This window comes from Quercus suber, unplaced genomic scaffold (assembly GCF_002906115.3).
Source record: "Quercus suber isolate HL8 unplaced genomic scaffold, Cork oak 2.0 scaffold_251, whole genome shotgun sequence".
NCBI classification, from domain to species: Eukaryota; Viridiplantae; Streptophyta; class Magnoliopsida; order Fagales; family Fagaceae; genus Quercus; species Quercus suber.
The window spans coordinates 758111-830199 of record NW_027069707.1 but is presented as its reverse complement, the minus strand read 5'-3'; the positions used below and the strand labels follow the sequence as shown (position 1 = coordinate 830199).

Here is a 72089-nt window from a genome sequence, read left to right as displayed (position 1 = left end):
GAAAAAATATTTTTGAGTACTAAAAAAATATATAAATTAAGAAAACATTAAATGTGGTTTGTAAATTACATTGTAGGAACTTGGTTGAAAAAATCTAAAGGATCTTAGACAAAATTTTACTGCTCATACTAAAGAAGTATTTTATTTTGGATTAAATGAAAATATTTTTTAAATTTTGTGGAATTTTTTATAGTTGAGTTTAAAATCAAAGTAGCAGTTTAACTTTTTTATTTTACTCTGGTAATGTAATTTCACTTAAAGTAAACTATATTAATAATTTTAATGTACATAAATAAGTCATATAAACCCAAATTTTATTATTAAATTTTGTAATGATATAATAATAATTTTATAGGATTTTTTTTTTACCATAACTAAATGACTAACTATTTGTAATTTCACAATTCTCATATAGTGTAACAAAGTTCTTCTAGTTTCATATGGAATAATTTTTTGTACTAAGATAGATTTTAGCCACGACTTTCAGTTAATAAAGATTCATTGTGTTTGTGAATTGAGATAATTTTAAAGGTTTATAGTCTTAATTTTTTAACAGAATTTTAAATTTAATGTTTAATTTGAAACCATCTCTAACTATGTAGAAATTACAAAATTTATGTGAGTCTTTAAAGAGTGACCAGTTTATAATTTAAAAAAAAAAAAAAGTGTTACTTCTTGTCACACACAGAAAATAAATACTTGATTATGTTTTTTTTTTTTTAATTTTATTTTTATCGTTCAATAGTTACAATAAAGAAGAGAATTTGAATCCTGAATAGATCTATTGAAAATATCAAGAGGTACCTCTATCCACAAAGGTGGACAAGCCACTCTAATTGGAAGGCTATTAGCATATCTTTGTACCATTGAAATTGTAGGTTTAATATATATATATATATATTTAAAAATTGTACTAGTGTTAATGATGGCTAAGTTTTAGAAATTAAAAAAAAAAAAAATTGTTCATAGCAAATTATTCTTCAAGTTAGGTTATGGTTTGAACCCAATCCAGCCCGTAGTATAAGCCCAAGTCAATTGGGGTTCATTACATGGGATCTACAAATGATTCCCAAGTCAAAATAACGGATTACATGGTACTAGAAATGCAAAATAATGCAACGAAATTACACTATCTATTTAGCCAAATTTCACAACTGCAAATGTCTCTAAAGGTCTGTTTGGTTGGAGAGGTAGGAAAGTGGGAGGATGAAAAAGTGATAAGATAAAAAAAAAAATTTTAATTTCCCTCTAACTTTTTTGGTTGGGAGTGAAAAAGTAAAGGGATGAAAAAGTGAGTTTGTATAAATTTACTCATATACCTTTATTAAAATGAAGCCCAATTAAAACCAAAAAAGTGACAAACAACCAAAAAAAAAAACACAAAAGAAAGCAAAAGAAAAAAAAAATATGAGCAACGTACACTGAACGAAGCCTTGCCCAGTAAATCAAAAGAAAAAAAAATCAAAATCAAAAGGAAAAAAAAAGAAAAAAAAAAGAGAAAAAAGGGGGTAAAGAAGAGGCAACGCCCAAGAAGAAGAAGAAGATGAAGGAGAAGAAGAGGAGGAGGAGGAGGAGGAGGCAACGACCAAGAAGAAGGAAAAAAAAAAGGTGAAGAATAGCAATGTATAGACAAAGCTCATGTGCAAGTGCACAAGGGCATTTTCGTCCTTTAAACAGCCTCATTTTCTCTTTTCAGTTTTCTCTCTATTTTGGGGAGAAATCTTTTTGGTGGACTGGAGGAGAAAACACCTGGGCGCTACTATTTATTTTCCTTCCTTCCTACCTAACCAAACACACTTCAAAAACTTTTCATTCCCATTTTCTCTCCAAACTTTTCCATCCACCTATTTCACCTCCAAACAAACACACCCTAAGGATTCATTTGGTTGAGATGATGGAAAAGTGGGAAAATAGAAAATAGCAAGAGGATGAAAAAGTGGGAGAATAAAAGAGATTTAGTTTTCCCTCAATGTATGTTTGGTTGGAAAGATAGAAAAATTGTGGGATGTAAATATTTTTTGTTTGGTTTTGGAGAAAAGTGGGAGCATAAAAAATGTAGTTTATATAAATTTACTATTATGACCTTAGTACGTAATATGTAAAATATAATTTCTTTGTCGTACAAAAAAATAAATATAATTTCTTTGTAATCATTAAATAAGAAGAAAATATTAATTATTATTAATTATTAAAATTAATAAAATAACATTCTATATAATATAATATATTAATTATTTTTTTACTCATTATATTATTATATAATATAATATAATATATTATATATGATATATTAGTGGCTAGAAGAAAGAAAGAAAAAAAAAAAAACTGGCAAAGAAAAAACCTGGACATATTGTTGTTGTTGTCGTTGGGTGACACTGGAGTCACTTCCATGGAAAAGTTGGACTTAACTCTGAGGCTCTAATAACAACGATCCTCTTTTACTTATGAAGAATCAACTCTCTCTTTCCAAACTATAGAATTAATATAAGGTTGATATGAAGAAAGAAAAAAGACAAAAACATGGATGTATGAAAATTATAGAGAAAAACTTTTTTCTTCTTTCTGTCTTCTTTTCTTCTTTCTTTTATGAAGTTTCTGTCTCTATGTATAATTGTAAGATTTCATGGGATATATAAACTAATCCTTCTGTTATGCTATCATGGGATATATAATCTAGTGTTTGGTTTTGTTAATTAATTGCCCTTTCATTTTATGATTTTGGTAATAAATAAAAAGAACAAAAGAAGAGATTTTGGACCTCTCGTATATGTATTAAATTTCAATTTTGATTCTCGAACTATTGATTATTTTAATTTAATATTTAATGTTTTTAAAAGTATCATTCCGTTTGTTTTGACATTAATGTTTTTTTTTTTAAATGGTTCATTTTCTAAAATTATTTTTTAAAATATTATCTCATTTTCTCAAGTCTCCAGAAGGGAGTTTTTACACATATATACACTTAGATTAAGTTAGAATAGAATTTCTATCTTATAAAAAAAAAAAAAAGTAGTGGCCTTAAAATGTTATTTTTAATAATTTTCCATATAGCTTCTTAATTTTCTTTATTTAATGCAATGTGAAATAAAAAAAAAATTTCAAAAATTTTTAATGGAAAACAATTTTTAAGTCATATTTTTAATAAAGTTTTTCATTGACCAAAAATATTTTTCTTCTATTTATTTTAGGGGGGGGGGACTATGAAATCTTCATAGTAGGCTTCTATCGAATCAAACAAAGCGTAATCTTTAACTTATTTATGCAAATGGTAATTATTGATGTGAAAGACGTTTTTTGTATAACATACTCCTATAATGTTGATATGATACGTACATTAAGTCACATACCAGTGAGACTGTGATGCACGTCAAGCAGGACCGACTTGATATAGTTTAGGGCCTAAGGCACGAAAAATTTAAGTTAGGCATTTTATATTTAAATATTAATTAAATAAATCTATTTGATACTAATTAAATCAAAATTAATTTGATGAATTAAATCCATAATTTTGATGAATTAATAGTAACTGAACAAATATTAATTTCATATATGAACTAAATATCATAACTCAAGTATAAAATTTAACATCTTCTCAAAATAAAAGTATAAAATTTAACAAAAGAGATGAAAATTTATTATTATTTTTTAAAACATGTTTACTTTATCTTGGATATAAGGAGAAGCATGGTTAAGTAAAGTTATAATCTACTTCTCAAATTTATATTTTGGTGCTAAGAGAGAGATAAAGATTATTTGATGTGTGGCTATATGTGATATTAGATGGCTAATAGATGATAATTTACTATGTACGTAGGATATTGGTTTACGAAAATTATAGTCTCAAATGAGGGGAAATAAATCATCATTAATGATCTAGCACATTTACAACATTATTTTTCTCAGAAATTTATAGTGTTTCAATTGGGTTAGATTTTTCGTGGGTTCTAGTTAGCTCATCTGGTAAAGTTTTTTATGGTTGAATAAGAGATTTGAGCTATCGTCAGGAGTGAAATTCATAGGTTGAAATTCTCTCAAAAAAAAAAAAAAATTGGGCTAGGTTTCTATTGGTCTAGTATTTTAGAGGTCCTGTTAGATACGAGAAAGAAAAAAAAAAAAAAAACTAAAACCACAAAACTCTTTATTATAAAATGTTTAGAAACTAATGTGGTTGGTGGAAGATCAATTTGTAAGCTTATAATAAAATTTTTAGTATTCCTAGTATCACCCGTAAGAAAAATTGTGCACAACCATTTAAAAAAATGTATATTTAATATCATACAATTTTGGTTATATTTATAATAGGCATGAGGCTTTTTTTTTTTTTTTTTTTTTTATTGAAGGGGTGTGACCTATTTGTAGTGGGAGCCTTACGCTAAGCCTTGGACCAACTTTGATGTCAGGGGGTATAATGTATATTATTTATTTATTTTACTTTTATTCAATAAAATGTTAAAAATGCCTCTTTACAATATGATGCACATATATATGAGATAATTTATTCGACTATACTCTAAATATTCAATAGAAATTAATAAGAATTCAAGATTAACAAAAAAACCTACATCATTGTTACTATTCCACTTTACACTCAACCAATCACAACTTATTCTGCATTTATTTATTTTTACTTTCCTTAAAAATTAACTAAAATGAAAAAATAATAAACACATGGTATAACACAATTAGTAGAGCATAAAATAAAACACAAAAAGTGGAAAAGCGATTTTTGTATTCTTCTATTGAAAAAAAATGAGAATAATAATGAAGTAATATTTTATGGCTTAGACCGATGTACAATGAAATCATTTTCTTTAAGATATATTTTTTTTACACATAAAGTGGGGGTAATAACAAATTTGTCTCTATGATACAACTAATCCAAGAATTCTACAAGTAGTAATATTAAAGAATTCTTGTGAATTTCTGTAATTGTGGAATAATTATATTTATATATAAAAAGAATTTGAATATGGAAGCATTCTTTATAGACAAAGGGTTTGGTTCTTTCATAGATACCTTTAGAGAGTTACCTTAGTTGATTCAAGTTTTAAAATTCGTTTCATAATTATTACTAGTTGTTTGAGACAAGTTTTCTTTGAAATTATGCAAATTCATGTAGAAACTAATTCTACCAATGCTCTCTGAAGTAGGCTCTAATGAGCCCCTTGAGCTGATGCCCAAATGCTTCTGCTTGACCTTACTTGTCAAGCTGGTTGAATCAAGTTCCAAAAGACAACTTTCTGTTTACTGAGTGGCACTTCCCAAAGTGCGGTTAGAATGAAACAACACAAGGCTCTCTCAATTTCTTTTACTTATCAAAGTAAATTTACTTCTACATATTACAATTTATATTGTACGTATATTCTCCCTATGGTAGAATGACCGCACTTTATGATTTTACTATATAACGAAAGTTGGTTGACTTTTAGTTGACCTCATAATATTATGTTAAGTAAACTTTGAAGTCTTCACAATTTTACATGTTATATGTATTTTTTAATTACCTCGGTAAAACCAATTTCATAATCACAAATTTTTAGTAATTTAAATATTTTCATGCATAATAAATGGCCTATTAATGACTACCATCTATAGATACAATCATAAGAAATGTTTATTAATAACTATATATATAATTATTAAAAATTATATTTTGACGAAAAAATACAAGAGAGAAAGAGCATATATATTATCTTAAAATTTCATTTTTATTATACAAATTATTGACTAGTTTACAATTTAAAGATAAGTATAATTTATAAATAATATTTAAAAATTGTTGGCCCGAAAAGTACACTCAAGCTTATGTTACTAGAGAAGGTATTTGGCGTCGCTAAAATATATCACACCTCTCTCACATGTGAAGAGTCTTCTGGCCAAGTGGAACAAACTTTGTTTTGCAAATATTTCAGATTATAAAAAAATAATAATAATAAAAAAATAACAGAAATGGTGCTGATAATTCTTAAATTTCATTAATTAAGGAAATTTCGATATGAACCAAAAATACTTACAAAGCAGGCCAATAAGATGAGTAAAATTCGCATCATTGGTAAAAAAAAAAAAATGAATATTGTGATTGTTGAAACTTTCTAACATGGCATATTGGTAATATAGTGGGTGAATGTGATAAGAATCCATGTACAGGAGAAAAAACTTACTATAATGAAGTTACCAATTAAAGTTATCTTGCAAAGCGTTACACTCATGCAAGTAATAATTTCATGGGAAGGATATAAATAGCCATTAATATAAGTCTCATCAAGAGTCATTATATCTGTACTTACCAAACAAAAAAGGAAGAGAAAAGTGGAAAAATGATCCTCTCCATTTGAGAGTCACTTTCATGGTTTAGATATTATTTCATGATCACCGCGCATCCTTAGTGTGATTGATGGTCACTCTATAAGTACAAAATTTTTGTAGAGTGGGAGGAAAAGCAAAGGCCGGTATTTAAGTCTTCAAGAGAAAGTTTCATACACATATACACTTAGATATGTTAAAATATAATTTCTATCTTTTAAAAAAAAAATTAAAAAATTAAAAAGATATTATTTCATGAAAATAGTAATGAATTGGCACTATATACCTCCATAAATTTATAATATTTAATCTAAATTATGAAATGCATTATATTCATTTTCAATGAAAGATAGAGTATCATGCTCCACAAAGAATTCTACCCAAAAAAAATGTTCCACAAAGAAAAGTTATTACATTTGAATTGTTTGGCAGTACACTAGAACAGTATCTGTTCTCTTTTATCAAATTTTTGGGATTAAAAATAATTGAGGCAGCGTACACAAGGTGTTCTTGGTTCCATACCCCGATCAAAAAACTAAGTAGAAGACCTATGCACAAAAATATTCATCCAATCTTTCAAATTAAAGACTTTAAATATACTAGTTAATTAATGTTTCACTGGGGCTAAACTTGATGAATTACCTTTGCAACAAAGGAGCTATACCTAGTCCATATTATGAAACTCTAAACAAGCGTGAACTTTTTTAGTACCCCTTCATTAATTTTTCCTTTGTTTAGACTAAAATCCCATTTAAAGTATTATTTAATTCACTCATATGAGGTACTTAAAAGCAAAATCTAGGACCCCACTTTTCAAATCACTTTTTAATATTTAAAAAAAGTGAGTCCAAATGCTCTTTAAATAGCACCCTACTAAGACTCCTCTAACCCATTCCCTCAGACTCTTTGAGCATTTTCCTTGGTTTTATCATCCTGTCTTATTCATCAATATTGCTTTCCCCTATTCTCATTATTACTTTCATTCCCTCCATTCCCTCCCCTCACCATGGATAGTTACTCCAGCTCTGATGAAAGCAGTACTAGTATTGCTGTCTCTGGCATTACCTATACCTGCACACACTGTTTCAGAAAATTTGAGTCTGGTCAGGCTTTGGATGGCCACCAAAATGCTCGCAGAGAAACTAATGCCAGAAGGCTCAAACAGTGTGTGCTTGAAAACCGAAACCACCCCATTGTACTACCTGCCCCAATGAACTTTCCTGCATGTGCTATTGAACCAGGGCTTTACCAACAAGCACCACTTTTGCCCACTGTTGTGATAGGTGATTGGGTTCACCACCAACTCCAGATGATGGATGGTAATGAATCTCATGTGAAGCCTGTTGCCCCTGAGAATCCTCCTCAGGGTGTCACCAATGACCCTTTTGTGGAATGGTTGCCATACGCGCTGCCTAGAGTACCTCAGGAGGAGGATCCTGAGGAGCATGTCACCAAGGACTATTTTAGGGAATGGGTGCCATTACTTTCTGTTGGGAAAGATGAAGGTGGAGAAAGCTCAAACGTTCATGGAACTGTGTCTGACGCTGGTGGTAGGGTTTCAGGAGGAGGTGAGCATACTGATGAGGCTAATTCAGAGAAAAAGGAGGATTTGAACTTGGATCTGAAGCTAGGGTTTTAAGTTTTTGGGAAAGTCTCTTGTTGTTTGAGTCTTAATTTATCCAACAGAATTCCATATCTCGCAATTATCCATGTATGAATAAGTTGGACCTAGGGTTATCTAAATTTGATCTAGACTATAGTTGTTTCCATGGGAAATGTTGGTTTGGTAATTTTATATCATTAGCTTAAAAATGTGTGTGTGGTGGCTTAATTTTCAACAGAATTAAAAAAATATATATGAAATGGTGATGAGTTTCAATAATAATAGTATTTATACTTTCTTCTTATTCCTTTTTTTCTTTTTTTCATTTTCTTAAAAGGTGGACTAGTTGAGCCCTCTTGAATTCTTCTTTTGAAATTTTTTTTTTTTAAATGCCATAAAATTTGAACGACCTATAACGTTTATTTCATGATAATTATCTTCTATCATTTTATCATTAAACCAAAATATCAGTTAATTTTGGCATAAACGTGATTTGAATGCATACCCCTTATTCGACAACAAGATACTTTATTAATTGAGTTAAATAAAACCTACTTTTCTGTGGTAAGTTGATGACTTGATGTTCATGCCACTCAACCCGCCAAGACTAGTATAATATTAGAAGTAAGAAAATTATGATGCTAAATTTTATTTAATTCCTAAAACATTACACATGCAATTTCAATATCTCTTACTAATCCAACAAAGAGAAAGGATTATTATGAAACGATTTAACTTGCAGCAAATTTACCAACTAATGTCATAGGACATTGTAGTAATTACCCAAAGCTATATATGCATAGACACACTCATAACTTTTATGCTAGTTGTATAATCCTTTGAAGTATATTAATACTGTTATTAGTTGATTACCATGGTAATATTTATAATATGTTTCGCATAAATGATTAATATAGAGCAGAAACAACAATTGGCATAAGAACAAATTGTTGGGGGAAAATAATTAAAGTTGTATTTTGAATAATTTGATTAGCTGCAACGATAGAATAGATTAGACATGAGGATGATAAACCCATTACAAATATTTAAAACGATAAGTTAACACAAGGGATTGGCCAATTGAACATGTCACTTAAAAATAAGGCTACTTAAACATGCCTTTAAAACATTAAAGAAAAATTATTAAATGCATTTATTGACATTTAAAAATAAATATAAAAAATGTTTTATTGACTATATGTACTCATGTAATTGTGTTTAACTTCAAAATATAATTCAAGATGAATTTTAATTTGAGTTAACTCATAATAACAAATTTTTAAACTGATAATTAGAAAGTTATACTATTGTTGGTGTTGAAAGTTGAATGGGCTTACCCTCATCAAACAAACCTTTTATGCAATTCAACAATATTTTTCAGTAACTAATAAAAAAAGTTTCAATGATTGGGAGAGGAAGTTTGTATGTAATATCTTGACACAATATTTAATACATTTGTAGATAATTGAACTCTTTACAATTTATAACAGTCAAATTCATCTTAAGAAATCTGAGAGAACTCATAGGAACAAATTTTGAGGGGAACAAAAACGCACATGATATCTACCAAACCATTTTGCTACACTCATAAAAGTATCAATATACAATTTGAGGCATATTTAATGATTAATGGTTAATGGTAGACTCAATAATTTTGAGAGCAAATGCTTTTTATATTGTATTTAAAGATAACTGTTAAACACGTGTCATTATAATTGAGACAAAGAGAGTATAAATCACAACAAATTTAGATATACAAAATAATATTTGATAGTTAAATAACTAATACATTGACAATATATATATAGACAAAGCTTAGAAAAAAATCCAATTAGATTCTATAATTGAAGTCCAATTTTGTGTCATGTGTCCTAAATTATTTATTTTTAGAGAGTTTTATTTCTTAATTTTGAAGTTAAATATGGGATCACATAATAAATATTCATCTAAGTAAGTTATTGAGTACAAAAACCAGAGAGTTTAAAATTAATGAACCGTAAAAAATTTTAAAAAAAATAAAAAATAAAAAGGAGTTGCTTCACAATATCAAAAATTAAGAATAAATAATAATAAAAATATGGACAGTTTATATTTTGTACCTTATAATATTCTTATAAGAATTTTTAAAGAGTTAACAAAATATAAGAATGACTATAATAGTATTTAAATTATATACGTAGGAATTGTACATCTTTTAAGTATATCCATGCATATACATGAGATTACATGCTAGTTAAATTTCTTTCTTTTTTTTAAAAAAAAAAAAAAAAGCTAGTTAAATTTAATATACATGGCAACTATATGTATCTTTTACAAGAAATAACCATAAAGCACGCATCATTATGGTCAGGATAAAGAGAATACAAGTCACAACAAATTTTGATATACAAAATAATATTTGACAGTTAAATAACTAATGTAACGACCTAAACTTAATAAGAAATTAAATTCAATAAGGATGTGGTGTAAAAGCTTATGTTTACGTCATCCAATAATATTGTGCCACGTTATATTTTTAAAAATAATTGCACATAAAATATTAAACCATAATACACACAATTATTATCTATTTTAATAAATTAAAACCCTAAACTAAACTTCCTCTAGAACCAATACACCTTGGGAAGCTGCTGGGAATCAATCAAAGCTTCTAATGGCTTTCTAATCTAAAACTCAAAGCTCAAAGGGTCAGAGGTCTTGGCTCATGTAGTTTTTTTATTTAAAAACACCACTTTTACTTTGCAGAACTCCTGCCAACTCCAAGTCCATTCATTATTTTATAGAATATGATAGTAACTTATCTTGAAAATATGAAAACAATCTATTGAAATAGTGATTGGACTTGACGTTGTTAAGAGTTCTGCTCTCTAGTACAAGTAAAAGTGGTGTTTGTAAATCAAAAAAAATACATGAGCCATGACCTCTTACCTTTTGAGCTTTGAGTTTAGATCAGAAAGCCTAGATCAGAAGCTTTGATTGATACTTTGATTGATATTACCGGCAACTTCCTAAGGTGTATTGGTTCTAGAAGAAGTTTAGTTTTGGGTTTTATTCTATTGAAATAGATAGTAATTGTGTATATTACGGTTTAATATTTCATGTGCAATTATTTAAAAAAATCTGACGTGGCACAATATTATTGGATGGTGTAAACATAAGTTTTTACACCACATCCTTATTGAATTCAATCTCACTTAATAAATGTGGCAACTATACATACATTTTACACAAGATAATCGTTAAGCACATGTCATTATAGTTGGAACAAAGAGAGTACAAGTCACGATAAATTTAGGCATACGAAATGATATCTGACAATTAAAAGAATAATAAATTGACCGTTAAATTTAATGTAGGTGGAACTATACATACTAACCACAATCTATAAATATCTAACTACAATCTATAAATCATTATCGATTATAGCATGTAAAAGAAAAATATCTATTATGAGCGATTGATGTCTTGGTCTGATGATAAAGAACTATCATGATGAGCAAATGTTATAGGTTAAAACTCTCTAAAATATATATATATATATATGTTAATAAAAAAAAATTATAACCGATGACAAATTCAAAGATTCTTCAAAATATCTATTAATTATAGATTCAGTTAATTTTAAGTTCAGCAAAGAAAAAATTTTAGGCCAAATGCATAAACATGCCTTGGGGCTTAGATCGGTTGCAAACTAGCCCCTAAGCTTTCAATTTTTTCTTATGAGTCCTTAAGACTTCTATATTTGTGAAATTGATCTTTACGACTAACTTCTGTTTGTTCTCAGCGACGGAAAAGAATTATGCGGCCATCAATGACATTCATACCAAATGAAACACAAATGATAATAAAATAGAATAAATTTGCTTTACCGAACTTGATATTTTAAAAAAAAAAAAAAAAAAAAACTTTCTTTTATTTTTTTGTTTACGTGTTTTATTTGTCGCCAATTATGGTTGTGGGATATCATTTGATGGTCGTGTGATTCTTCTCTGTCAATAAGATCAATCAGAAGCTAATCCTAAAGGTCAAATTCATGAATATGGAAGCCACAGGAAGCTATAAAAAAAATTTTGAAAACCCAAGAGTTCAAATTTTAACTGACCAAACCCCAAGAAGTGTTTTTGCATTTTGAGTCAAATATTAATGATAAAAAATACTTTCTATGGCATTAGACAAACTTTTCCAATAAATAACGAGATATTTTATCATCTTAACTTTATTATTTATCAATTACTACAATTGTTTGAGTTGAGTAACTAACAATATCAAATTGAACTAGTGATTACTTGAGGATTTATTGTACTGTTAATGGTAAATGTCAAACATTGGACTCACACTTACCACGCATATCTTATATGATATATCAACATTTAAAACTATTATCAACTAATAAAAAGTGTAATATTAATGATTGGGAAATGAAGTGTTTGTGTGTAATATTCTTAACACAACACTAAAAAACCGCAAGATAATTGTATAGTGCATGTATGTCAATTGATGAATTTTATGGTTAATAATAAATCAAAGACACATCTAGTGATGTGGCAGAACATGAAGGACAAAATATTGAACAAAATACAAATGGTGTCTACAAAAGTATCCCAACACAATTTGTGACTTTTTAAATGATTGATCATGGAGCCATTAATTTAGAAAGTATATCATTTATAAAATTGAATTCAAAGATAATTATAAAGCATGTGGCAACATAATTGGGATAAACAGAGTATATATCACAATAAATTTAAAGATATAGAATGAGAAATAAAATATAATAGGTTAAAAATTAATAAAATCAATATTCACTATAATATATGTGTCACTATACACACATTTCCAAGCATCCTACAAAATATATCTTGCCGCAATCTATGACAACATTAATATTTACCAATTTTGTCTATAAAACAAAACTCAAAAGAACACATATTAATAAACATATTTAAATATACCTTGACATATCTACTAAATAAAGAAATCATAACAATAAATCACTACACATGTAAGCACGGCGTGTGCTTGAACGCACACACACACGCTACATACATAGTTGGAGTAATATTTTTAATATTTAGTAACTTTTTAATCAGGGAAAAAAAGTATAGGTACAATTACTTAGATTTCCTAATTATGTTCAATCATATAGTTAAATTAGCCAATGAGTTCAATAGTTGAATTTAATTGTGTTTGGGGGAAATGTGTTTATGGTGCACCTTGACTCTTCGAGTGCAAATTTTGAACTTTTGACTCTTCTTATTTATTACATTTATTGAACCTGAGTACTTGGGCTCACTTTTCCTTTATTTGGCCCTTCAAAAAGTCTACCTCGACATCTCCTACTTGCCAAAGCGATGATTTTGCCCTACCAACTTTTTTCAAAATTATGAGTTTACTCCCCTAGCTGACAAAAATATCTATAACCCCGCGTTAAAAATACAATCTCAATTCTTTTTGAGATCATGCAAAAACACCCCCCCCAGATAATAGACGCGACTGATAGCAATGAAGAAATAACGCAACATAAAGGACTAATAACAAAGCAGGCTGATATATAGCAGAGAAAGTGCTAAACAACCAAGCTGACTACCCTATTACCATAATACGCTTGGCTGTTTGTGTTGCAATATTGTTGCTGAGCTAATGTGCTATCGTCCACATTAAAGATGACTTACGTTTTGTGGACCAAATAGCAAAGTAGATGCTTGAAAAAAATGATGGATAACTAAAGAGATATAATTAATGCTATATTTTTCTTTATTCTTAAATTTCATTAATTATGAAAAATTTTCAATGTGGTATGACTATAAACCAACAATACTTACAAAGCACACCGATATAAGATACGTTGCATTTAAGTAAAATTCATATCATTGGTTTTTTTTTTTTTTTTAAAGAAAAATAATAGTACACACAAAAAAGAGAATGAAATTCTAACACAAATATACACTACAAACTCCACTTAAAATTCATATCATTGCTTAAAATAAAAATATTGTGATTTATGGATCGGCGAAACTTTCTAACATGGCATATAGTACTATATACTATAGTGGGTGAGTATGATAATATAACACACCCTGCACAAGAGAACATATTTAATATGAATATAATTAAGTTACCAAATAATAATCTTGTAGAAAATTACACTCATGTAAGTAATAATTTCAGAGTAATTAAAGGATATAAAGAGCCATTAATATAAGTCTCATCATGGTCATTATAGCTATACTTACCAACTAAAAAGTGAAAAAGAATTTTTTTTTTTTTTTTAGTAAATAGTAATACTTCTTAGAATATACACAAAAATAGTAATACTAATGTTTTAAACTGGATTATCACTGCGCACCCATAGTACGATGATCACTCTACAAGTATAAGTACTTGTGGAGGTTGGGGGGGCAAGAGCCGGGATTCAAATCTCTAGGATGGAGTTTTATATACATATACACTTAAATTAGGCTAGAGTAGAAATTCTATCTTGTAAATAAAAAAAATAAAAAAACGGATTTATAATACATTACATAATTAGAGTACATTTCATGATTCAGAATAAATATTATAAATTTATACATGTACAAAGTATCACGTTGTTTAAAATTTTAAATGACATGACACTAAGTGCACTATTAGATCCATAAAATAAAGTTTTGAATCATGACATGTTTTCTCTCAAGGTTTATTAAACCCAATAGGATCATGTTCCACAAAAGAAGATTATTACATTTGAATTCTTTGTCAGTATACTCAAAAAATATTTGTTCTCTATTATCAAATTTGGGGATTAAAGCAATTGACGCACAAGGTGTTACTTGGTTCATACTCCGATCCAAAATCGGTAGGTAAAATACCAAAGCACAAAAATGTTCATCCAATTTGTCACATTAAATTCTTTAAATATAGTAGTTATTTAATGTTTCACGTTTCAATGGGTCTAAAGTTGCTGAATTTATTTATTTATTTGGTGGAAAAAAAGTGGCTGAATTGGTAAGACAACAAAGGAGCTAGCTAGTCCATGTTTATGAAACCCTAACTATGAACTCTTTTACTACCCTTCAATTAAAATTTTCCTTTGTTTAAATTGAATTCCCATTTAAAGAGTTTTAATTCACTCTAATGAGGTACTTAAGAACAATATCTGTGACCCACTTTTTTCAATTATCAGTGTATAGCTCACGTTCCAGTCCATAAATAGCTCTCTTCTAAGACTCCTCTAACGCATTCCCTTTAGACTTTTTGTGCATTTTCCTTGTTTTTATCAACTTGTCTTAGTCATCAATATCCCTTTCCTCTATTCTTGTTCCTATCCCCCCCCCCCACCCCCCTCCCCATGTATCCATCTCCTCTGAGATTCAACACCATGGATAGCCATACCAGCTCTAATGACCGTACAACTGCCTCTGGCCATTGCCAGCTTCCCTATACCTGCCAATACTGTTTCAAATCATTTGAGTCTGGTCAGGCTTTCGGTGGCCACCAAACTAAACACAGAGAAAAAATAAGGTTCAACAATGGTATAGTTGAAAGTCAAAACCTCCCCATTGCACCTGTCCCAGAGGAACTTACTATTGAACCAGGACTTTGCCAACAAGGACCAGTTGTGTCCACTGATGTGATAGGAGATGGGGTTCTCCAGAGTGCCACCAAGGACCCTTTTGTGGAAGGGATGCCATATGAGAATCCTACCGGGTCTAAGGAGATTGTCACCAGGGACCTTTTTAGGGAATGGGTGCTGCCAATATATGCTACTGGGAGAGGTGAAAGTGGAGAAGGTTCAAATGTACATGGAATTGTGTTTGATCCTGTTGCTAGGGTTTCAGAGGGAGATGAGCAAGCTGATGAGACTAATTCTGAGAAAAAGGAGGATTTGGACTTGGACTTGAAGCTAGGGATGTAAGCTTTTGGGAAGGTCTCTTGTTGTTTGAGCCTTAATTCTAAGAGATTCCATATCTTTTAGATATCCATATATGAATAAGGTTGGATGCAGGTTCTATATGTTTGGTCTAGACTAGGAGTATTTTTCCTGGGAATTAATGTTTGTCTAGTAGTTTTGTATCATTACTTTAAGAATATATGTGTGGTTGCTTAATTTTCAAAGAAATATAAAATATATGTAATGGTGATTAGTTGAACCAATTGAAACCTCTTGAAATCCTTTTGTTTTAATTTTTTATTTTTTTTTAAAATAAGTATCATAGAATTTGCACCTATTACGTCTGTTGCATAACAATTGTATTTTATTGTTAGGTCAATACATCAGTTGGTTTTAGTATAATAGGACCTAAACTCAGATCGCATATTTGACTACAATAGACTTTATAAATTGAGCCAATTGAAACCTGCTTTTATTGTATTAAGTTGATGACTTGATATTTATGTAACTCAACTTGCCAAGATTAGTATCACATTTGAAGCAAAAAAATTATGATGACAAATTTTATTTAATTCCTAAAACAATAAATATATAGCTTCAATATTTCTTTCAAATCCAACAAAGAAAAAGGATTTCAAATGAAACAACTTAATTAAATTTGCAGCAAATTTACCAACTGATGTCATAGGACATTGTAGTAACCCAAAGCCTTATATGCACAACACACTCACTCATAACTTTTTATGCTTGCTGTATAATCATTTGTAGCATTCTAAAACTATTATTAGTTGATTCCCAGGGTAACATTACATTTAGTACATGTTTGGCAGGAATAACAATTGCTATAACCAACATTTGCTCGTAAGAAATTATATGTATTTTGAATAATTTGATTAGTTGCAGGAGTGAAATAGATTAGAAATAGAGGATGACACACCCATTACAACCAATTAAAACCATAAGTAAACACAAGGATTTGCCAATTAAACATGTCACTTATTAAAGGCCACTTGTTGCTCCAATTTTTTTTTTTTTTACATCCACATAAAACATGCCTTTAAAAATATCCAAAAAAAATTATATAAAGCATTTTACGACATTTAAAAACAAACATAAAACTAAATGTTTTATTGAGTATGTGCTCATGTGGTTTGTATTTTATTTTATAATATAATTCTACATAAATTTTAAGCCTGATTAACTCATAATAACATATTCGATCTAATGATAGTTTAGAAATTTATAGTATTTGTCAATGTTTAATGTTGAATAGAGCATAAACCCATCACACAAACCTTTAATACAATTCAAAAATATATATATATATATATATATCTACTATTAAATATATAAAAAGCTTCAATGGTAGGGAGAGGAATTTTGTATGCAATATCTTGACACAATATTTAATAAATTTGAAGATAATCATAGAGCACATGTCAATTGATGTACTCCTTGCTGTTTAAATCGGTCAAAATCACCTTAAGAGATATGAGAAAACTCATAGGAAAAAACTTTGGAAAAGAAAAAAGTGCATGATATCTACATAAACATTTTGAAACACTGAAAAAAAAATCCATATACAATTTGAGGCTTCTTTAATGATTAATGACAGAATCAATGATTTAGAAAGCATATAATTTTTATAATATTATTTGTAGTGTATAACGAATTTGAAAATATTTGTAAAGCACATGTCATTATGGTTGGGACAAAGAAAGTGCAAGTCATGACAAATACATATACAAAATAATATCTTACAGTTAAAAATCTAAAATATCGATTGTTAAATTTCATGTGCGTGGCTACTATTAATACTTTTATATGTCATAAACATAAAGCACATGTCATTATGGTTGGGATAGAGAGTACAAGTCACGACATATTTAGTTATACCATATACAAAATAATATTGGATAGTTAAAACGCTCATAAATAGACCATTAAATTTAATGTACATGGCAACTATACATATCTTTTACACCATTTTACAAAATATCTAAGCCACGACCTATGACATCATTATTAGTAAAAAATAATAATAAATAAATAAATAAAAAAACCCTGAAGGAGCATGTGTTAATTGACAAAGAAAATAACCGACAACAAATTTAAAAATAACTTAAAAGAGTTGTTAATAAAGAATCAGTTAAATTGTAAGTTGAGCAAAGGAAAAATATTAATGGTAAATATACTATTAACAAAAATATCTATACAGAATTTGAGGCTTCTTTAATGATTAGTGATAGAGTCAATGATTAGAGAGCACGTGATTCAAAAAGATAAAACATCGTTTGTTAAATTTGATGTACATGACAACTACACATTCCTTTTACACGACAAAATCATAAAATACGATCGAACCAGACAGGTGTAGGTAACTTGACTACTTTACCTGTCATTGAAACACAATCTAGAGACACACTAAAACGAACCACAAGATCAAATTACACTCATGCCTCTCCCACATCAAGTTGACCGACCTAGCCACTAGTTACAAAGCTCCAATAAAATATTGAGAAGGCTCGAGCTTGTGTTTCAATGACGGGTAAGGCGGTCAAGCTACATGCACCTTTGCTCTATTTATTTTTTTTCCACAAATTCCAATCTTGTTTGCTAATGATCCATCTAGATTCATATAAGGATTTGGAGGTATAAAGTCTAATTTAGTCGGTTCATAACAATCTCTGTAAAGCAAGGGGCAAAGCTTCTACGGCAACTTCCCCTCATGTAGCCGTCGGCCATCCCCAACCCCCCTCGTCACTTTTGTCTAATAAGCATCTTTTGGCAAAGGAAATGAGGCAACTAGTCACTATCTAGCGAAGCTGTGAGCCTCTTTGGATTGGATATATATCTATGAGTTTGTATCCTATTTTCGATAGGAACAGTTGACAATTGAATTGAATTTCTTTAGTTTGGAGCCAAAGCTTGATTTTTAAAATAAGGCTGGCTCGAGCCTTTTTTTGTGGGGGGGGGGGGGGTGGAGAGAGAGAGAGAGAGAGAGAGAGAGAGAGGGGAGGCTTGATTCAAAGACCCTGCAACTCTCTCTCCCAGGTAGAAAGAAGGGATTGAAGTACAGCGCATTTGGATCTTTTCCTTCAACCCCGCAAAATTGTATTGTCATTCTGGTTGGGACAAAGATCTAGAGTACAAGTGAAAACAAATTTAGTTATTTGAAATGATATTTGACAGTTCAAAAAAAAAAAAAAAAAAAAATCGGCTATCAAATTTAATATATGTGGCAACTATGCATCACCCTTACATAATCTTACAAAATATCCAACCACGATTTATGACATCATTAACCAAAAGAACACATGATAATAGACAAAGAGATTACAACTGACGACAAATTTAGAGATAACTCGAAATATTTTTTCATTAAAGACCTAGTTAAATTGTAGGTTGAGCAAAGGGAAAAATCTTAACAATAAATATACATTCTATAACATTTGACAAATTTCTTTGATCAACGTAGACATCTGCTATCATCTTGACTTTACTATTTATCAATTATAACATTTGTTTAAGTTGATTAACTAACCATATCAAATTGATCTACTGATAACTTGGGGATTTAATGTATTGTTAGTGTATTTTTTTTTTTTTTAATCATAATGTATTGTTAGTGTTGAATGTTAAACATTGGACATACACCTACCACACATACCTTATTATAAAGCACATATCATCATGTAAATAGGACAATAAACTACATGTCAAACTAAATTTAGAGATAAAAAATGAGAAATAATAGTTAAAAAATAACAAACTTTAACATTCAACGTTATATATATGCTACAATCTTGTTTCTCATAAATACATTATTTCCATATTCGTAGGCATTATAACACTATAGCTCATGCTTTAACAAAACAAGCAAACTCTATTTTTCACAATCAAGTCTGGATGAAAGATGTACCACCAGATATTATCTCTGTTTTACAGGCGGATTTTCATGGCCTAGTTGAATGAAATGCAAAGTCTTGTTTCTCAAAAAAAAATTAATAATAATAATAATACATATATATATATATGATATAATTCTATATTTGTTTTTGAGCATCCTACAAAATATCCAGTTGCAACTTGTGACATCTTTACCATTTATGAGTTAGAAGACAAGATACGTTAGTAGATATGTTAATTAAGTAATCAAATTGTCAATTGAACACAAGACAAAGCCTAACGCCTAATGCACTTACATAATTTGACAATTTTTTTCCAATCAACAGGTCAAATGTGTCATTATCATGACTTTAATTAAAGAATATATTAATTTGTATATAATTTAAAAATGACAAAGTTTAGCTAAAAAATTTGTTGTAACTTAAGGTTACCACCTTACTTAATATCATTAGAATTACCGCATACTTTGAAAATCTAACCGTTAAATTGCATGTTTTTTATGCTCTTAATATACATGTCAAATTTTGTGTCAATCGAATATTATTTACTACATGATAACCTTATATTTTATGAATAATTTTAAATTACAAAAACTTGCAATTTAAATAATTTATTGATAAAATGACTATTGATCTCTAATTTTTTCCAAATTCTGCAAATATAAAGGATATAAAGAGAAAATATAATCTAACGACAGATTTGTCTAAGTTCACCCCCCAATAAAAAGATATTAAGTAAAGTTGTAGCCTTAAGACTAAAACCAATTTTGTATCTAAATTTTGTCCATTTAAAAATATATATATCAATTCGACATGCCTAGTAGGTTGGTGGGTTCCGTTCTTCCTCACCCAAAGTTAGCAGGGTCAAGTCTTGGTAGGGAACAAACCAAACCCAAACTGAATCATGGACACCCCCAATATTTAGTAACTTTTTTTTCTATTAAGAAATATTTAATAACTTTTAAATTAGCATCATTTATCAAACAATATCTAATAATTATGAAAAATATAAGTGGAAAATTGGAAATGCCTGTCAATATTTTTTTATGGCATGATAATTGGCACCTACCGGCCTACATAATATTTTGTTTCTCGTATGGGTATAGGGTTCAATTTTCCCCTCTTATTGTTATAACTATCAAATTACAAAATAAAATAAAAAGAAGGTATGGCTACGAATTCTTTCAATGCAAACTGCCTCTTGTTCCAATTGGGGGATCTGACTACTAAAGATGGATTGGTAAGCTGGGAATAAAGAGGTTGTTTTGGTGTTAATAAAAGTCACCTTTTAAGCTATAGGTTTATAAACCAAACTCGCTCTATAGCATTGGAGCATAGTGTAATTTTATCCTAGGAAAAAAAACCACATTAGAAACAATATAAATGGGGGAAATGAGGAAACCAACGAGGAAAAAGCTCTCATTTGTTATATACACAATCAGAAATTTCCTACCCATGCACAAGCACAACACAATCTCTCTCTCTCTCTCTCTCTCTCTCTCTCTCTCTCAACACCAATCCCATTGAAAGCCCAAATTTACTATGGGATCATTTTAAATCCCAAAACTGTTACCATCAACTCGCTGAGTCTCTCTTGTGGACAAAGAAACATCAGTTTCAGCACCATTGGATTTTTTCAACTTTGCCACGAGAACCCACATGTTGGCAAGTTCGTTCTCCAGATAAGCTTCTCTTTGCTTTGATTCCTCAACCTTTCTTTGAAGCTCAGCCTCTCTTTGATCTTTTTCTAAAAGAACTGTTTCATATGAAAGCTCTCTCTCCCGGCTTATGGCTAGTTCTCTCTTGATATCTGAAACTGACCCACCCTGATCATTGCGCTTAATGTGACTATCTCTACGGCCATTTCTAACTGGAGTACCGCTTCTACGCTGAGTGGGCGAGTTCTTAGATGTGGCTAGCTCGGCAGCTAGTCTCTCATTATGGTTCATTAGCTTGGCAACCTCTTCTGATAATGCCTTGAGCTCAACAGCAGCTGCTGAGGCTAACCCTTTGGCATATGTACTCTCCTCCGCTAGTTTCTGGTTCCGGAGTTCGAGCTGTTCTTTTGATTCTGTTAGTTCTGACACTTTCTGCTTCAGTTCTTCAATCTCAGCTGCCTAATTATGAATAAAAGCAAGGATTCAGTTGAAATTTTGATCTACTTGACAAATGAAACAACTAACAGCCATCAAATGATGATGAACTATTACTATATAATTTTTCATCAGTGAGAAGAAAATGGTAAAAAAAAAAATAAAAAAAAACAAAAACAAAAAACAAAAGTCATTGCTAAATAGAAATTTCTAGCTCCAGAAACAAGCTAATTTTGAGTAAATAAGCTTTTCAGCTTGAACCTTTTATGAGTTTCTCTGGATAAACTGTATCTAGTAAAAACAATTTTAATATTAACAGAAGGAAGATAAATATATAATCATTGGAGTTGCAGGCTGCAACTTCAAGGTAAAGCCACATTACATGAAAATATGACCAGGCACAATTTTTCATCCTTTCTTTCTTTTTGTTTTTTATGGGTGGAGGGGAGAAGAGTGCTGGGAGTTAGGGTTACATGTTAAGAGAATGGGTGCCTTCCATTTTACTTAGAACCGAATGTGCATTGGAAACCAGTTTGCTGCACATTGTTATTAAAAGGAGTTGTGGTAGGTTCATTTACATATCACAGTAAAATAATTTTGTGGAAAGTGGAGTTAGAATAATATTTTAGTAGCTGGATATGGTAGAAAGTGGCCAGGTTTCTACATGGCTTTAAGAACTAAGGTAACACTGCACAAGGGGGGGACAAAGAAACCTGTGCTTGTCGAAGCAACCCTTCACTTGGATCACACAATATCACATTACCTTTGTCTGAGCCAAGTTCTCCATGGGAGCTCTTTGTTTCACTAAATCGCTGTGAATAACTTACTACAGGAATAAAAGTTCTCAACTCTAGTGCATTGGAGAGCTGCTGCTTTAAGGAGGCAACTGTTTCCTGCAATTCTTCGCATTCGTATATCTGAAAGAAAGAGTGAAATGGTTCCAATAGGGGAGGTTGATGATGTGCATGCCCTGGCGGAAATTTTGGGCTGTAGCGTTGGAACTTAGCCTATGTCTTATCTTGGCATGCCGTTGGGGGCTTCACATAACTTCCCTTCAATTTGGAATCCTATTTTGGAAAAAATTGAGCGGAAATTAGCTGCGTGGAAGAAGTTGTATTTGTCTAAGGGGGGTCGATTGATGTTACTCAAGAGTACATTATCTAGCCTTCCTACCTATTTTCTATCTCTATTTACCATTCCTATTTATGTGGCTAATAAGATTGAAAAGTTGCAAAGGGACTTTCTATGGGATGATAGCAAGACTCATTTGGTAGGATGAGATAAAGTTTGTGCGCCTATAGCTAATGGTGGTTTGGGGATAAGGAAAATTACTATTTTCAATAAGGCCTTATTAGAGAAATGGTTGTGGCGGTTTGGGAAGGAAGAGGGTCGGTTATGGAGGAGGGTGGTAGCGTCAAAATATGGGGAAGAATGGGGGGGATGAACCTCAAAGCTAGGTAGGGGAGTTCATGGGTGTGGTTTGTGGAGAGGTATTCGCATGGGATGGGAGGATTTTAGCTAGCATTGTCAGTTTGTTGTTGGGTTGGGAAATAGAGTAAGATTTTGGCAGGATGAGTGGTATGGGGATCAACTTTTCCAAGTGGCTTTCCCAAGGCTGTATGGAATTGCCATTGATAAGGAGGCATCTGTAGAAGCTTCTTTGTCAAGGCAAGGGTGGACGATAGAAGAATTTGGGACGTTCGTTTTATTTGAGATTTTAATGATTGGGAGATGGATGAAGGGCTGCATTTTCTTCATATATTAGGAGCTAATACTCCTCCTATGGCATTTTCTGCATTTTCTCCATGAGATTTCTTCCAAAGAGAAAAGATTCTCTACTTCGGATCTCACCACAATTCTCTCACATGTCTCTGCATCAGAGCGGCCAAACTCCCCTTCCTTGGCATCAAGCAATTTCAAAGCCTCTAATAATTGAGACTTTTTGCGTCCGACATGACCAAACTCTGAACGGTTTCACTGAATGATATCTTCTTTCAAGGCCTTCAATTTTTTGGCAAACACAAAACTAGGAGTACCAGAGAAAGAATGTCAATTCCACCAAGAGTGAACTCTATCAGTGAACCCGTTCGTCTTTAACCACATATTCTCAAACCTAAATGGACTTTTCCCCCTCGCCATTCCCCCTACCTCCACTAGAATTGGGAAATGATCTAAAACAAGGCGAGGTAAAATCCGCTGGATCACATCCGGGTATTGCTCTTCCCAATCGTGAGACACCAAAACTCTGTCTATCCTAGACATCAAAGGCTGATTAGAGCCACTAGACCAGGTAAAACTCCCTCCCTCTAAAGGCAAATCAATCAAATTAAGGTCCTCAATGAACTTCGAAAAAAGTTCCATAGCCGGAGTAAGACGAGAGTTACCCGACCGTTCACTCGGGAAACGAACAATATTAAAATCCCCAATGCAACACCAAGGGACATTCCAGCATTGTTGAATACCAACCAACTCGTCCCACATAAGCCCCCTCGCATTATTATCAATTGGGCCATAAACCCCAGAACACGCCCAGGTAAAGCCATCCCCCACCCCTTTCCACAGAATAGACACAGAAAAGGAACCCAGCAGAAAGTCCAACCTCTCTAAGACCCTCCTATCCCACATCAGGAAAACCCCGCCAGCCGTCTGGACAGCATCTAAAGCCACCCAATCCACATAAGGACAACTCCACAAGCTGCCAACCATTTGTCTGTCCAAGCCAAAAAGCTTAGTCTCTTGAAGGCAAATTACATCACACTTCCACTCACGCAATAAATTTTTCACTATTGAACGTTTCCGACAGTCATTCAGACCCCTAACATTCCAAGAAAGAATTTTTAAATTCATAAAGACATGAAAATCCCAACTGTTGTATTAGCTCAGCAGCCAACACTCTACCTGTCATCATAATTAACCGAAGATTGCAAGTTCCTCAGCTCTCTCTTCCCTCTATTCTTTTTAATGATAGCTTTTCTAGGAATTGTAACTTTCCTGTTCAACACTTTGACATCCTCCGTCTCCTTCTCAATCTTTTGTAACAAAGCAATACATAACTTCTCATGTCGATGAGGTGGATGAGGTGGTTTATGAGGAAGAGTCTGAGGTGGCTGCTCAGGTGGTACAATTTTATAAAAACTTGTATTAGGAGACAGAGGAGTGGAGGCCTTTTGCGGAAGGTTTGGAGTTTGATCAGATAGACGGGTCGGAGAGGGACTGGCTTAAAAGGAGGTTTGAGAAGGAGGAGATTCTTCTAGCTGTTAATGAGTTGGCTGGAGATAAAGCCCCAGGTCCAGATGGTTTTTCTATGGCCTTCTTTCACCATTGTTGGAGAGTGGTGGAAAGAGATGTTCCAGCAGTTTTTGAGGAGTTCTATCTTCACAGTAAGTTTGAGAAATCTCTGAACGCTACTTTCATAGCCTTAATTCCTAAGAAGAATGATGCTTCCAATGTTCGAGATTTCAGGCCTATTAGCTTGGTGGGGAGCTTGTACCAGATCTTATCTAAGGTTTTGGCAAATCGTTTGAAGCTGGTTTTAGATCAACTAATCTCTGAGTCCCAAAATAGTATTGTGGGAGGTAGACAGATTCTTGACTCAATTCTTATTGCTAATGAGTGTATTGATAGTCGAGTGAAGAGTAAGACTCCGGGAGTTATTTGCAAGCTAGATATTGAGAAATCTTATGATCACATGAATTGGGAGGCTTTGCTAGATTTCTTGAAGAGAATGGGCTTTGGGGAGAAGTGGTGTAGATGGATCCGTACTTGTATTTCAACTGTTCAATTCTCTATTTTGGTTAATGAGACTCCAGCTGACTTTTTTAGGAGCACAAGGGGTCTGAGACAAGGGGACCCGCTATCTCCTATGTTGTTTCTGGTTATTATGGAGATTTTAAGCAGGATGTTGAAAAGAGTTGAAGGTGCTAGCTTGATCAGGGGTTTTAAGGCTGATGTAGACGGGGTGAAAGGGAATGTGTCTCACATCTTCTGTCTGCGGATGATACTATTCTTTTTTGTGATGCGGAAGTGGAGTAGATCCTTCACGTTCGGATGTTTCTCCTTTGTTTTCAGGCAGTGACAGGTTTGAAGGTTAATGTCCTGAAGAGCTAGATGGTTCCAATAGGAGAGGTTAATAATGTGCATGCCTTGGCAGAGATTCTGAGTTGTAGGATTGGGACTTTGCCTATGACCTATCTAGGTATGCCGTTGGGGGCTTCTCATAAGTCTTCCTCTATTTGGAATCCTATTTTAGAGAAAATTAAGCTGAAGCTGGCTGGGTGGAAGAAGCTGTATTTGTCAAAAGGTGGAAGACTGACGTTGCTTAAGAGTATGCTAGCTAGCCTTCCTACTTATTATTTGTCTCTTTTTACCATCTCATCGCATGTGGCTAATAAGATTGAGAAGATGCAAAGGGACTTCTTGTGGGGGGATTCAAAGGCTCATTTGATGGGGTGGGATAAGGTGTGTGCTCCTAAGGCGAACGATGGTTTGGGAGTAAGGAAAATAACTATTTTTAATAAAGTCTTACTAGGAAAATGGTTATGGCGGTTTGGGGTTGAAAAGACTCGTCTTTGGAGGAGGGTTATAGTTTCGAAGTTTGGGGAAGAGTGGGGGTGTTGGTCTTCCAAGCTGGGTAGGGGTGCCTATGGGTGTGGTTTATGGAGAAGTATTCGAAAAGGTTGGGAAGTGTTTAGTAAATGCATTCAGTTTGAGGTAGGGGTGGGGGATAGAGTGAAGTTTTGGACAGATAGGTGGTGTGAGGACTTACCACTCCATCTATCCTTCCCAATAGTGTATGGGATTGCTTCAAATAGAGAGGCATCGGTGGCCTCGCCTCTCGAAAGGTTGGGGATAGAGGCTCGGAGAAGCCGGAATGTTCGTTTTCTAAGGGATCCAAATGATTGGGAGGTGGGTGAGGTGAATGAATTCCTTCGTACCTTAGGTTCAAATTTACCTCGATCTGAGCTCGGAGACTGTATGAGGTGGAAGTTGTCGAAGAAGGGGGATTTTGACATCCGCTCTTTCTACAATAGGTTTCGTTGTCCTTTGCCTATTATCTTTCCTTGGAAAGGTATTTGGAAGGTTAAGGCTCCTCCACGCGTCTCTTTCTTTGTTTGGACTGCTACTTGGGAGAAGATTCTTACAGGGGACATTCTGAGGTGTAGAGGAGTTGTTTTCGTTGACTGGTGCATTATGTGCTGTTGTAACGGGGAGACGGTGAATCATTTGCTACTCCATTGTGAAAAAGCTTTTCAGCTGTGGAGCTTGGTTTTTAGATCTTTTGAGATCTCTTGAGTTCTGCCAAGATCGGTTGTAGATACGCTTTTTGGTTGATGGAATTGGTTTGGAAAGCACTCTTCTAGCATCTGGAATTTAGCTCCTTTGTGCCTAATGTAGTGTATCTGGAGGGAGCGGAATTGGCGAACCTTTGAGGATATGGACAAATCCGATGACCAGTTGCTCGCTTTCTTTTAGTGGTTCCCTTTTTTATTGGTCTAGGGCTTGGGGACTCACCTCTAGTGACTCTCTCCCTTTGTTCCTTAATTCTCTGCTCTGTACTTAGTTCTTTGTTGGTTTATGTTTGTTTTGTTGTCTTTTCTTTTTGTTTGTTTCCTTCTCTGTACTCCTTGTTCTACCTTATGTTTTTCATGAGGTAGCTTTTTGAATGTACATCTTTTTACTTATCAAAAAAAAAAAAAAACTCCTCTTCTGGATGTTAGAGACAAGATGAGATGAAAGTTGAAGCCTAATAGGGAGTTTGATATCTGGTCGTATTATAACAAATTGCGGGATTCTCACTCAGTTGTCTTTCCTTGGAAAGGCATATGGGCGAGTTTCTTTTTTTGTTTGGTGTGTAGCTTGGAATAAGATCCTAACGGGTGATAACTTGAGAAGATTGAGGGGATTGGATTTTGTAGACTGGTGCATTATGTGCTGGCATTGTGGAGAGACGGTAGACCACTTACTTCTTCATTGTGAGATGGCTTATCGGTTGTGGAGTTTTGTCTTAATAACTTTTGGTTTGTCTTGGGTTATGCCTAGATCGATCCTAGATTTGCTTTTTGGCTGGTGGAATTGGTTGGAAGCATTCGTCTCAAATTTGGAACCTAGTTCCATTGTGCATCCTATGGTGTATTTGGAAGGAACGGAATCGGAGGACTTTTGAGGATTTGAATAGTTCAGGTGTTCAGATGGTTGCCTCTTTTAGTGGGACTCTTTTTGATTTGTCTCGGGCTTGAGGACCCACGACTAGCGATTCTCTCCTCTCTTTTCTTAGCTCTCTTTCTCTTTTGTAATTAATCTGTTTTGGTTTTCTTTTTTGTTTTCTTCTTCTTGTTTTTTTAAGGTTCGCTCTATGTTTTTCATGCGTAGAGTAGTCTTTCGTTTATATAACATTCTTACTTATCAAAAAAAAAAACATGAAATCAGAACAGGACTTGATCAATAACATGACTAATGAAACAAATAAAATTTCATATATAATTTGGATCAAGTGGCTTTCATACCTTTTGGTTCAGCTGCTCTTGAATTATACGATTATCTGCAGCTTTAACCTGAAAATAAAAATAACGATACAATGCTCTCATGATTTCAGAAAATGACATCATTGCATAAATCTCATCATTTCAGTTCATGACTTAATTTATTGGCAAGCACTCCAATTAGTTTTGCTAATAACCCTGAAACTAAAATATGAATGAAAAAAAAAAAAAAATGTCATAAAAATCAGAAATCATGTGACCTATTTGCAAATGGATGCCAAACATGCTCCTAGGATATACTTTAACAAATGATAAAAATATTTTCTTGGATAAAGAACTACAAAATTTCATCACCTCAAGTTCAAAGGACTTCTCGTTCAATTGTGTCATCAATTCAGTAACAGACTGCAGCATAAAACAACATACAGCATAAGCTTGGACTTCTGACACAAGGAAAGCAGCCACAAGTAGAGGTACACTTACTTGTGATAATTCCAAATTATCCATCCCATTGTGTACAACATTAATGGAATCAGCAATTTGCTTTTCCAGCAAAGTTATTTGTTCATTCTTCGCATTGATTTCATCTTTCAACTTTCTCATCTCCAGCTACATTGAAAAGGAACTATAAGATTCAAGTTCTTAGGCACAATAACAGCAGTTGAAGACAGATGCAAGGTAAAAAGATATTACATAAATCTGATCCTTCTGGGGGTTTCTTGCAGCCTCCTCATACAACCGCTTCAAAGCACTTGAATGAAGTGCCACCTCTCCAGACAAAATTTTTTGCTGCTCCCTTAAAAGCTCAATCTGATCAATTGATTTTGTGCTAGTCTGACAAAATATAAAGAAAAATAAAAATTTTAAATTAAAAAAATATATCAAGTACATGCAAGTTTATACCTGTGCAAAGTATCCTTGAAAAAATTGGCAACATCTTAAAAAGCCCCTAAATTTAGAACGTACATGCTTCAAATCATAAACTGTGAGGAAAACACAAGCGCAAACACAGCCCAAAGCTATCCAAAAAGAGGCTAAAATGGTGTTTACAGGATCTTTATAGGAAAGAATAATCACAAACTCAGAGCAGCATGGAACTTAAGGCTTGACTGGGGACAACAAAAAAAGTTGGAATGGAGATGGAGCATGAAACTTGATTGAGAGACTAACAACAAATCACAAACAATAATTACTGATCATATATACAAGCAGGATTGAAGGATAAAAATAAAATAAAAAATAAAAAATCCATAATTTCCAATTTTGTACTACCTATTAATTTCAAAACGCAAGCATAGTCTCTTAATTGACTACAATATTTGTCCACTGGCTGTGATGAATGCTTGGGCTAGAGGCCTAGAGCTGGCAACAACACTAGCATGCACTTAAAGGAATATATAAAGAAATTAGAAGTTTCACAAAGGCAATAGATTGGCAATGCAGTTATGCAGAATGCTAGAGGCCTATAGCTGGAAACAACAAAGTATTTGGTGAGGAACAGAAAAGAATGGAAAGGGAAGGCAGTTTTGCTAATTATCCAATGGTGAGTATGAAAAGAGAATTTAAGTAGCATTAAGTTTTCTGTTCATTTGACCATCAGAAATGTTTCAGCAACAAAGCCCTCTCTTTCGCCTGGTTTGCAAGTGACCTTTTTTTTTTTGGAGGGGGGGGGGGGGGGGGGGGGTANTGGTTAAATGATTAAATCCACCATCTTCTAATAACTTAAGCGTATTGGACAATCAGTAATTTAATACTATCAAATATAGATGAAACTTCTAGTCTGGTCATATTCAAATAGTATAAGATTTTTCTTTCTCACCCCCTCTCCTTTTCTTGCTTTATTTCTTATTTTCAAAATTTGGAGCTTCTGCAATTTACCATATTTATATTTTTCAGAAACGAGATAGTGGCTTGGGGGCTTTGACAAGCTCAAGTGAAAAATTAAGTGGAATAAAGTCTATGAGTACGCCTTCAACACCTCAAGCAGAAAGTAATCATTTTCATACTGAATCCAGACTTTCCCATTCTCTACTTACAGAAAGCTCTCCATCAGTAGATCCGTTATCTGAGGCCAGAGATGACAGAGAAATTCATGAGGATAATTTCTTGGGACAAGAGACACCTCTGGTATGCAATTGATTGATTATCATCATGTAAAATATTTTGTACATATGCCACATCTTAACTTTCTCCATGCTGTGTGCACAATTTTGTTTTATCTTTAAAATAGTTAACCACAATATATTGGCATGAAAAATATGAACATGGCACTTTCATTATTATAAAGTATTAAATATGGGTTGATACTTTAATCATTTTTTTTTTTTTTTTCGTTTTCGGACTCACGCCGAACTGGCCAATTCACGCTGATTCAGGGTGAATCGGATTGTATCGGCCGGTAAAAAAAAAAAAAAAAAACTTAAACCAAAAATACCGGTGGATATTGATACAAGATAGCCATTGTCGCCGGCACAAGCTTCTTCGTCTTCTTCTTCCTTGTTTTTCGCAGAGCCTAGCTTTCTGTTTCTTTTTATTTGATAAGTTTTGTTAAATGCCTTTCAGCCTTTGGCCCTTTGTTAACAAACACGTGAGCCACATCTTCCTTCTTTTTTCTTTTTCTTTGTTTTTTCTTTTTAAATGGGAAGCTACACCTAATTTATTACCTGCCACATATATGATATATCCTTTATTTTGTGACTAAATACGTGAGCCACTAAGCCCCCATCTTTTTTATTATTATTATTATTTATTTATTTATGAGAAGCCTCATCTATTTTAATACTTCTGTCAATAATTCAAGTTTCAAAAACTTTTGTGCAACTTATTACTATCTATTTATTTTATAATTATTATTATATGAGTTTTCTACTATTATTATATAAAAAAGCATGCTTAGCAATATATAAAATATATAAATAAAAATATTTTTAATAATTTTTTAATCGCCGCACCCGCACCCTACTTTTTCAAAAATTGTCGAGTCCCGCACCCGCATCTGCACCCGAGTCCGGAAACGCACCCGTGCTTCATAGGTGAATACATGAAAGGTTTTGACTAGCTTGTCTTGTATCTTCTCTCTTACGAAGTGGTAGTCTAACTCTAAACGCTTTGTCCTCTCATGGAAGATAGGGTTTGCTGCTATGGGGTAGCAGCTTGATTATCATAGTAGAGAAGAGTAGGCTGAATAGATAAACTCCTAGGTCCTTAAGTAAGGCAACCATCTATACAAATTCACTCATAAGGGCTACAATTGATCTGTACTCTGACTTTGCAGAGGATAGTGACATTGTATGCTGCTTTTTAGACTTCCAAGATATAAGTGAACTGCCCAAGAAAACACAGAAACGAGTGACTAATCTTCTAATATCAGGACAATTGGCCTAATCAGAATCACAATACCCTTTAAGTTGTAGTTTAGAATTAGTAGAAAAGAAAAATCCTTGGCTAGGTGTGCCCTTCAAGTATTGAAGTACTCTTGTAGCTGCTTGCAAGTGTGGCTGCCTTGGCTGTGCAAGAAATTGACTGAGCTGATGCACACAAAAGGTTATATCATGTCTAGTTAAGATCATATAGAGTAGCTTTCCAATTAGTTTCCTATATTGTGACAGATCTGTCAACAGCTCTCCATGATAGTTTGACAACTTCAAACTTTGTTCCATAGGTGACTTCACTGGTTTAGTTGCAAGCTGACCAGTCTCTACAAGCAAGGCCAGTGCATATTTCCTCTGGCACAAGCTGATGCCTTTGGAGGTTCTTGCTACTTCTAATCCCAAGAAGTACGTTGGAGGACCAAGGTCTTTTAGCTTGAACTAGTCATGGAGAAACACCTTAAAATCTGTAATGTCTTGTAAATTGTTGCTAGCCATAAGAATGTCATCCACATATACTAGAATGACAACAATAACATCACCTTGGACCTTGGTAAACATAGAGTAGTTAGGCCTTGATTGAATGAAGCCATGACTGATGATAGTAGTAGACAATTTAGAAAACCATTGCCTACTAGCTTGCTTTAGACCATACAAAGATTTTGTGAGCTTGCAAACCAAGTTGTTGTTCTCTCCCTTGCTGCCAAACCCAAGTGGAGGGAGCATGTATACTTCTTCCTCTAAATCCTCATGGAGGAAGGCATTGTTCACATCAAGCTGAGCTAAATGCCAATTCTGAGCTACAGCAACTGCCAACAATGTTCTGACAGTAACAAATTTCACAATTGGAATGAAGGTCTCAAAATAGTTCAAACCTTCTTGAAGTGTATAATCCTTTGCCACCAATCTTGCTTTAAATCTCTTTACACTTCCATCAGCCTTAAGCTTTATTTTGTAAACCCATTTACATCTAATGGCATTTTACCAGCTGGCAAAGGAGTAAGAAACCAAGTCTGGTTTGCCTCAAGTGCTGCAATCTCAGCATTCATAGCAACTTGCCATCGAGGATCTCTACTAGCCTCAAGATAGGACTTAGGTTCAGATGCAACTGAAAGAGCAAGAGTAATAGCTCTGTGTGGAAAGGAAAAGTTATCATAGGAAATCACAGAATCAATGGGAAAAGTAGGTAGAGTGTGAGTGACAAAAATAGTTTTGCAATGAAAGTCCTCAAGATAGGCAGGTGCTTTATGAGGTCTAATGGAGTCTCTTGAGGGTTGGATGGTAGGAGGGTTGGATTAAGTTAAAGGTGCTGGAAGTGGTGTAGCAGTATCTGCTGAGGTAGAATTTGATGTGGGTAGATCTAAGGGAAGGGAGGAAGTGCACACGTGATCAATATTAGGAAAATTTAAAACAAGTGGAGGTGGTGATGGAAAAAGGGAACCAGTGGGTATGGAAGAATGGGACTGAAGGTGAAACTCCATGGAGTGGAAAATAAAAATACTCTCATGAAAAAAATCTCTGGAAAGAAAAACAGACTTGGAGTCCAAATTATAGAGTTTGTAACCCTTGATTATACACTTGGAGTCCTTGATTGCAAACTCTAAAACCATTATTTGACCGCCACAATTGTTTGAAAGTTCTTGCCACGACATCCATTTGAAGAAAACGAAAGGTTAGGAATTTCGCAGCAGTAACAAACTCAGTCTTTCTATGATCTTTAGGAAGGATGAAACTAGTCTGTTCCTTTTCTGATAGAGATAGGTTACGCCAACTCACAGTCAATTGCTCCATTTTCAGATAAGGAGGATACACGTGTAAAACTGGAAGGAGAGTAGATCAAGAGCTGTTTCCCAAGAACCCCCACAATAAGATTACCACTAGCTCGATTAGTATACTTAATACTCCTTGAGGACAAAAAACAAAGACAAACTCTTCTTCGAAGAATGGACAAAACTTCTACAACCTAAGTGAAGCAGAAGGCCCTACTTTCTTAATAACTGAGAGACTTTGAGTGGCTCAGTTGAAAAAGATTGAATCGATTGTGAAGAATGTCAAAAATCATATGACGAAGATTGGTGGAAATACTATGGAATATTTAATTGAAGTTAAATATGGTGACTCCATAAACTACAATTCTAGGATTCAATTGATTTATTTAAAATAACATCATTTTGAGCTAATGTGGTATTTAAGGGTCACCTTATCCACGATTCTGTTTTAGTAAATGAGTATTTTTAAGTGGTTGGCATTTTTACAACTCAAATATGCTTGAAGCATTCATTCATACAGAAACAAATTCATATTGAACATTTTGGTACTAAAAAAATCAAAATGTACTTCTAGTCAATATTTTAACGGACCACTACATCAAAAAATGTCATTCAAATTTCTAGTTCCTAAACATCTGTTGTTTAATTTGAGACATTTCTTGCTTTTTTAAACTCCAAAAGGAAACTAACATAGTCAAATATACTTTTTTTTTTTTTTTTTTGGATGAGAAGACTTGACTTTTATTCATTAATTGAAAGAGAGGAAACATCATGAGTACATGCCAGCTCTACATGACTAGGGCATTCCTCTAGCCATGCAACGTAGTTTTCTACATTAGTTGCATGTTGGGCCAACAAGTGGGTAGGCACATTTGCTTGCCTTTTTGTATGTGAAAAAGCAACATTCCTAAAACCTTTTGCAAGGTGGAGCATTCCAGCAACAATGTTGTGCACTGAGGATGACGCCTTGCCCAGTCCTTGAAGTGCGTTGTAGATGCATAGTGAGTCTCCCCCCAGTGTTACATCCCTTACCCCAATATCCAGTGCGAATTGAACCCCAACCTCCATCGCCTTGGCTTTTGTCTCCAACACTTCAAAAGAAAGAGTAAGCTTTCTGTTGAGCGTGGCAATCACCATACCCACCGAGTCACGTATTATCACTCCGATACCCACCTGCTTCTTTTTGGAAAATATGGCTCCATCAACATTTACTTTGTAGTGACCCGGTTGTGGAGGTCTCCATTTTGTCTCATTTGGAGGTTGTCTTATAAGCACCAAAGGTTGCACATTTGCCGCTTGAAATTCATCCAACACCCTCAACGAGCTCCTAACAATGGCTTTTCCTTCTCTGTGCTTTCCACCATGTCTGACAGTGTTTCTATCCTTCCATATTCCCCAACATATTGCAATGGCACATTCCACCAAACCCGGGTATGATTCCGTCCATCTTTGTAATTGCCGCATCACATCTATAAACATCCACTTTGGGTTGATCTCAAATGGAATGACCAGCTTGCTTGAAGACCAGGTCGTTTTGGCTTTGTCACATAGCCAAAATAGGTGGCAAGTGGATTCAAATGTTTTTCCACATGAGTCACAGATGCAGTCCTTAGTGATATTTCTCTTCTTTAGGTTCTCTTTGGTGGATAAGATATTCTTGCATGCTTTCCAGGCGAAATGTTTAATCTTGTTTGGCACTTTCATATCCTAGAGGCACTTCCATGTTTGTTTTAAGGTAGTAGGGTTAGAGCTTTTAGGTGTTTTACCATTAGACTGTATACCTTGGGCCAGTTTGTAAGCACTCCTTACTAAGAATTTCCCATTTTTAGTTTTCGACCATATCATACGATCCCTTCCTCCATGAGCACTTAGAGGGATACTTAGGATAGCTTCCCTATCCTGGGAAAGAAAACATAGGCGAATCAAGTCTTCCTTCCATTCCTTTCTGTTCCCAACAATCAAGTCGCAAACCCTTGCCACTTGCTGACTTGTGCTTTCCAGTGTTACGACTCTATAAGTGCTCGGCTTTTGAAGCCATTTGTCTTTCCATTCCAGAATCTTTTCTCCATCACCTACCTGCCATCTTAACCCCCTTTTAACCACGTCTTGGATTGCCCAAATACTTCTCAATGCAAAGGATGGTTAGCTCCCTAGACTAGCCTTAATAAAATCACATCGTGGGAAGTACTTGGCCTTATAGACATGGTAGAAGAGTAAGGACAAGTTCGTTTGTAATCTCCATCCTTGCTTTGCCAAGAGGGCAAGGTTGAACAACTTCAGGTCCCTAAAACCCATTCCACCTTTTTTCTTTGGCAAACACATCTTCTCCTAGCTCATCCATGCTAGCTTCTTTTCATCCTTCACTTGCCCCTACCAGAATTGCCTTACCATCCCGGTCAAATTGTCACATAAAGTGTTGGGTAGCTTGAAGTAGCTCATCATATAAGATGGGACTGCTTGAGCGATTGCCTTTATCAAAACTTCCTTCCCTGCACTTGAGAGCAATTTTTCCTTCCAACCTGCTAGCTTGTTCGACAACTGTAGTTTCAGCTGAGCAAAAGTATTTCTTTTCGACTTGCCTACCAAGGATGGCAGCCTAAGGTTAGATTCATGTGGCTTTATGACTTGTGCTCTAAACATAGCTTTTATTGTTTCCTTGACACCATTGGCTGTGTTACGACTAAAGAATAGTGAGATCATGTTCCTATTCAATTGCTGGCCGGATAACTTTTTATAGACTTGTAGGACCTGTTGGATTTCAGAGCATTCCTTCACTATTGCCCTTCCAAAAATCAAACTATCATTGGCAAAAAATAGGTGTGAGATTCTAGGCCCCCTCGCTGATGTTGTTATACTCCTTAAATCCATGTTTCGTATAGCCTTGTGCAGCAATGTTGACAAGCCTTCAGCATATATCAAGAATAAGTATGGTGACAGTGGGTCCCCTTGACGCAACCCTCGCGTAGGGACAATCTGACCACATGCATGTCTATTGACACAAACTGCATAAGTGACTGATGAGACACATCTCATGACTAGACAGATCTAGTCCTCATGAAATCCTAGTTTGGCTATGATTTGTTTCAAGCAACCCCATTCTACACGGTCATAAGCTTTGCTCATATTTAGCTTCAAAGCCATCTCCCTGCACTTTCCCTTCTTTTTCCTATTTATGTGATTCATTATCTCATGAACCACTAGCACATTATCAATTATGAGCCATTTTGAAACGAAAGCACTTTGGTTTTCACAAATTATATCCTGCAACACCAGTTTCAGTCTGTTTGCTACTATTTTGGAAGCTAACTTGTAAGCCATATTGCATAGATTGATTGGTCTATAGTCAGTCACTCTTTCTGGGTTTTTGGGATAAGGACAATATATGTTTCATGAAATTTAGGGGGAGCTGCACCATGGTTAAGAAAATCTAATACAGTCTATATAATAATAGAGTTAACAGTAGGCAAAAAGTGCTGATAGAATAAGGGAGGCATACCTTCGGGTCCAGGCACTTTCATGGGATGCATCTATTTTAAAGCTTTCTTTACCTCTAAAGCTTGAAACTCCTGTAAAAGTCTGGCATTCATTCTATTGGTCACTTTGGTGTGGAGGGCCCCAAGTGGTTTTGTACTGACAACGGGTTGAGAGGATGTAAACAAGTTCTTGAAATATTCCACAAAAATTCTGCCAATCTCCCCTTCATCCTCCTGCCATTTATCTTCTGAATCCTTGATTTGGAGAATGGTGTTTCGCTAGTGTCTATTAGAGGATTTGGCATGAAAAAAGGAAGTATTACGATCACCCGATTTCAACCAAAAATTCCTTGATCGTTGATGCCACATGTCTTCTTCCACTGCCAGCATTCGGTTAAGCTCCACCCTTGTTTCTTCAACCACCTCCATATCCACAACGCCATCTCGTCTCCCTTCCAACCATTGAAGCTTCTTCTAACCTACGTGTCCAAACGTATTTTTATTTTAGGAGGAAAGTGACCTCTTGCATTCATCCATGCATTGTGTAAACAAATTTTGAGTACCCATGCTTTTCCTTCTCTCCCAAGCTTTGGCCATTATTGCCTCACATTGTGCATCTTTAAGCCACATTGATTCAAACCTGAACATTTTAGACCTTCGATGCTTACTCCACCTTGTTCGTGGAGCTCTCGGTACCAGCATGCACTAATCTGACGTTGATGCTGCCATTTGGTATAGCCTCACTCCCAGGAACATTGTCACCCAGGATGAAGATACTAAGGCCCTATCTAGACGTTCTTTAACCCAGCCTCTTTCACCCAGTCTCCTACTCCATGTAAAGTCTGACCCAATATATCCCATGTCTCAAAGGTTGCAGTGATTTACCACCTCCCTAAAGGTCATCATCTGCCCTTCAGGCTGTAAGTTACCTCTCACCTTCTCTCCTATGTGTAATATTTCATTAAAATGCAAAGCCATGGAAGATCACTTCTTGTACCCAACTCTTCCAATAGTCTCCATGAATCCTCTCTTTTAGTAGTTTCCGGATGACCGTAGAAACCGGTGAATCTCCACGTCCTATTATGTTAGGACATATATGTTTTCACTTGTTTAGAACATATGTCAATCATTTATGTAAATTGGCTAATCATTTGACAAAACGCACTCTACTTGTAATTTGGTAGTTCTAGGTGCTTTTAATACTTCAAGAAACAAGGTTTCAAGGTCAAGTGTTGAAGTCATCAAGTCTCTCCAAGAAAAAGCAAGCTGAAGTGCAATTTCATTAAAGCTCGACACCTTCTCGACAGCTACCTCGACACCTGCTATCTGTCGAGATTTAAAAACTCAGATTTCCAATCTGATTTTCTTGGGATTCGTGAATATGTTTTTGGGCCTTCTTTTCTTCTAACCCTAAACATATAAAAGGATTATTTTAAGAGCCGTCAAGTGTGACACAAGTTGCAAAATCATTGAGCAATCCCTGTTCAAGCAAATTGTGATCAAAAGACGAAGTTCTTGACCTAGTTCATCTTCCTTCAAGAAGTTGCTGTGTATTTGCACCGTAGGGTTTTGTAACCAAGCATCTTCCTGCTATTCATCATAAAGGATGAACTGAAGAACTTTGCAGCCAACCTTTCTTCCTTAGTTGGTGTTCTGAAGTCGCGTACTGGGATCCGCGCATTGGTTAGTCATGTACTTAGGAGCCATGCATCAAAGGTGGGAACTGTCGCTATAGATCAAGTCTAATTGGTATTGGGGTAAGGTTCAACTGTAGGTTGGTAAGGTACTTGATTCCTTTACTTGTACCTTGATTTGATAATAGTGGAGTTTCGGGAGTGGTGACCTGAAAATCACCGTGGGTTTTTGCCACGAGATTTTTCCCCATTCGTAACAAATCACTGTGTTATTTAATTTCCGCTGCATATTTAGTTTGGTGATTTGTTTGTGCTTCCACGCAATTGCATGACAAATTGATTAATTAAAAACTTGATTATTAATTAATTGGTTTTATCACAAGGTCATTCAGTTGTGTGCCTATCATATTACTATGTTCTTCAATAACTATAGCATCAATATGACAAGAGAGAAGTTTGAATGTCCACTTTCGTAGAGCTCTTCATAAGAGCGCCAAACCACCACCTCGCCTTATACTAGGAACTACCAGACCCTGTTGCTGATCTAGTTTTCTCTTGATACCGTCCATTTTTGACACTACGAACTTGGACTTAATGATGAAAACCAAAATGGATCTTCCTCCAAAACTACCTTCTGGAGAGCTTTAACTGTATGGGGTTTCCAAGCCCTCGACATTTCCAGCAAATGGCACTCATTGCTCTCAGTGAGGCTGTCTTGCAGCCACCGCTAATCCAAGTTGTGTTTCCATTATTTTACTGTGTGCCAGAACCTCTCCTCTAATTTCTGTTTTTTTCCCACCTCCTCTCCCATCGATATCTCCTCTAGAGGAAGATGTATCTTTCACTTCAGCCCCATTTCGTTATCTACGGGCTTCACCACCTTCTCAATGGCCTCCTTGTTCCTTTTGTTTATACCACATTCCTATCTCCATGCATTCTCCTTTCCTGTCACGTTACTCTCTTTTCTGAACCGAGCTCCTTAACTTCCTCATTTTTGCCTCACATGGTGGACTTGGATTATGTGGTCCAATGGAGAATAGGACTTGGGCTTGACTTAAAGCTTGGCCCACATAAATATTATTTGGAGTGAGTAAGCTTGTGTCCACATCCATAATTACCTTGTCCACTGTAGATGTAGGCCCAACCCGATAGTCCATTGTCCTCTCTAGCGTTCTCCTTTTCATTTAATTTTGAACCAACCAAAATTCTCTCATTGTTCCTCAAGAGTTTCTTTGCTCCGTATCCATTGGATGCAATCACGCTCGTCTGATTAACCTTCTCACACCAATAGCAGAAAATAGGTAAACGTTCGTATTTAAATTCTACCTACCTTGGCAAAGCTCCACCTATGCGGACCATCCTACCCCGACTCAATGGTTGAGTTATTTCCATCATCACTCGGATGTGTAAGTAACCCCCCCCCCCCCCCCCCCCCCCAAGCTAAATCCTTTCTCATCCACGTCCACCTTCTCCACCTTACCCAGTATGCTCTCTATATGTACACTCGCGTCATTGGTTTGGCTCATGGTGGGTAGCCCATGAATTTGAACCCTGAACGACGCTTCACAGAACTAAACTTTGTTGACTGCTTCGCCCACACCGAGTTTATGGAGGATCACCAGATACTTGTTGAACGACCAAGGGCTGAGCAAAAGAACTCTATCAAGATCTTTCTCATCCTCAAATTGGAATAGACCTTATTTTCGCCCATATCGTAGACCTCGAAGTTCTTCTCAGTCCGCCACACTAATTTCAGCACTCTTGCCACTGATTCTAGGCTTACACATCGCTTCGTACAAAATTTTCCCACCAGAACCAGTACTATTTTCGAAACCGGTGGTATCAGGTCCACCTCACTTCCTTCTTTTTCCATCAACCGTAGACCTGCGCATTTAGTTGCAATCGCATCCATGTTGGCCATGACGGGTGAGATGCTTGGGGCTATTTCCACCTCCAAAACAGAGAGAGATATTTGCCAGAACGCAAACCTATTTTCACCTCTATGGTTCCGTAGGAAGCCTAGATAGAAGTATTATATTTCTATGGAATGTAAATTAAAATGCACTATGTTAGAAATTTTTTAAAAATAATTTTATTAAAAAGAGATTATAAGAAACACAAAATAGCCTAAAGAATTACAATTGAGAAAAGTTATCTATATATGAATTTTTTGTGAGACTCCATAAAAAAAACCACTCTTAAAGAGAACTAATGAAGGATTAAACATTTAATGAACCTAGCGTGACAAATGGTTCTCTCAAATAGGGGTGGTCCAATCACACCATATCATTTTTCCGCAACTTAGCCCAAATATGGGTTTGCCCTTGGCAATGAAAAGCTCTGTTATTGTTTGTAATCGTACAACTAGTAGCACGACAAAATCATGTATGGGTCCCATCTGATTTTAATATGAACGAAGAATATTATGATTTTAATATTTGCTTAATATATATATATATATATATATAAGAAAATATTATAATTAAAACTTTCAAGGAACTAGGAGTGTCAATGGTCGCCCTAATAGTTCCTTCTTTGATGAGACACCTATATTTCATGATGCAAAATACAGGCCACAAATCATAAAGAAAATAGGTAAATCTTACAGAATTACATCACTCTAATAGAATTTTCTTTTCTTACAAAAAAGAAAAAGAAAAAGAAAAAGAAAAAGAAAATCATTCATACACAACAATTTATTTTCTCATAAGTTCATCAAACCATATGGTACACAAACTAACAACAAGCACTACGTGATTGAGTTTCACTCTCTCCCATCATATAAGTTTCTTGATTCCTTAACTGCCATAGCGAAATTGCATCCAAGGGGATGGCTAGTGGTTTCTTACCTGAAAGACATTCTTGGGACACCCATTTCATCGTAGGTCGGGACTTTGGTTTGGTGCGTAAGCATGCAAAGGCTACAGAAGCAGCAAAGAAAATATCTTGTGCAATTGAACGATTTGGTGGTGGCAAACGTTGATCTAATATTTCGTTCAACATCAAATTTTGAGAAGATAACGTTGATAATGAAGACAAGAGTTCTCCTGGGTGTTTTCCCATTAATATTTCTAGTGCCACCATTCCAAAGCTATACACATCACATTTTTCAGTCACCACCATGGTATACGCCAGTTCTGCATAGGAAAATAAATGGAAGCTATTTAAAAATGTAATATATTTATCCTATAATTTTTTAATTTTCTACTTGAAAAGGTTGGTCAAAAGTAGTCATTGGATAAAAATTCCATAGTGAAAATGATTGCTTGCACCCTGCATGATTCAATTCATATAACAAACAATAAGGTAAACATGTTTGTTTGGAGGAATTAGGATATAGTTATAAAAATTCCCACATGGCTAACCTTTTAAAATAATAGGTGTTAAAGGGATAGGATATAGTTATAATAATTACACAAAAACTCACCTGGGGCAATATAACCATAGGTCCCAACAACTAAAGTTTGGTTGGAGGAATTAGGATCAAGAAGTCTAGCCATGCCAAAGTCGGAGACAAAAGCCTCTAGCTCAGAGTTCAATAAAATATTGTTGCTTGATATATCACGATGAATAATTACTGGGATGCATTCATGATGCATGTAAGATAAGGCATGTGCTATGCTTTTGATAATGTTCATCCTCTTAGGCCAATGTAATTCCAATGCTTCAACATCGTCGCTTAGGATGCAAAATAAGCTTCCCTTTTCCATGTATTGATAAACCAAAAACATGCATCGTTTATGCAAGCAATAGCCATGAAGTTTCACAATGTTTCGATGCCGAATTTCCGTTAGCATTTGTACCTCATTCTTGAAACTCTTGTCAAAACTTGGGTCCTCAGCCTCTAAGCGATGAAGTTTTTTTAGGGCAACAACTTTACCGCTAGGCAATTGTGCTTTGTAAACACTACCGTAACCACCTGTTCCAATGCAATATCTAATGTCAAAGTCTTTTGTTGCTTCAATGATATCTTCGTATGCAATTTTTCCATCAAAATTCCATATTGAGAACAAGTCCCCATTTTTTGTTCTGCTTGGATTGGATTGTGTTTTCCCTATAACCCAACATCGAGAGTAGAAAAAACACCAAAGAAGTAAAAGCACAAACAAAATTGTGAGGGGAAGTAACATTTTTATTTTGCTCATGATTTGGGAAGATGAAGGGCAATGAGAGAAACCTTTGAAGTCACCACATAAATCCTTATTGCCAATAAATGCATCGAAACTATGATCTTGGAAAATATTTGAGATTCGACCCTCCAAAGAATTGTATGACAGGTTAAATTCCAAGTTAACAAGATAAGGGGGAATGTTGCCTGTGAGATTGTTGTAGCTGAGGTCAATAAAACGTAAAGAACTAAGGTCACTGAATTGAGAGGGAATGCTTCTATTTAAGTAATTGTGACTTAAAGACAAGTTGGCCAGTGAAGAGCATTTAACTAATTCTATGGGAATAGAACCACTGATTTGATTCCAACTAAGGGACAAAAAGGACAAATTAGTTAAATGATGAATAGTGGAAGGGATTTCACCAACGATGTTGTTATCGCTGAGGTTCAAGTATGTAAGACTCTTCATGTTGCCTATTTCTATGGGAATAGAACCACTGATTTGATTCCAACTAAGGGACAAAAAGGACAAATTAGTTAAATGACGTAGAGTTGAAGGGATTTCACCAATGATGTTGTTATTGCTGAGGTTCAAGCATGTAAGACTCTTCATGTTGCCTATTTCTGGGGGAATGGAGCCGTTGAATTGGTTTGAATTAAGATACAAAGCTGTCATAATGTGGGGATCGGTGAAAATACGTAGAGCTGAAGCAATTAGTCCGGTGAGTTTGTTAAAACCCAGATCTAAATATTGAAGATTTTTTAAATCTACCAACTTGTCGGGGATGGAACCAGTGATATTATTAGAAGACAAATATAGACTCCTGAGATTGGTTAAAAGGCCTAGAGCTGAAGGAATTGATCCTGTGAGTTTGTTATAACTCAGATCTAAATAACTCAGATTTTTTAAATCTCCCAATTTGTCGGGTATGGAACCAGTGATCATGTTAGAACTCAAATCCAAATTAAATACCAGAGATTTTTTAAATTTCCCAATTCTTCGGGAATGGGCCCACTGATTAGATTTTGGGAAATGTAAAAAGATTTTAATTGAGTGAGGTTCATGAGAAGAAGAGGGAAGTGACCCGTAAGATTATTACTGGAAAGATCTAGGGAGGTGAGTTTTGAAAGAGTACCTATCTGTTGAGGGATGCTCCCTCGAAGTCCAGCATTCCAAAGATAAAGACGGACTAAATTTGGGAAGGAAGAGAAGTTGAATTTCCTAATAATATTATCTCCCAGATAGATCCCACCCATGTCAATCTCTGTGACGCTTCCGTCATCACTGCATCTAATTTCATTCCACTGGCAATGATTTGAGGACGTTTCGTTGGACCGATGACTATTTTTTTTTTTTTTTTTTTTTTTTTTCACTATCAGATCAAATAGAATTGAAAATACAAAATAAATGAACAAGATAGAAAGAATGGCAACTATCAAGCTGAATGCTAAATTGTGAGACGTATTAAGGTTATCAAAGACGGAGGCCTGATACCTATCAAAAAAAGAAGAAAAAATAGGGGGGTTAAAAACGTTTGGGAGAAGTCAGTCATACCTCCTCTTCCCCAAAAGAATGTCTTCTTCTAGGACCAGGTCGATGAGGAAATCTTGATGATTGTGACGATTTTGTGGAGACCAAAATTAATTTTGTCAACCGTTGAATTCTGCTCAATAAAGCAGCTTTTGCTTCTTCTTCTTGTTCCAATCTTGATTGCAGCTTGACTTGACCATCTTCTAGCTTTATACACCACATCACACCAAAAAGAAATAGTTCAAGTCATTTAAAATTTCCTGTTTAGTGACGGTAAATTTGCCAGTAGAACTAAACAAAACTGTCCACTATCATATTTTTATTTATTCTTGTTCAGGTACATGAATGATGGTGCTTTCTTCAATCATAGAACGTCTACAAAGCTAGACAAATAATGCGCGAATGCACGCATCCGTGCACACACATAGACTAACTTCAATTAACATTAAACTACAGATAATGGAGTCAGTAATGTATACAAGTCAAAACTAGCAGTGAGATCAAATATCAAAGTAAAAGATTCAAGTATACAAGGGACAACGAAAAGGTTCAAGCCCTAGAATTACCCCCCAAATAAACTCCATGGTACAATTCTACCTTTTGTTTTAAGAGAACAAGGTCATCTTGTCCAGTATTTTTCAGTTGAGGAACTGTAACAATCCCCCTCTTCAAATGCTCCAACTCTTCCTTTAAAGAACGAATCTCATTTTGGTATTTTTTGATAAGCGATTTCTCATCAATAATCTGCAGGTTAAGAAATTAGGTCTTATACTTGCCAAAGAAGAGACACTGAAAAACACATGAATTTAAAAACAAACCTTATTTTGTGCTGCTTGGATTTCAATGTGTTTCGCACGGTGTGCAAACTTCAATGTATTATGTGTCTCTTCTGAACTGCTTGACGAAGGAGTGACAGTACAAATAAGCTGCAATTCCAGACAACAAATATTAAAACTCTAATTTGCAAGTAGTATTTGTATATTGAGGGAATAAGCAGCGAAATTTCTATATTAAACATATACCCAGATGTATGGTATGTCTATATATATATATGAGAAGCCTTACAGATACACGTCCATGACCACTTAGTGAAGACTGAAGAAGTCTAGTCAATTTAGAGTCTCGGTATGGTATATGAGTAGCCCTTCCGTCTGTTAACTTGGATATAACCTATGACAACCACAAATCATCATATTTCCAGATAAGGATACACTACAAAATTAGGAGGGAAAGTACAAAAAGGACCAATAAAAAAAACTACAAAATTGAAAAAAAAAAAAAAGTAAAAATAGATATAACAGCAAGAAAAGATATTTCAGACATTATCAGATAAGAACTTACTAAAATAATTTGGTAAGAAAAACAGAAACACGCCAATAAATAAGAAAAGAGAGATTGCATCTTTTGTGTCAATGTGTGTAAATGAGAAAGAGAGGACAAGGGATCAGTTCCATTCTCTATCTATCTGTTTAAACAGCATTTGACCCAGGTAAAACTCACCAATCAAGATTGTTGTCTGGGTTTGTGGGAGCAAATAAAAAGAGAAATAGACTTGTTTTGTGCAATGGCTTTGCAATCCAAAGCATAAAAATTTGGCATCCAAGATGTATTGCTAAGCTCTTCCTTAAGTGATTCCAATATAAGACTGGAACTGAAGACCTATTTCTTGGTTAATTGTAAAACAAAACAACTTTTAAACGTCTGATGGAATTAGCTCAATAGCATCTTTGACTAACATTTACTAACATTTATACAGTTTTTAAAGGACAACAGAAGCTAAAAAATATAATAATTTTTCCTTATTAATTTCAGTACTATTATAAATTTTAAAAAGTAGGCTGATTGTAAACAATTTTACAATTTCACACAGCAGAGTAATTGACATTCTCAAGCAAATCTTTCCTCTTAAAAATATTAATGTTCTAAGCATTGATAAATTTTGTGTGGATAAGTAAAAGTAATTATATTAGAGAAACATTATACAACGATACAAAGAGAGCAATTCAAGTCTACAGGCTATATACCAAAAAGTTTCCCTAAAAGTTGAAGAGTACAATGAATCCATAAAGTCCCAGAAGCTATATTTTAAGAATTAATCAAATAAGTCTCATATTTCCGAAATTAGTTACAACCAAAAAATCTTACAAAAAATAGTCAATTTTTTCAAGACTATGTTTATGTAAATTCAATTGCAAACTTTCATTATAGTTCATATAGAAGATAATCAAAGAAAAAATATTCAAACCAATATTTATGATAATGATAACAAAATTATAAGCAAAAGCATAGCATTCTGAATTCCAATAATGCTTGACCAACACAATGTTTGAAGCCTCACAGTTCCAAGAGTTAGAAGGCTCTTATTAATATAGGATCCTTCTTTTCGTCTCACACCAGTGGTTTCAGCTTTTGAGCTCTCTGAACCTGCCAGATCGATGAGGTTCTGCAGATATAAGTAAATATAAAGAAGTTACATACATTTGCAATACAACACTAAAAAACCATTTTTTAGAGAAAAATGTTGAACTAAAGGAGGTTGAATATATTCCTACTGAAACATGAATATGAAATAAGTAGTTTAAGTGATGATGAATAATTACCAGTTGTGACAGGTTTACAGCTTCCCCTTCATGATTTGCGCCACATGGGCTGCTCTCTACTGTCTGTTTACAAGTAGTAAAAGATTTTTTTTTTATAAGTAGAATGAATTGTATTAAATAAAAATAAAGATTCTACAACAAAACAGGATAGTAGTTCAAGTATACAGGCAATATACTCAACTGCTCCTATGGAGGATTCAGCAATACAATGAATCAAAAAATACAAACATTCGGAGGACAACACTCACTTAGTGACATCCAAGTGGATATTAAGAAATATTAAGTAGAGAGTATAAAAACCAAAACTGAATATGTAAACAAGTGAATGATAACTGGAAAATGAGTTGGTTTGTATGCAATAAAAAAGAAAATAAAACGGATGCCATGTCTGATGTATAAGAGTATCTCATGCTTCAAATGAGGGAGGTACATCTCTTATGATAATTGTAAAAAAATAAAAATAAAAATAAAAACCAGAAGTCATATGAGCACCTCCTCACTAGAAGGGTTAAACAAATAACATGCACTAATGACAAAGTCAGAAGAAAAATCTCAACCACAAAACATATGTTAGTGGCATTGCTATTAAAACTAAGTATGAAAGGGAGTCCTGAACTATGAATTAGGTGTAGAATCCAAAAGGAGAATAACCAAAACAATCTAATGATACAATGCTAATAGTATATATATATATATATATATATCTCAGATAAAAGACCGATGGAATAGGAATTTAGAATTATTCAGCTGATCAAGCCAAAAACTGTAGAGGTACCTCAAGAAATCTAAGGAAACAAGAAGATGATTCGGTGTGCTTTTTTTCTTTTTTGTTTTCTTTTTTTTGCATTCTCCCAGATGAAGCTTACATTTTTTTTTTTTTTTTTTTTATATAAGTAATAAAATTATGAAAAAAAAAAAAAAAAAAAAAAAAAAAAAAAAAAGGGAAAGGTTCCATGTCTGACAGCCAATACAATAATGTTCTAAAAAAGAACTTGAGATTAGGCATAGAACTTTGTATGTCTTCAAAACTCCTGCTATTCCTTTCCCTCCAAATGCACCACATCAAACAATGGGGGATAACCATCCAAATATGACCATTCCAATGATGACCAAACTGACCTTCCCAGCAAGCTAAAAGCTCAAAAACATATTTTGGCAACACCCAATAAACTCCAAACAAGCCCAAAAATATGAACCATAAGTCTGAAGCAATAGAGCAATATAGCAAAAGGTGACCAACAGATTCACCATTGCATTTGCACATATAACACCAATATGTAATTCTTATCTCTCTTCCTTAAGTTGTCAATTGTCAAAATTTTACCCAAAACTGCAGTCCATACAAAGAAGGCTACTCTCGGAGGGGCTTTTGATCTCCATATGATTTTCCAAGGGAAAGAATGAACACTAGTGATTGCAGTGGCTCCCAAAAGTTGGTGATAAGTAAGTACCAACTAGGCTTGTCAAACAAAACTGCAGACTCAACCCACCTGGCCAAACTGACCAAATCCAAACCGGCAACCGCCCGACCTGACTACCTGGTGGCCGGCGGCGGGTCCCCGCCATCCCAAACTAATTCCAGCGGATCGAGTGGCGAGTCTTCCCTTCCAAAACCCAATACACCCGACCCAACCGTGTATATAACCCAGTTCTTAGTTTATAATCTCCACTCCATTTCAAACCCTAACCGGCTCACTCACCCTCAGTTTCTCCGTCCACTCGTTCTCTTTCAGTCTTGCCTCAATGTCTCAATCTCTAGATCTCTCTCATGCTCTCGATCTCTCAACAGCCAACACCATCACCAGCCAACACCATCGCAGATCTGAATCTTTAGATCTTCGAACCTCCACCATCACCAATCTACGATTCTCCTTCATCACACGATTGCCGATATGCAAGTACCACTCAGGTTTGATTACCATTCATGTTCACTCTTCATTTCCTCGTTGTAGTCTCATGCAAGTTCAGATTTACAATTATTTCTCTCTATTTCTATCTGGGTTCTTTGGATTTGTGGGTTACTGGTATTTGGGTTTGTAGATTTGTTCTTCAGATTTGTGAAATTTGTACCAAGTTTTGTCTTTGCTTTCTATCTTTCAGTTGAGACGGGTCCATCAGCCGTCCACCCGAGCCCAATCCGGCTCGACCTGTAGTTTTTCGCGGTCGGCGGCGAATCCGCCGTCCTTCCACGCAACAGAGTCAGGTCGGTTCCAAGTTGAGCTCAAACCCGAACCGTCATGACCCGTCCCGTGGACACCCCTAGTACCAATCTTGAAGCCCTTTCTCTTGTATGGTTCCCAGATGAAGCTTACTTAGGAATCTTGAGGCTTTGGAGTTGAAGTTCTACCTATATTATATAACTATGTTCTTTTAATAAATTTTCATCCATTTAAATTTTTTTAAAACATTTAAAGAATAACCGCCATTAGGGGAAACCTGGTGATGTAATTATGATATAAACTGATAATCATAGGATCAAATGAGGAACTTAAAGGGGCAACAAATCAGTAAAGGAAGCAAAGAGGTTAACTTAGAGGTGATCAAGGATCTCAATCATAACTTGGATAAGAACAATTGAATTTAAACTTTCATATAAAAATGGTATGAATATTGTCTTAAGAGTTAAGTTTTTTTTTTCCTTTTTGGGTTAGTATTAAGAGTTTAGTTACCTAAAGAGAGAGCATTACACCTACAAGTCCCCCCATTTTCAATTTTTGGAGGTACATATGGATGAAGAAAGTGTTCCAGGACCAAATCTCAATAACTAAGAAATAAAAAATAATTAAAAAGCTGATTTTTTACCCAGATAGCAAGGTCAAGGCCTTTCAACTAAGATTAAACACACCAGAGTTCAACTACATCAAACAATAGATAGCTGCATTATCTAAAGGCCAGTAAATTGGTAGACCATATGCATGATAGACAATTTTACATTTATAATTATAATCATTCCTCTGTTACTGTTCTCCGTGCAAGAGTGTGAGTGAGGGTGTGTGTGGGTGTTTGTGTTGTGTTTGAGTTTGTGAGTGTGTGTGTGTGTGCATGTTTGAAAACTTTGTTTGTGTTTTCTGCGTCAAGAAAATGTGAAAAGTCAATCTAATATAAAAGCCAAGAAAAAAGTAAGAATGACCTATAAGAAACAGTACTGAAATATTGAAATGCAACAGTCAACTAAAGGACATTATGCTTCCACTAAGATAGTGAATATATATATACATATTGATAGGTGCTAAGATAGTGAAAAAATACCAGAGTGAATATTGTATGACTCCTGCTGCTGAGTAAATTAAAATTTGTGGAACCCACATGTCTGTGCTCTGCCATTAACAATTTAAATCATATCAAAAATCATGAAAAGAATTTCAAATTGTAACAAAAAAGGGATACAGAGTGGGACAACACTCAAAATTGACAAGACAGGCAATCTTAAAATTTCAGTTTCGCAAACAAATGTAACATAATCATAATATATAATACTATTTTTGTCTTTGGCAATGGAAGCATTCTAAAGCATGAGTTCACATGTGACAATAAAATATTCATTCATTTTTTTGCTACGGTAAAATATTCTTTTATAACATATCATAAATAAATTAGGGTCCAGTTAACGGGTTGCCCTTAGGGCATTTGTTAATGGATCATTTTAAGAAAGTTTTTATACCATTTTCATGATAAATATAAAAAGCTATCAAAAAAATCAATTACTTTTTATTTTCCTATAAAAAGTTACTAAAAATATTTTTTAAACCAAATCTCTCCGAGCATCCGTTAACTTTTCCCAATAAATTATACAGCTCTACTTATCAAAATATATATTATCCAACTCTAGTTTTAAAGACCCTATTTTCTTTTGACTTTATTGTATTATTAAAAAATGATAATAAAAAAATTTTAAAAAAAATTAAAATAAAATTAAAAAAATAAAAACCATAACATCACATTTGTACCTTCTCCAGCTGCTATAAGGGAAAGTGCATGAGCAGGTGATAATACAACTTCTTCTTTTATTCCTTCAACAAAGGTACCCTACAACCAACAAACAAATAATAATAACACCAACTCTTAACATTTAGGACACAAAGTTTTAGACAAATAGCTAGCCATATAAAGAATCCTAAACAATGATTTCAAATTTCACTAGGGCTCCAGCATACAAAAGAGTTAGAAAGAAATACAAGTGTCGTATCTTTGATTGTGCAATAAAATTGCCAAACAAAATTAATACTGTAGTGGCAGCAAGGTGAGTTGATATAAGAGAATCAGAGAAGAATTGTTTCTTACGCAGATAAAAATTAAAAAATAAAAAAGATAAAATTTAAAAGATTAATAAATAAAAACTGAATACTGAATACATTTTTTTTGATAAGTAATAAGATATATTGATATCAAAAAAGAAACACCTTAGTACACAGGGAGTGAACAAGGAGACAACAAATCAAAAACAAAAATTGCAAGAATCTAGGAAAACAAAAAAAGAAGGGAAAGATTTGTTTTGCAAAGCAAACAACCAATCCAACAAAGTTCTAAAAAAGAAAAGCTTGAGGTCCGGAATAGATCTCTCAATATCTTCAAAACAACGACTATTTCTCTCCCTCCAAAGACACCACATTAAGCCATGAGGAACGATGAACCATATATAACCATTTCGATGACGACCAAAGCTGCATTGCCAACACCCTAACAGCCCCAAAACAGTATTAGGCATAACCCAAGATACTCCAAATAAACCCAAAACCATAGACCATATATCCATAGCAACGGGACAATGAAGGAAGAGATGGTCAACCGATTCACCATTACTCTTGCACATGTAGCACCAATCCAAAATCCACACTTTTCTTTTTCGCAAATTATCAATCGTCAAGCATTTCCCTAAGGCAGCAGACCATACAAAGAAAGCTACGCTAGAGGGAATCTTCTGCTTCCAAATACTTCTTCAAGAGAAACCGAAGATAGTAGGACCAGCTAGAATTCTATAATAATTCTAGATGAAATGCCCAAGTAATTATTTTAGAACCCTAGAAATCTATAAATTTCCTGTTGACCAGAGGCAACCTTAAGCTCCAATTAGAAATTAAACTTAGCATGAATTCCGTTTCAAAACATTCAATTCCATAACACTCACATGACTAATTTATTGTAGAACTGACGAAATAAGCATATATACAGGTGACCTAATACATATTAGCAACTTCTCAAGAAGAAATGACCATGTAGCACCCTATTGATCCTAACAACCTAAGCTGAGGTCATCTTAACTAACAGAATTACCATGACCTATTAAAATGTATAATACATCCTTAGCCAAAAACCTTGTTGGTTCCTGACTTCCTGCTGCAACCAACTTATCCCCAGTGTCACACTTGACTTTGTACAACTATTGGATTTTGTCAATCACTAAGTGACATAGGACACGTGTCTACATCACTAAGAATAACAAACCCATTTTACCCACCCAAAAAAAAAAAAAAAAGGAAGCATCTCAACTAAGCTTTCTATATCTTATAACGTAATTCTTGCAAATGTAATGTTCCTTTCAACTAAAATAGCAAATTTTACTCTATAGACATCCTATTGAGATTAAAACTGTTAAATTACCAATTGTCCCAAAGTTTAAGCTTTTAGGATATGGTAAATTTAATTATTTAAAAACATATTTCTAATACTCCCTCTCACGTGTGAGCCGAAACTACTTTTTAATAGGTGAGGCCCAACACGTGGGAATTTAAATGGAAGGTAGAGTGGAGGAGACAAGGATCGAACTCAGATCTTATGCTCTGATACCATGTTAAATTACCGATTGTCCCAAAAGCTTAAGCTATTGAGATATGGTAAATTTAATCATTTAACCACATATTTCTAACAAAAACATTTGGCTGTTCTTGAAAGCAGACATGTAAGGAATTGTAAGACTGAATTATCTCTTAAAATGTAATACTTTAACGCGTTGAACCAACACCCAATTGAGGCTGTGTTATGGCAGCAAACTGGCAGGGCTGCATCCATTAGTTTTGAAGAGGTAAAGGGTGCAGTGTTTGCCAACAAGGATGGAGAAAAACTTAGGTCTAATTTAGAATATTTAAGTTCTTGATCAGCTGCCATTTTAGCAGGATATTTTGCCAAGATAGCTATTTTCAGCTTATTCAAAGTATCTCACATAGTAGACAAATCATCTAGCTATGCTTCTACTAGTTCAAAATCTTCTTTTCTCCTTTGCAGTCTTGAGAAAAAGCCTCAGAATTGAACTCTAATTCTGTGTTAGTCACCACTATCTTGGATGAGAAATTTTGTCAAAGCAATTGGTGAAAGAAGATTTTAGCAAAGAACTTGTAGTAGGATTGGTTTTGACACAAAATTGACATTGGACAAATTAGGGAATTTGTTTAAGTGTGCTTGTGGTGGATTTAGGGTTAAGAATATTTGTGGATCTATGGTTTAGAAACTATTGAAGAAAGGGTTACGAGATTGTGAAAGGAATTCAAAGGTGGTTTGATCAGTTTTTGATTGCTATTTGGTACTTGTATGTGGGGTTTTAGCATTTTGATAGGTAAAATAAATGGCTTAATATGGAGTTGTAAGGAAAGAGAGAATTTTATGGTGTCTAAGGGCTGTAGGAAATACCCATGAACAGTACCACAAGAAAGAGAGGAAGAAAAGAGAGGAGAGGAAGAACAGAACACATAAAGGACAAAGGCCAACTGCTTCAATGCTCAAAATACTCAAATATTTTCATTAATCAACTCCATCTACTCTTTGAATACATTGGACCCAATTATATGTACGGACACTTTCTTGTACTGGTAGTATTAGGATTCTTAGCCTGACTAGAAAATTAAGAACCGAATGAAAGACTTAATTGGACTCAAAGAAAATAAAGCCTAAGATACTTAGGATCTCCTAGAATATTCTAGACTCAACTAAACAACCAAAGTACCCTTAATTCGTAAGAATTTTAGAAATTTAAAAATTTTCCCTTGAATATAAAATTGGCCATAACTTATTAAATAAAAATCCAAATAACCCTATGACACATAATAATACCTTTAAACCACACAACTTGCACTTCAATTGGACTTCATGTGTGAGCCCCATAAAATAAGTCTTGAATAAATGAATTTATGAAGTAGTAACAAATTAATCTTCCATTGCTGTACAACCAGTTTGTTTTTGTTAAAATTTTTACTAAACTTACACTCCATATTCTCTATTTTAGTCTTACTTCACCCATAGCCTTTACATTCTAAAGCATCCATCCAAATTTCCAACTTGGTGTTGACTATTATTTTTGGTAGGAAACTTGGTGTTGACTTGATGTCTAGTTTCATCCACTAAAACCATATTGTCTACAAAAAACATACACCAAGTGAATTCATCTTCAACCAATCTAGTAAACTCATCCATAACCAATGCAAAGAGATATGGACTTAATGTTGATTCAAACCAATTGTGATAGGAAACTCACTTTTGCTGCTTCCACTTGTTCACACCCTACTTACATCTCCAGCATAAATATCCTAAATCACCTCAATATACTTTAGATTGAACTCCTTTCTTTTTTATAGCTCACCATATAACCTTTCTAGGTATTTATTGTACTCTTTCTCTAGGTTAATAAAATCACATGGAGATTTTATGGGCTTCTATATTTATGTTAGAAAAGAGCTTTCATGGTAGGCTGCACTAGCAAAAACTAAATTGATTCTTCGGTATTGTTGTTTACCATCTTCAGTCACTCCCTCCCAAAGTAAATGACTCATAAGCTTAATTCAACAGTTTTTTGTATATTTTTGAATGTCTCCTTAGTTCTTGTATTTATGAATTAAAGTTATTTTCCCCCATTCACTAGGCATTTTGTTAATAGTGAAGATCTTATAGAAAAGATTTGTCAACCACCCTACACCCACTTCACCCAAGTACTTCCAATATCCAATGGGAATTTCATCATGTCCCACAATTTTTCCCATTTTCCTCCTCAGAGCACTGTTTACCTCTGTCATCCTAATTCTTCAAACTAACCTGCAGTTTCTAGACTCTGTTGGATTGCTCAATTAGCTCCAATTTCTTGTATGGCTTTCATTAAAAACTTTATCAAAACAAATCTTCCATCTCTCTTGATCTCCTCTTCCTTTACTAACACTCTTTGATCTTCATCTTTAATACACTTGATTAAATTCAAGTCTCTCGTTTTCCTTTCCCTTAGATTAATGGGTGCAAAACAGTTCAGCGGTTTAACACCAAAAGAGAAACAAAGAAAGGATGGCTATGACAAGGGACAACCATACAAGTGTTTATCCATGTACACCTACCACAAGACCCCGGCAAGTGTTAAGGCGTCCATGTTGCAACATAAAAGAGTAACATATTTTGGTAAACAATGTTTTGTCCATACTACTTTATAGCAGTACCTAAAGCTGAAGATGAAAAATAACATGTTGTTTCCATCTCTATTTTACAATGACAGATGAATTTTATCAAGCATTGTTTTGCTACATTAGTGAAGCAATCAAAAAACGACAATAACCACTTTTACTTGGTGAGTGTTATCAACAAAGGAGACAACATCAAGAAAATGGATTAGAATATGACTAACAAGTACCTGAGCATCCTCTCTAATTCTTAAATTCTGCCCTGCTGGGTTCAACAAGTCGTTAACAACCTGAAATAAAAGAAACCTTAAAGGATAGTGAAGTCACTGGAAAAATAAAAACAGAATCCAAGCTAAAGTATATCAAATATATGCATCTTAGAAAAGTATAATTCAGGCTAGGTTTTATAAATAACAAGGACCATTTAATCTAGAAAAATAAAATAAAAAGAATGTCAAGACGCTCACCTCGTTATAGATCTCCAAGTACGACACCCGAAGAAGAAACTCTCGGTTTGGAGTCTAGGGCATATATACATGTCAGAATCTTTAGTTTCTGTAATAATAAAATGTATAGTGGAAGTTACAGAAAGGCTATATCCCCTTCATAGTACCTCTTGGATAATGCTAAAAGCATCCTTCACAGCCAGTGGTATAATTCCAGGGGACCTCTGATCACCCTGCAAGTGGTATATATACCATATTAGCATACAAATAAAATTTGTAAATCAAAACTCATTGCTTCATTTTTCCTTATTAATATATTCTACCACAATACAGCGAATACATGTTAATGCGCAACATACACAAATTAGAAGGTTTTAACAAAAGGATGGGCAACTTGATCAAGAAAAGCATGTTGCTCACAATTTCTAAATGCATATGCAACATGGACATGCAGAAGTATGGAGTTTGGAATGTATTTGATTTTTTTTTTTTTTTTTTTTTTTTTTTTTGGATATGGATAAGTAAGAAAGATGTATTTTTTTTTTTTTTTTGGATAAGTAAGAGAAGAATATTATTAAAAAAAAAGAGCAAGAATAACAACAAAGGGTTCAAGGTAGTGAACAAAAGAAAAAGAGGAACAAAAACACAGAAATAGCCCCTAATCTATCCTAATAAACGAAAGAAAATCCATAAGGGTAGAACAATCCGATAGGCCCCAACATCAAGACCAATAAAAAAGGGTCCACTGGCAAAACTCTACTAACTGAACCACAATTTTCCCCTCATCCTCAAAAGACCGCCGATTCCGTTCGGTCCAAATAGTCCACATTAAACAGCCTGGAATCAAGTTCCAAATATCAAAACTATGCTTCCCAAGCCAATGATACCAACAAAATAATAAGTCCACAACTGAACCTAGCATGACCCAATCGATCCCAAACAACCGAATCATATACATCCATAGCGAATGAGCTATCGAGCAAGAAAGTAACAGGCGATCCACAGATTCTGCATTATAACAGCACATACAACACCGATTCACCAAAGGGCGACCACGAAGCATAAGATTATCTAAGGTTAGAATCTGACCATGAGCTGTTGACCACATAAAAAAAGCCACCCTTTTAGGAACCTTAACTTTCCAAATGCCCTTCCAAGGGAAAGCGGAAGGAGCTACATTTCGAATCTTAAGATGTCATGGCTAAAATAGAGATTCTTACCAAATGGTATTAAAAATTTATAAAGGCTAAAATCATGAGGCATGAACTTAGCTAACATTCTTTAGATACGCACATAGAGGTACTAAACAAACTTAAATCCAAGGCCTAAAAGCAACATGAGTTCCTTATCTAGGAGAATATGATATCACGGATTTTTCTTTCCTCCAATGTCAACTTTATTTACATACATACTGGAACTTAGATCCTTCCAGAGACACATGACCAAAATTATTGACATTTTTAAATGGGAAACTAAAAAATAAACTTATTTTAGGTGAATGGTGAGATTGTGGGTTTAAGACCCACTCTGTATGTGTTTAACTTACCAATCAAAAATAAATAAATAGCCATATAACTTGTCTACTTGAGAGTAAGAATTATTACTCCAGAAGTCAAATTCAATACTTTAGGTTGGCCTTGATTAGGTATAATTAATGGAAAAATAAAACTTGTAATACCCTGATATGGAGGTGTCCCAACCTCAATGATGCTAGAATCTCATATTGCATCTACTTATCTTTTCAGACAATTTTTTTTTTTTTTTTTGGGATAAGTAATAAGTTTTATTAATATCATAAAAGGGACACCCTATTACACAGGGAGTGTACGGGGGGGTCAACAAAAATTACAAGAATCAAGAAAGGAAGAGAATGATTGGTTTCATAAAGTAGCCAACCAATCTAATAAAGTTCTAAAGAAAAAAAGCTTGAGGTATGGTATGAATCTCTCTTTATCTTCAAAACACCTACTATTCATTTCCCTCCAAAGACATCACATTAAGCAATGGGGAACAATTAACCATATATGACTATTTCTATGACGACCAAGTCTGTCTTGCCAGCAAGCTAGGAGCCCCAAAATAGACTGCGGCATAACCCAACTTACTCCAAATAAACCCAAAACCATATACCAAAAATCCATAGCAACCGAACAATGAAGAAATAAATGGTCAACCGATTCACCATTACTCTTACACATATAACACCAATCCAATATCTAAACCATCCTTTTACATAAATTGTCAATCATCAAGCATTTCCCTAAAGTAGCAGTCCAAACAAAGAATGCCACTCGAGAAGGGATCTTCTGCTTCCAAATAGTTTTCCATGGAAAACAACAATCATTAGAGCCCACTAGAAGACAATAATAATTATTAACCATGAACCCCTTATTTCTATCCGGTTTCCAACACATCTTATTCTCACCAAACCCCTTTACTGTAGCGCCATATATGGTATCCATGAAGCTCGATACAGCCTCTAATTCCTGAGCATGAACACCCCTAAAGAAACTTACATCCCAAAAAAGGACTCCATTAGTGGACTTCATAAGCTCCACCACACTTGCTTCCTTACCTCGGCAAAATCTAAATAATTCAGAATAGGTGACTGCAAGAGATGTCTTCCCACACTATCGGTCTTGCCAAAACTTCACCCTTGACCCATCACCAATATCATACAGAATATAACATGAAAAACTGGAAGAAATTAACCTGTCCAGTTCACACTATGCATATGGTTATGTTTGGAAGCATCAAGATGATAGCCAACACGTCAATGTGGGGTTGCCAATGTGGAAGAGATCAAGAAAGGGTAACGGCCATAAGGAATTACTTTTCTTTTCTTCTTTTTTTTCCAAAAGAAAATTCGAATTTTGTTGTTTAGCCAACTGTGTGTATGGGTGTCTTTGGAAGTATCAAAGTAATAACCATAAGTAATTTCTTGTCAGCAATATCATATGATATATAAGAAGAATTAGAAATGTAGGTAATGCTAGAAATGCCTTGCACATAGAATGATAGAATAGCAATTTCAAAGGTGAAACTCCACAATGCATCTTGAAATTAAAGTTATCACAAGATATTTTGGATTTTCTACACAAACACCACTCTATATGAACATTAAGAAATCACAGAGCATTTCAACATGACAAGCTAAAGCTATTGAGGAGTCAACTTTCACTCGTGTTATATAGAGAAGGTCATGAATCAGTTCTACAATAAGAATAACAGTGCACCAAGTCAACATTGTCTAACCTAGCAGCATATCATTGAATAGCACTTGCAATTATCAACACTTTAAGAAATACAAATTTTCAAATGCATTTCAGATATCAAATGTGTAAGGAAGTAGGGGCACAAATATATCATCTCACATGCATGGTGTGGGTCTTCCCACTGCTTGTCACCCCATAAGCAAAAATTGTACCTGCGATAAAAAGAGAACATAGTAAATAATTAAACTGTAGTGTATGCTACACAACAGCAACAATGTAGATAACAATAAAAATGCCAACCAGAATAGTATTGATCCATTAGCTTTTAATGCAACTCCTAATAATTTTGATTGGAGTGCTCAACTTGTCACCCTACCTAAACAGACCCCCTAACACCCACGTTAAAACCTTGGCAGGTAGTAGTTGTCCAGCGTTGACAAGGCAAAGCCTTGGGTTCCTAAGCAACAATACAACAGGTACCCAGAAGCAAACAATGTAGTGTTCAGCTACATAGGTCCTCAAGCACTGCAGTTTGGATTAGCATGGCTCATTTTTCAAAAAAAATGGATGCAAGACAAGACTAATTTAAAAGGAAACTACATAGATCAAGAATCAACAATTATTGGATAAAGTTAGTCTCTAATTTGAATAATTTTCCAAAGACTAGTGGATCCCTCAATGCAACAAAAACTTAAATGATCAAAGAAACTCAATATCCCCGCTTTTACCAATGTATCAAACTATTAGCTTCTAATATTCTACTTCTGACATGTAGAAAACACAGCTACATTCACCAAGGAGCATTAGACAAGCACCAACAAACATCTTGAAATTAGCATGGTCCATAAGCCTTCCTCAGTAAATTAAAACCAATAGGCACATGTGCTTCAAAAAAAAAAAAAAAAAAAAAACCAATAGGCACGCAGTAAAGCTTCATAGGGAAGCAGGAATCAAAAAAAAAAAAAAAAAAAAAACCAATAGGCACGCAGTAAAGCTTCATAGGGAAGCAGGAATCCCTGAGAATTTTCAAGTCCTCATAGATTATAAATCTTCAAAGGACCAATGAACGACTAAGACAAAAGCCCTTGCATGGCTTCACCAAGAATAAATCATAAATGCATTAAATCACATTAGTTTGCATAATTTCTCATGGATCTCAGCATGCAAGTTTGAACTGCCTCATTGCCATAGGACAAATAGGGGAATTTGTCTACGTTTGGTTGTGGTGATTTAGGGTTTTGATAGGAAATAAGGACTCATTCTTGTACTAGCTAGTAATAATAAGACTCCTAGTTTGCCTAGTAAACTAAAAACCTAATAAGGTAACTACTAATGAAAGACTAGCTTGGATTCAAAGAAAATAAAACCTAAGATACTTAGGATCTCTTAAGAAATTCTAGACTCAACTCAACTAACAAAACACCCTTAATTCGAAGAGGTTTCAGAAATTACAGATTTTCCCTTAAACACAAATTGAACATAACTTGTTGAATAAAAACCCAATTCAACCTTAGGACACATATATGTAGACCTTTAAAACCACACGACTTTAACTTCAATTAGACTTCACATGTGGAACCATAAAATAAATCTTGAATGGGTGAATTTGCAAAGTAACAACAAATCAATCTTTCATGGTTGCAGCATCCTCCCCCAATTGCGAAAACCTCAGCCTTTAGTTTTGAAGTGTTGAAGCATAAGAGCCTTTGAACTTGAACCTTGTCCCAATTCTTCAATCACCTTAGAAACATTAAGGATAACAAATTTTTCTTTTCCACCATATCATAAAATTTGTTTGGAATGATAAAAAAAAAATGCTTGGAAGGCTTTTCAAATAATAATCCTTCTTGAATTGATCCACAGCAGTACCATCAATATCTTCCTTGGTCTTGACTTTTCCACGATTAGCCTTATACTCACCTTGCTAACGAGTGCAATGTTTTCCAACAAAGGTGGGAAAAAACTTGGGTCTAACTAGGAATATCTAAGTTCTTGATCAGCTGCCATTCTATCATGCTATTTTTCCAAAATAACAACTGCCAGCTTATCCAAAGTGTCATGCATGGTAGACAAATCTTTTAGCTTTGCTTCTAGGAACACACCCTTACAAAGCTAAAGTCAATTGTTGCAAATTTTTCTAAGCTTAAAACTTTGAACTGAGTTCCGTAGTGGTGACCACCATCTTGAATGAGAAATTTCAGCAAGCAGTTGGTGGAGTAAATTCATTAAAGAACTTGTAGTAGGATTTTGGCTCTGATACCAAATTGACATAGGACAAATTGAGGATTTGTCTATGTGTGTTTGTGGTGGCTTAAGGTTTAGGAGGATTCGTAGATTTAGGGTGTAGATTTGTAGAAGATAATGTTAAGGGAGGTTTAGGTATCAGGCAGATGGGGCAGTTTAACCAAGCTCTATTGGGTAAGCAGCTATGCCATTTTACTACAAAGAAACGACACTTTATGGAGGCAGGTTGTGGGAAGCAAATATGGTTATGATTGGGGTGGGTGGTGTTCAAAGGAGGTTAGAGGAGGGTATGGTGTTTGTTTATGGAAGTATATCTGAGCAGGTTGGAATTGGTTTACCAAGTTATTTATTTTTCAGTCAGAAAAGGAACCCATTTTTGCTTTTTTCTTGATAGGTGGTGCGGTACTGGGGTTCTAAAGGATCTCTTCCCTGCTATGTTTAGCATTGCACATGACAAGGAGAATATGATGGCTAATTATTTTTGTTGGCATGATGGTTCCATGTTTTGGGATGTCCACCTTATACAACCTTTGCATGATTGGGAGTTGGAGGAGATGATCATGTTTCTGGACCTTCTCTATTCCACTAAGATTAAAAGAGATGTTGAAGACCAGTTGTGTTGGTAGCCAAATATAAGTGGTCCGTTTGATGTAAAATCTTTTTACAATGCTTTATCTTGGAAGAGAATTTGGAGAGTTAAGGTTCCTCTTTTAAGTTTTTTTTACTTGGTCCACTGCATTGGGTAAGATCCTCACGGTTGATAATCTTCATAGCCGGAGGGGTATGTGTATTTGACTGGTGTTATATGTGCAAGAAAGCTGGTGAGACGGCTGATCATTTATTTCTCCATCATGAGTATGTTAATGAGCTTTGGTCCCTGGTTCAGTTTATTTCGAGTGCAGTGGGTTATGCCTCGAAGTATCATGATGTGTTGGCTTGTTGGAAGGGGAGCTTTGGTCATCACGGTACTGGTGCTGTTTGGAGTGCAGTTCCTTTGTATTTATGCGGATGCTTTGAATGGACAAATCAATCTTCCAGGGCTACATCACACATCCTCCTCTTTAACAATAAATCTTACGAAAAACTTCAAATTGCCTCATCCTATTTTGACACGCCATCTCTAGGGATGGAAATTATCATGACCAATACAACTGACAAGGATCTTCAATTTTTCATCTATAATTCATATCACAACTTAGAACCATTTGTTTCAACGGCTTGAAACCGTACTTTTTCAAAGCTTTTCAAAACCCCATTTTCTCTAGGTACAACCTTTTAGAACAATCCATTTTCAAAAGCAAAGAAATAAGTTGTACCAAACAAGCACTAATAATATTGAGAATGGAGAAGCAACGAAATAAATACAAAAATATGTTTGATGGTTCATTTCATCTAGTTGGAAAAGAACCATGAATGAAAATAATTGAAATATGGCTGTATGTGTGAGTTGCTTATCAAAGGTACCTCAAAATAATCAAAACTACATTTTAAACCGCATCTAGATCAGGCTGATAGCTCATAATGGATTAATTCATATATTGATAAATCGTACTTCAGAAGGTATTTCAGTATTTCACAAAGCTAACCCCACATAGTTGTAATATCTTTTGGGTTCTAGACTTCTAGTATTAGTTCAAAACTGTATTTGTGAAGGCCAGTCTGTATAATTGTAAAAAGGCCATGCTCACTCCACGACACTACTGAGAAAACAATAGCAACAATAATGATGATAACATTTAGGATAAAATATTAGAACATTTGTGACAAGCTGAAAATAATGAAAAATTTGTAAGAAGAGATTTAAACAATTTACCATTGATGCCTTCCATAGCACCACTAATAACATGCTGTGCAGCAACATCATAGACATGACGAGTTGTGGTTGTAGGGCCAAAGACTCGATCTAGAAGCATGAAATAAAAAAATAAAAAATAAAAACCCACGAACTGAGACACAGAATACTATATCAAGGATTAACTTGAATAAGAACTATATAATTATAATTGACCAAAAATAATATTAAAAAAAATACAGATAGGAAAAGAGAGAGAACATGTTGTACTAAATTATTAAAATACAGATAGGAAAATAAGTATAAAATTATGTTTTTGACTGACTACAAAATAGTTGTTTTTTTCCAACATATAAACTTGAAACAAAGTCAGCCCAAAAAAGCTGTAGTTCTTCAAACTCAAACTGTTGAATCATTATGTAGGAGGTAATATTACAAAGCAAAGTTTAAAATGCTATAGCTGATTAATCCAAAACTAAACAATCCTAGAATTTTCACACGTACACATTTTATTTAGCTGTTCACAACTATGATCGGAGAAAAAATAAGAAATAGAAAAATTGGAAATGTATTTCACAATTTCATAACATAAGGAAGTTTAAAACATTTACTTATTCCCACATGCAGCATTGCATTTCTTTGGTATTTTCTTTTGTCTATATAATTTCATGCACATTGGATGTTTCTGAAGTTAAATATGAGGCAATAAAATTATCAAGGATCATTTAAGTTTTTTCAAATGTTTTACGTTATCAATTTCACCCACCGTACAAAATCTATAAATAGCAAAAAAATGTGATACTTTACCATATGCATAAGCTATTGTTGGGTTATGCTCACTCCGCACAACAGTTTCACCATCTGCATACCATGCAATTTCCTCTCCTTGACGGATTTCCCTTTGACTAGTCCATACAAAGATCAAAATCAACTTAAAGCACTCATCAATGAAAATTACCAATAAAATACAGTTTGGAAAAGTGAAATGCACCTTAGTGGACGAAACCGAACTGTAACTGTGACATTTTCTTTGGATCTCTCTCCCTCCACAGGTAAGCCCTCTGAGTAGAAGTACTGAGGCTTACTTCGAGCGGATGAAGATGCAGGAGAGCTCTGACCATCAATAGATGTATCCAGATACTGTTTCGAAGATGACGTAGTTGAAGATGAAGGAGTAGCAGCTTTGGAGCTGCTTAAACCCAATTTTTTCAATTTCGATTTTTGTTTTGACGCCATTGCCACTTTAGGTCAATCTTTAAACGGAACTCCCAAAAAAAATTTTGAATTCAATCAGGAACAAGCCCAAATTTCAGTTCTTCCAAATATTATCATTTTTGAAGTTTGAGTTCATCATGTAGTATACATATAGCACCATCTACTTCCTTGTTTGTTTACCAAGAAAATGTAGGATAAAAATAGTATAGAATTTATCCATACCCTTTTTATTCTTAAAGTTTAAGTTTTCATTGTCTAGAATCCAATAAGAGAAAACACTATATATATGTATAACTCAGAGTTGACCTTTTCCAATTTTTTATAAAGTTGTGACCATTAGAAATTTGAAAACACAAAACTTAAAATTCTGCTTTCTTTTTCCTCAATTTTCTCAGCACCCAAACAGAAAGTAAAGGCAAAATAATTCTGGAATCAAGCAGGAAAACAACAAGAGTCAGAAGGAGAAAAGGTGTCTGAATCAGAAGGGAAAAAAAAAAATTCAAACTATAATTCCTTCTTTCAAAGATGTGTTAAATTACGACCAAAATTGCATTCAACAGAGCTCGATACAAGTAATTCCATAGTTAAGCTTGTAAACAGAGAGTTTGAAACATGCAAGCAACGATAAACAAGAATCCAGAATCCACTTCACTTTTATTTTCTTTCTTTTTCCTCCTACATTTTCTCGGGAACCAAACAGAGGGAGAAAAATGAAGATTACCTTGAATAAATGGAGCGAGCATTACGTAATGGTGTAGAGAGAGTGAGGTTTTTAAGTACAGTATAGACATAGAATACAGAGATCTTCTTCGAGCTTGGAGAGACAGATCTAAAGAGTCAGTAAAGCGAGCGTGCTAATTAGTCAGAAAGAGAGAAAGAAAGAGAGAGAATCGAGAGATCAAGAGGAGAAGGAGGAGGAGGTAAATTTTTAATTGTTTTTAACTGAGTTCGCTTTTCTTGCTTGCCTTGGAAGCGATGCGTTGCTGCCCTCTTTCAAAGGGCAAAGGCTAACCGCATTTTCAATCCTACCTTTATTAGAAAGCGCATACATACATTATGTGCAGAAAAGTGCATTAGTGCAGTGCATACATAAACAATTACTACCAGATGCTGCCACAATGATGGTTGGGAATGTGTAAATTTTCCCACAACGCTTGCTTTTACTTTTACTTCTACTTTTTCTGTTTTTTTTTTATTGCTTGCCTTGGAAGCGATGCGTTGCTGCCCTCTTTCAAAGGGCAAAGGCTAACCGCATTTTCAATCCTACCTTTATTAGAAAGCGCATACATACATTATGTGCAGAAAAGTGCATTAGTGCAGTGCATACATAAACAATTACTACCAGATGCTGCCACAATGATGGTTGGGAATGTGTAAATTTTCCCACAACGCTTGCTTTTACTTTTACTTCTACTTTTTCTGTTTTTTTTTTGAGGTAAATAGCAAATACTAAATACCCAACTCTTTTTTTACAACAAATTTTATAATTATTGTAGCAGCAGTCATCAATAGTTTGGTAATTCAATTGGACACTTTCTTGCAGAAGAGACATTTTGTATTCATCTTCAGCGTCTGTATGCGTACAACTTATTCCAGTGCATTTCTCAAACAAAAAAAAACAAAAAAAAACTGATTCCAGTGCAAATATATTTTAGCATATTTTCAATAAAAAGTAATAAATAAATAAATAAGTTCATGTGAAACGAGTACTCGTGGTTCGTTTGGAAACCACTTATTTTACTGAAACTGAAAACATTTTGCTGAAAATATAAAAATAAAAAAAATAATTAAAGAAAAAAACTAAAAGCTGACTTTTTGAGCAATAAGACCCACTTTAGGAAGAAAAATAAGCTAAAAAGTAAACTTTTTTTCAAATGACTAAGTTTAGCAACAAAATTAATTATAACCTAAGCCTACAATCTTATTCAATAAAAGAAATATCAGTATATATTTTGAAAATCTAACCGTTGAATTACATGTTTTTTACGCACTTAATACATATGTCAAATTTTGTGTCAATCGGATATTATTTATTATATAATCTAGAAGTTTATTATTTATGCATAATTTTAAATTACAAAAACTTACAATTTAAACAATTTATTAATAATATAACTATTAATCTTTAATTTTATAGAAATTTTGCAAGTATGAAAGATATAAAAAAAAGATGTAATTCAATAGTTAATTTGTCAAAATTCACTTCTAATAAAAATATATTAAATAAAATTGTAACCTAAAATTATAATTAATTTTATAGCTAAATTTTGTCATTACTCAAATTCCAATCCAATGACAATCTTAGAATTCAAATACTATAGCCAACTATTGACATATCAGACAGGCCCAAGTAGTGGTGGGTAAAAATTTTCAAAAACAAAAAACAATAAATTTAACTATTTAAATTATGGGTAAAAATTATCAAAAATGATAAAATAATTGTAAAATTTATTGCGAAAAAATAAAATGATGGCTATTGTAACGAGCAAGCAGAGACTTCAGAGTCGTGATACTGAGGGGGCAAAGTCACAGGAGTTGCGTGGGATGAGGTGGAAGACACTAACTAGAGGGACAAGGCAAATAGGAGTGTGCTACGTGTCCACAATAGGATAGGATGATTTTTTAGAAAAATATAAAGGGAAAGAGACAGCGATGAAAAAAAAAAAAAAAAAGTATCCTACGAAGAAGGTCAGAAATTTACCTTAACGTCTAGCTGTTGATTTTGGAACCCGTAAAGAAGTTGATAACGGATGATGCGTACGGGTTTTGACGGCTGTCACGCTCTATCTTCATTCTTTTATGTATTCGTGGGATCAATCATCATGAATATGGGAGATCCATCATCATCTCAAACGTGATTCTCAAAAAAAAAAAAAAAAAATCATCATCTCAAACGAGTAAACGGGAGTGAACTTTTATTTTAAAAATATAATAATATATATATATATATAAGAAATATAATTGTCCTCATGGTTTTTAATATTGAACTAAACCAGTCGATAAGATGGGATTAATTCACTGTTTTTAATTTTGACCAGACCAGTCGGTTCAACTTGTAACCGACACCAATCTAGACTGGTAAAATCATTCGAAATTGATCAAAAATAGGTTAAAAACCTAGTTGAATCAAAAATCATGACACAAATCAGTTCTTTGACCGTATTGGTTTTTAAAACTATGGATTAATCATAAACCAACCATCGATTTTGTTTTTTTTTTAAATGCAAAATATAAATTCTATTATAACATAATCTAAATGTATATGTGTGTAAAGTTTCATCTTAGAGACTTGAATCCCGACCCTTGCTTTCCTACCTCGTAAGAACTTTCTATTTATGGAGTAATCATCACTCTAAGGGTGTATGGTGATACTATCGATTTGATTTTTAAAACCCACAAATTGTGAAAAACAAAGTCATGTTGAGAATCACTTGGACCACTGTTAAACTGACCAATTTTCTAAATCAAAGATAAGTGCATTGGGGTTTAGCGGGGAAAGGGTTCGAGTTGTGGGGTTAGCAGCATGTTGTAATTATTTCTTTAAAAAAAAAAATTTACCAATTCCATTATACAATTACTAGTGTGTAAGCATGTGCATATGTACATATACAATTAAAAACAATCACAATTATACGATTCAAATTATACATTTTTTTTAGAAGATGTTGAAATTATATATGATATTATTAGCTTACACATTTTTTAAACCATAAATTTCTAAAATATGTAATACATTCTCATTATTCATTTATATATTGGATTTAAACTCTTCGGTTTTTATACTCAATTATTCACTTGCCATAAAATTAAAAATTAGATAAACATATGATGCAAAATTAGATTCTAATTGAAAACCAATTTAAAATCTAATTGAATTTGGACTATTCAATTTTTACACTCAATAATCCAAATCTAATTCGATTTGGATTCTAATTTGATTTTTCCTTAGCTTTAATATATATATATATACACCTATTTTTTCATAATTGTTTAAAATGGCAGCAGGTCAAAGCCAAACAAAGACAATTTGGCTTGCCTTAGAAACCCAAAGTCATTGCCTCACCAACGAGTAAACAACTAAATCCCATCCTCCATCGATTAGAGTCACCGTTTAACCATCGCAAAATGACTTCACATTCACACTTATTTATGGAGAAGATGGAAAGAAGACTTGCAAATTCACCTGGAAGACAATCTAAAACACAATTATGAAGAAGATAGAAAGAAAATTGCAGGATAAAAACATCTTTATTCATCCAAATGAGATAAAGTTTGTTAATTAATAGGCCTAAATGTAAAACTCACCATCTAAGTTTCACTTTTTTTTTTTCAGTCTTCTAAGTTTGACTTTTGTATTTTAGTTCTTTAAATTTCAATTATACTCAATTCATCCATCGTTTACTATCTGTTAAATTGCACCGTTAACTTATACAAAACGACGCCATTTTACAGTTTAATTAATATTCAATTTTTTTTTTTGAATTTCAAAAAAAAAAAAAAAACCCAAATTTGAAACCCATGAAGAACAAGAGTGGGGAAAGAGAGAAAAAGAGAGATTAAGAGGGATCAATATCATAAAACTAAAAAGCCTTGAAAATTACAAAAGATAAGCATTGACTTTCTGGTTGTTGATTTGAATACAAAGAAGAAGATAAAAAGTGCACATACTATCCAAGTCCTCTTCCCCATCAATCGGAAAATCCAACCATGTCTCTAGATTAATACCAATATTCCTTGCCCAGAACCTCATCGGTGATCCCAACGCCACCAAAACCACGCTCTTCCAAATCTGAATATGATTCCATTTTCGATCCAAACAAGGTAGTGTTCATCATTTTTTGAAATCTAGATGCTATCATCAAAATGGAATTGGTGCTATTTCGACTTTGTTCTTCTCGGGTTTCAGACTTTTGGGTTTAGTTTATGTTTTTTTTTTTTTTAATTAACATTTTTTCTAAAATTTTAAATTTTAAAAATATATATTAAGTAAACTGTAAAACAATGTTTTTTGTGTAAGTTAATGTGTAATTTAACAAATAGTAAATGAAGGACTGAATTGAGCATAATTGAAACTTAAAAGATTAAAATGATAAAAGTCAAACTTAAAGAACTGAAATGAAAAAAATGTGAAACTTAAAGGGTTAGTTTTGCATTTTGACCTAATTAAAATTACTCTATTAAATTTGCCTATCTATTTTCTTTCTTTTTCCTATTCTAGCTAATGTGGCTAAACATATCGAAAAGTTACATAGAGAGTTTTTGTTGAGTAGATTAGGTGAGAAGTCCAAATTCCATTCAATGACTTGGACCAAGATTTGTGCACCTCTTCAAAATGAGGGGCTGACAATCAAAATCTGAGGTGATTTAATCATGCTCCATTAGTGAAGTCATTGTGGAGGTTTGGTACAAATGTTCTGCTTGTTTCAATAGAAAATATTTTGTAAATATAGTTTTTGCATTTTTCTATGTTTGTTAGCATCAGAACAAATGTCAGAGGAAAATTATATTTGGTCAATGAAAAATCCTATTAAAAAAATAACTTATTTTTAAAAGATTGTTTTCTCGCAAAAAATTTATAGAAACAACTCTATATCATACCACGTAAAAAAAAAAAATGAAATTAAGGGATAATTTAGAAACTATTGAAAACAACACAATCTTATTTTTAAGACGTTATCAAATATAGGAAAATGAAATTTTTTTTTTTTTAAATACTGCCAAATATAAGAAAATAAGATAATTTTTTGAACAAAATTTAGCTACAAAATTTATTGTAGCCTAAGGCTACAACCTTACTCAATAAAATAAATATTACTATATATTTTGAAAATCTAATAATTGAATTGCATGTTCTTTACGCTCATAATACACATGTCAAATTTTGTGTCAATTGGATATTATTTACTATATGATCTATAAACTTATATTTTATGCATAATTTTAAATTACAAAAATTTGCAATTTAAACAATTTATTAATGACATAGGCATTGATATTTAATTTTTTAGAAATTTTGCAAGTATGAAGTATATAAAAATAAGATATAATCCAACAGTGAATTTGTCAAAATTCACTTCCAATAAAAAGATATTGAGTAATGTTATAGCCTTAAGTTACAACCAAATTTGTAGCTAAACTTTGTCCTAATTTTTTTAAAAAAATATTACCAAACATAAAATAATGAGATAGTTTTCCAAAAATTATTTTTTGAAAACGACTCATTTGAAAAACATTAATTTCAAAATAAACAAAGAGTTATAGATGCGATGGAGAAGGGTAATGAAGGTGAAGTATGAGAGTGCATGAAGGCATGAAGCAATTGGGGTACCAATGTTGTGCACGGCCTATGTGGCATTAGTTTATAAAAATTTATAAGGCTAGAGTGGACATCTTTTCTGTGGTATCTTTAATATAACCAAAGTTAAATAAGTTATGTTGAAGAGTGTTATGGATATGTTAGCTTGTTGGTAAGATCGGTTTGGTCGTTATCAAAATATAGAAATTTGGAAAGTTATCCCTCATTTTTTTTATATGATTTATTTGGTGGGAACTAAATGTTTGAAGTTTTGAGTGATGTCATGAAGGACTATTCTCAATTTAAAGTTGCTATTTTTCAAATTTTTGTTTGATAGTATGTTAACATTGGGCTCATTTTACTTTTCTTCCCTATTAGATTTGATTGATCTTTTTACTTTAAGAGTTTGATTTTGATGAACCCGTATAATACCGCCTGTGTATTTAGATCCATTTTTCTCTTATTAAATTAGGTTATTTATCCAAAAATTAATAAATGGAATGGAATGGGACCAAAATATTTTGTTTGGATGTCCTAAAAAGAAAAGAAAATGTCCCATCAAAAAAAAAATGAAAATGAAAAAACAAAACCTAAGTGGCCTTGTTTAGGAGTACTATGAAAATAAATAAAAATAAATTATTTTATACTAATATTACTATTATATCCCCTCTTAAAAGAAAAAAAAAAGAGTAAAAACGCTAATAAGTAATAACAACAATAATGTTATTATTATCATTTGTGTGTTTATATGTCAAATAAAAAAGCAAGAACATTAAAGTATTAAAAACAAACTGACCACGATGAAGGTTTCAAATTATGGATCATTTAGGGTAAGAGAGACAACAAGATTCAGTTAAAAAATTTATAAGCAGAAAAATATTAAGATATCGTTAAGGAAAGTAAGAAGCAAGTAATAGCATCCCAAGACGTGGCTCATGAATGCCACCATGCCTGCCAACATAAACATGGGCTCGAAAATACGCTTGTAATAAGTGCACATATCAACTTTGACCCTCACGAGACAGAGCAAGATTGACTACTTTTATTTTAAAAATAATATATATATATATATATATAAGAAATATAATTGTCCTCATGGTTTTTAATATTGAACCGAACCGGTTGATAAGATGGGATTAATTCACTGTTTTTAATTTTGACCAGACCAATCGGTTCAACTTGTAACCAACACCAATCTAGACTGGTAAAATCATTCAAAATTGATCAAAAATAGGTTAAAAACCTAGTCGAATAAAAAATCATGGCACAAATCAATTCTTTGACCGTACCGGTTTTAAAACTATGGATTAATCATAAACCAACCATCGATTTGGTTTTTTTAAATACAAAATATAAATTCTATTATAACATAATCTAAATATATATATATATATATGTGTGTGTGTGTGTGTGTGTGTGTGAAGCTTAATCTTAGAGACTTGAATCCCGACTCTTGCTCTCCCACCTCGTAAGAACTTTCTATTTATGGAATAATCATCACTCTAAGGGTGCATGGTGATACTATCGATTTGATTTTTAAAACCCACAAATTGTGAAAAACAAAGTCATGTTGAGAATCGCTTGGACCACTGTTAAACTGACCAATTTTCTAAATCAAAGATAAGTGCATGGGTGTTTAGCAGGGAAAGAGTTCGAATTGCGGGGTTAGCAATGCTGTAATTATTTCTTAAAAAAAAAATTACCAATTCCATTATACAATTACTAGTGTGTAAGCATGTGCATATGTACATATACAATTAAAAACAATCACAATTAT

General features: G+C 33.8%; 3 protein-coding genes across 4 annotated transcripts; all 3 read right to left on the bottom strand.

The window, feature by feature from the left end:
- Positions 1-21064: 21064 nt before the first annotated feature.
- On the bottom strand, positions 21065-29162 carry LOC136070679 (kinesin-like protein KIN-7K, chloroplastic). Its single transcript, XM_065780939.1, has 5 exons — positions 28950-29162; positions 28740-28865; positions 28611-28661; positions 28281-28328; positions 21065-21801 (listed from the first exon to the last, which is right to left on the bottom strand). Exons 1-5 carry the CDS (start codon positions 29145-29147, stop codon positions 21238-21240), a joined length of 987 nt encoding a protein of 328 aa, XP_065637011.1. The 5' UTR covers positions 29148-29162; the 3' UTR covers positions 21065-21237.
- Positions 29163-41107: 11945 nt separating this feature from the next.
- LOC112015244 (MDIS1-interacting receptor like kinase 2-like) lies at positions 41108-43944 on the bottom strand. The gene is made up of 3 exons (XM_065780938.1): positions 43745-43944; positions 41928-42419; positions 41108-41637 (listed from the first exon to the last, which is right to left on the bottom strand). The coding sequence occupies exons 1-3, from the start codon at positions 43863-43865 to the stop codon at positions 41237-41239; spliced, it is 1014 nt and encodes a 337-aa protein (XP_065637010.1). The 5' UTR covers positions 43866-43944; the 3' UTR covers positions 41108-41236.
- A 102-nt stretch (positions 43945-44046) lies between these two features.
- LOC112040782 (kinesin-like protein KIN-7K, chloroplastic) lies at positions 44047-65093 on the bottom strand. Of its 2 annotated transcripts, XM_065780937.1 has the most exons (16): positions 64739-65088; positions 63794-64055; positions 63610-63707; positions 62824-62913; positions 58926-58978; positions 55719-55784; positions 55573-55626; positions 55336-55395; positions 50687-50765; positions 49989-50056; positions 46740-46802; positions 46478-46582; positions 45205-45309; positions 44958-45065; positions 44737-44883; positions 44047-44346 (listed from the first exon to the last, which is right to left on the bottom strand). In XM_065780937.1, exons 2-16 carry the CDS (start codon positions 64036-64038, stop codon positions 44158-44160), a joined length of 1530 nt encoding a protein of 509 aa, XP_065637009.1. In that variant the 5' UTR covers positions 64039-64055; positions 64739-65088; the 3' UTR covers positions 44047-44157. The 2 variants fall into 2 exon arrangements, 1 of the variants encoding a protein (XP_065637009.1); XR_010631913.1 differs by lacking the exon at positions 44047-44346 and having other exon boundaries at positions 44771-44883; positions 45162-45309; positions 64739-65093.
- Positions 65094-72089: the final 6996 nt, after the last annotated feature.

Excerpts from the sequence above, each read along its gene's own strand:
- LOC112040782 (XM_065780937.1), bottom strand. The coding sequence starts at position 64,038 with ATGGCGTCAAAACAAAAATCGAAATTGAAAAAATTGGGTTTAAGCAGC. Across the intron at positions 50,057-50,686 it reads CCTTATAGCAGCTGGAGAAG|AGCACAGACATGTGGGTTCC; the intron begins GTACAAATGTGA and ends TGTTAATGGCAG. Across the intron at positions 44,347-44,736 it reads TTGTTCTCTTAAAACAAAAG|CTAGAAGATGGTCAAGTCAA; the intron begins GTAGAATTGTAC and ends TGGTGTATAAAG.
- LOC136070679 (XM_065780939.1), bottom strand. The coding sequence starts at position 29,147 with ATGTACTTGATATATTTTTTTAATTTAAAATTTTTATTTTTCTTTATA. Across the intron at positions 28,866-28,949 it reads CCCAGAAGGATCAGATTTAT|CTGGAGATGAGAAAGTTGAA; the intron begins GTAATATCTTTT and ends TTTTCAATGTAG. Across the intron at positions 28,329-28,610 it reads AGAAGTCCTTTGAACTTGAG|GTTAAAGCTGCAGATAATCG; the intron begins GTGATGAAATTT and ends TTTTATTTTCAG.
- LOC112015244 (XM_065780938.1), bottom strand. The coding sequence starts at position 43,865 with ATGGGTGGGATCTATCTGGGAGATAATATTATTAGGAAATTCAACTTC. Across the intron at positions 42,420-43,744 it reads GAGCATCCCTCAACAGATAG|GTGGTTACGGTAGTGTTTAC; the intron begins GTACTCTTTCAA and ends GCATTGGAACAG. Across the intron at positions 41,638-41,927 it reads CTATGGTTATATTGCCCCAG|AACTGGCGTATACCATGGTG; the intron begins GTGAGTTTTTGT and ends TTTCCTATGCAG.